Below are 71762 nucleotides of genomic sequence, written 5' to 3' on the forward strand. Positions count from 1 at the left end.
GGCTATTAACGGCTTAGCAGCTTTAAGAAAAAGGAAACAAACTCGCAAGAACTCGCAAGACGTTTCGTCTTGCGAAGCAAGCCCGTAGGGAAATTCGTCTTGCGGAACGACTCAAAAAACGGAAAACTCTTTCGTCTTGCGCGTTTTTCGTCTTGCGAGGCATTCGTCTTGCGAGGTACCACTATACCACTCTGGTGGGAAGGTAAACGGCATTTCCATGCGCAGCTCTGGTTTGCAACATCTGGAGAAGTACAACATGCTAAAGGACAACTGTGCTTTTGGTTTTGTTTGTGAGTTGCGTTGGAAAGTGCAAATCAGGTTCAGTTTGCCTTTCGACATGAACTGAATCACGTCCCTAAGTGCAAACAATACCGAGCTGTTTGGACTAGTGGTCTAACTTAGAATCAGGCCTTCATTCTTATGCTCAAGAGGCAAATTCCTTCTGTTTAACTGCAGGGGAAGCTGCCTAGGCTGAGTCCAGTTGTTGTTCCATCCAGCTCAGGAATGCCTACACGGACTGGCAGCAATGGCAATCCAGGGTTTCAGGAAATGGATATTATCAACTCTACCTGGAGATGCCTGTTGGGATGTGAATAGAGGAGAGGATATCTATCTTTATTAGATACTAGCCTTCCTTCCCTACGTTTTTGAGTTCAGCAGAGTGCTATCCCTTTGCAGCTTAAAAGGGAAGCTTAGACAGGCTGGTTTTAGCCTTTTATTTTCTGTAATCCAGGATGCTTTAAGGCAGACTGAATTCGCCTGTTATTTCCACCTTTTAAACCATAATCACACAAACAGTCTTGTAAAAGGTAAAAAAGATAGCATTTACACACTCAGAATACTTGTGGAAGAGTAACAGATACAGCAGCTTTGTTCAGGCAGGCTTAAAAGAAGGAGAAGGAGAAGGAGAAGGAGAAGGAGAAGGAGAAGGAGAAGGAGAAGGAGAAGGAGAAGGAGAAGGAGAAGGAGAAGGAGAAGGAGAAGGAGAAGGAGAAGAATTTATTTCTACCCTGCCCATCGGGCTGGGTTTTTAAATGGTAATTCATTTACAAATACATACTTAAATCTAGTTTAAGATGGAATGGCTGTCCTACCTCGCAGGGTCGGCGCTACCCCAGGAACCTCCTGACTCTGTGCAGAGTTGGAAAGCCATAATGGTGGAATGCTTATATTGGTTCTGGGTGGGCATCTGACCTGTGCTTCTGGAACCGCATCAGCTTCCTCAATGCCAGGGCCTGAACCTGCAACCTTCTGCATGCAAAGCCGATGCGCTCCCACCGAGCTGTGGCCCATTCCCAAGAAAATGTACAGTACCTTTTCCCAGGCAGAACAGCACAGGTTCTTGTTCTTCTGTCCCTAGTCTAATAGTGCTGGGGTGACCTTTCCTGATGTTCTTTTGGTGCTTAGAATCCTTCCTGGGACTGCCTGTCAGTGCGCTGCATACAGCGATGTGGAAACCCTGAGGCAGCTTTAATAGGTGCAAACCATTAAAAAAAAAATCCCCTGGAAATCCCCTTCTTGCCCCTGAGTAACAAAAGTGCCCTCTTTAACTCCATCCCTCTACCCCACCCCAATTCCAGCCTTCTTTCCTAAAATTCACAGGTAGTTTTCCAGCAAAAGGAAAGGGCTTTTTCCCTTCCTGGCTAGGAATAGCCTCCCTTGGGGAGGATGAGGCTGGGGGATTTTCACACTTGATGTGCTCTGGCACTGACTTTCCAGGGAGTTTCCGCACAAGATTGTATAACACATTCAGCTGAATTGCTGTTGCTAGCTCCCACCCCCGGCCACCCAAAAATAAAATAAAATAAAATAATCACCTTAACAAGCTCCTAGGAGAGGCAGTGGCGGTCTGTGCAGCAGCTTGGAGCAGGAGTGATAAGTCTGGAAGTCCCCAGTCTCAAATCTCACCCCAGCTGCATCACTAAAGGGCCTTAAGGAAGTTTGCGGCAGGTGCAACTTCTCATGCGCAGCCAAGCGAGATTCGCTCTTGCTGGATCTGCAACTTGCAAAGAAGCCGACATTTGGGCAGGAAGCTGTGTCCTCATGTCTCAAGGCACAATAAGTCAAAGGCTGTGGCTGCTCACGGGAGAAGGCGCTCTGTACATGCTCAAGGGTGCTTTTTAAATCAACGCTTCCTCGTTTATAAGGACTGAACTCTGCAACTCAAAATGAGCTGGGACACGACCAGATAAGATGGTGGGAAGGCCTGGGTTTTCTAAGGGGATAAAGGCAAGGGTTGTCCTCTGCTTTAGGTCAGTGCTGCTGTGTTCAAGGACAAAGGGAAGTGAAACAGCCAGAGAACCACCAAATCCAGCATTGGCCAAAGAAACCAGGTGCTTGGAAGGTCCCCCCGCTGCCCTGATCTGGCCATACCACCATTCACTGCCAGGCCTCCCTCCAGATACTTTTCATGTCTGGCTCATTTAAGACTCTATAGAATCTTTATTCCCAATACAGTACTGATGATGGGACTCATTGATTGGAGAATACTTTTATTTATTTTTTAAGTCTTTATTATTTGTAAAGGGAACCTTTGTATGAATTAATACTATATTATCCCTCTGGATCTGTGCTGTATCTTTGTACTTTTGTCCTTCCAGGCTGCTACGCTTTTTTACATTTTTTATTAGTTGTTTCCTTTCTTTTGTTACATTTGCACTTTATTGTTGATGTTAGCAAATCAATAAAATACTTCCAGGCTGTGGTGCTATATGGTTTAATTTTTTAATTCTTTGTTTTTGTTATGTTTGCACGTTTTGTTCCTTTGTTAACAAATCAGTAAAAGGTGGTGCTTTTCTTGTAATGATCTCTGTGTTTTAATAGATCCCACCCACCGATCCTCTCGCATTGCTTTGATTACTGTTACAGTGGTACCTCGGGTTAAGAACTTAATTCATTATGGATGTCTGTTCTTAACCTGAAACTGTTCGTAACCTGAAGCACCACTTTAGCTAATGGGGCCTCATGCTGCCGCTGCACCACTGGAGCACGATTTCTGTTCTCATCCTGAAGCAAAGTTCTTAACCCGAGGTACTATTTCTGGGTTAGCGGAGTCTGTAACCTGAAGTGTATGTAACCTGAAGCGTATGTAACCCGAGGTACCACTGTAATGTATTTTAAAGATTCCACACACACACACCTCAATGTTTTTAGAAGTTTCTATCTTGTATGTGAGCCGCATTGAGTCTTGCAAGGGAAAAGGTGTGATATATGCATGGGTGAGGCCAGGATTTCTGGGGGGGGGGCAGGCATTATGTTGAGGGGGAGGAAGAACCGAGTTATCTGCAACACAATTGGTCAGTTAGTTAAGTATTATTTTTTTTATTTACTTGATGGGGGAGGGAGCACCTGCCTACACACATATCCCAGCTGGGATAGCTCACTCTGTAGAGCATGAGATTCTTAATCTCAGGGTCTTGGGTTAGAGCCCCACCTGGGGGTGAAAGATTCATGCACTGCAGGGGGTGAATTAGATGACCCTCTACAATTCATGCTGGCCACATGACCCGGGAAGCTGTCCGTGGACAAATGCCACTTCCCTCGGCCTGAAAAGCAAGATGAGTGCCACAACCCCATAGTCGCCTTTGACTGGACTTAACCGTCCAGGAGTCCTTTACCTTTTACCTTACCTTACAAGCCAAGCTTCTTTGCCTCTTCTCAGCCCCAGCTAAGAGGATCCCTGGTTTATTGCTCTTTTATACTCATATTTACATGCACCTCCAGTCAAGGGAGGGCAGAAAACCTGCCCCCTTTTGCCTAACTTAGCTGGCTCCAGCTAGTACTCTCTGGGGCAACCCGTCACCTCCTGCACTCTTTAGTCTTGCAAAAAGATGCTTAACACACCTTTGGTTGGAAACACTAACTTAACAAGGAGATGAGTCTGACTACTTTTGCATGCTCTTTCTCAACAGAATCTCATCTTACCGATATGAAATTAAATGCATATAATATTATATATGCAATTTTACAACACACACACACACACACACACACACACACACACACACACACACACGTACAGTATTTGAATGAAAAATGTGGCTGGTTTGGAGCGGACCTTCCCAGCGTCGGGCGTCGGTCGCCAGATGGCACTGCTGCCGCCTCCGCCGTGGCTCTGCCGCTCCGCCTCGCTGTCCGGACGCCTCTTTAGCAGCGAGACCCAGGAAGCGCCCGGAAGCCCGGCCGGGACTCGGAGCCTTCCTGCGCCGCCCTGCCTGCACCGCCTTGACCCGGGCGGGCCGGCGCGGCGAGAAGCTGGGCGCGCGCTTTGGGGAGCCCCCGGGACTGACCTGCCGCGCGCCAGGGACAGGCTCTGCGCGCTGCAAAGCGAAGCGGGGAGGGAGAGGCGGCGTTGAACGTCTAGCTGCGCAGGAAAGCAGCCTCGTCGGTCTTCGCGAAAACCAGCAGCCCTCCCATCGCCACCTTCCCCGGGGTTGCTTCAAGGGGGGAAAGAAGTTCGGGGATTTCTTTCTACCAGAGCCGTTTACTACCTCGCAAATACCGAGCGCGGGAGAGGACGCTTTGCATTTGCAGCTTGCGTGCTGCTTCCTGGACCTTTTTCTTTGCCTTGCCACTTTCCCCCGTGCTCCGCTTGGCTTGTCAGCCTTTCCAGGCAGCTTAAATAAGGCTTTGCCCTGAAGCCGGATGGCACTTGCAGGCTCCCTGCTGCTTTAAATCTATTAGCGAATATAACAACAATAATAATCGAAAGAAATGCTTCTTTAAATCCAGCTTGGGTGAGCTTTCTTTGATAGCAATGCTTTATTCACTGGAAAGAAGTGGCTGAACTAATAAGCCTTTGCTCTGGCAATCGCAGCATCCATGCTGCTGTAAATATGTGAGCACTAATGTTGAAACTAATAAGCATGCCTATTTCAATCCAAGCCTTCACTAGCCAAGAGAGAGCCATGCTATTTTATTAAATAGGAAGAAGTTGGGGGTGAGACAGAAAATGCTAAGGATCCGCGATCCGGGTGCTGGCTTAGGCGACATGACGGGCAGCCAGAAGCTGCTAGCCGTGGGGGCCGTTCTGGGATGGCTGCTGGTCGTCCACTTGCTGGTCAATGTCTGGTTGCTTTGTATCCTCTCGGGGCTGCTGGCGGTGCTGGGTGGCTGGCTGGGCTCCCAGGCGGTGATTGGGACCACCAGCAGAGTCCACCTGGAGAGGTTCCTCCTCCTCGAGAGCAGCCCTCCGAACCCCGACGCAGAGCAGCAGCTGGACAAGGAGATTGAGGGCATGATTGGGAAGATCGTTCGGGATTTCGTGTCCTCCTGGTATCGGTCGGTGAGCAGCGAGCGGGGCTTCGAGGACGAGGTGAAAAAGGCCATGATGGGCCTGGCTGTGGAGCTCAAGAGGCGGATGGCCTTGATAGACAAACAGGCTCTGACCCAGAAGCTGCTCCTGCTTGGAGGTTGCCACCTTCAGACTTACAAGAAAGCCCGGGAGAAAGTGGAGATGGGGCAGAGCTCTGGAGACCCTGCCCAGAGGGCCGATCACCTATGGCGAGCGTATTCAGAACTGTCAGACCCCCACATGGCTGTCCAGAGCCCCGCCAGCGAGGTGGATTATGCTCGGCGCATCGTGGACTTGCTCCTGCGTGTTCTGGTGCCTGAGCCGCACCTGGAGACCAGGACTGGGCGCTTTGTGGTGGTGGAGTTGGTGACTTGCAACGTGCTGCTGCCCATGATCAACAAGATGGCGGACCCTGACTGGCTCAACCTGCTGCTGATTGGGATTTTCTCCAAGATCAAAGCCGCGGGAGGGAATGAGAAGCCGGAGACAGCGCCAGCCCTTTCTTCATGCCAGCCTGCGGTACCCAGTTCATTGCCACTGGCCTTTTTGTCGGAAGCCGCCCCAGAGAACAGGGCAGTTTCCCCGAGGAATTCCGAGCCGTCGATCGGAGACGCGCTTGACGGCTTGGAGTGGAGGGAGCCTTTCAGCAGAGAGCTGAGTGCTGACTTGGATAGTAGGAGAGTTAGCACCTCTTCCGTGCCCTGCCTCCAGCCTGATACCCTGGAGTCCTTCTTCCCCTGCGAAGACCTGGAAGTTGAGTCTCCAGTGTCGGAAGTAGGAAAGGACTCTGCAGGGCTCATGCCCCGGGAGGAATTCCTTGTGGAGTCCCTTGCTGCCCTGGAGGGACCTGAGAGCTTGTTTCAAGAGGATGGCCTGGGCGCCAAGGGCAGGTACTCAGAGTATGCTGCCGGGTCCAGCTCCGAAATGAGGCCCCGAATCCCCTCCTTGAGCCCCTGCCCCGATATCCAGATCGAGGCTGCCGAGGAGAAGGAGGAGACCTTGGCTTCACTGACGGCTCTTTTGGAGGACTCGGAGAAGACCTTCCTCAGGCGGCCGACCTACCTGGACAAGGAGCTGGTGGCTTCCGAAAGCCTGGCCCACAGCCCTCAAGACCTTGCCCAGCTGCCGGGGTTGCTGTCTTCGTCCCCCACCGCCCCCTTGGGCACCTTCAGCTTTGAGCCGCTCAGCAGCCCCGATGGGCCTGTCGTCATCCAAAACCTGCGCATAACTGGCACCATCACTACCCGAGAGCACAGTGGGACAGGATTCCACCCCTACACCTTGTATACTGTGAAGGTAACTCAGTTGCTCCTCTCTTCGTGGTATCATACAATCCTAAGAGTTGGAAGGGAACCACGAGGGTCATCTAGTCCAACCCCCTGCAATGCAGGAATCTTTGGGCCAAGATGGGGCGTGGAACCCACAACCTTGAGATTAAGAGTCTCATGGTGTACTGACTGAGCTGTCCCACAGAGCCAGTAAACCGAATCTGATGCACCTGCATGTTGGTCGCAAGCATTTTTCTAATGCTTTTGTAAGTCTTGAAAGGTCTATTCTCTAGAGCAGGCCTTGGGTTCCCTGATGTTGTTGGGCTCATAGCTCCCATTGTCCATCCCGCCTGGGAACAGTAGAGGCCGTAGTCCAAGAACATATGGGGAACCAAGATTGGAGAGAGCTGAAAGAGGAAAAGTTGCTTTATCCAGGGACATTGGTAAGCCTATTCCTACCTCTTTTTTCTCAACGGTGACACAGACTATTCATAACTCTGAGCAGGGCAGTGGGGTGGGGTAAGTGAAAACAAGCTGCAATAATTATAGTGTTCTTCGCTGCTCCTCTAAGGAGCCATTTGGGGTCTAGCTTACATATCTGAGTTTCTAACACTGATTGGGAGATGTTGGGGAATACAGATCTGGTTGTCTGGATCCAGCTCACCACCCCTGCTTTCCTTCTGGACCCTCATGTCTCCTGTGTTTTCATGTAGAAAGTATCCAGTGGCATGAAAATTCTTACGTCTAGTCTTTGGCTACGTGTGGTTTCCTTTGGTGACGTGTGGTCTTCTCTTTTCCCCGCAGTATGAGACGACTTTGGACAGTGAAAATGCCAGCGGCCTCCAGCAGGTAGCTTACCACACCGTGAACCGGAGATATCGAGAGTTCTTGAACCTGCAAACGAGACTGGAGGAGAAGCCAGACCTGCGGAAGTTCATTAAAAGTTAGTGCTGAGTCTGAGTCTTGCTTTCTGCAGGAGCTCTTTCATAGGGTGGCCCTAGGCAAGTCTCCTGTTTAATTTCAGTTGAGTGCATATAACGTTGCGGCCTTGACCTGCGCCTCCATGGACAGCTGTGAGTCCAAAATGACTCCCAAGCTCCTAATGAAGACCCACCAACCTTTTCTGGTCACTGAAACATTCTTATTTCTGCTTTGGGACCAGCAGGGATTGGTCACCACTCCTGTACCAATCTGGTACTCAAAGGCATGCACAAAGTGTTATTGCTGACCATCCTTTTACTTAGGAAACTGTCCTATGCTGAGTCCATCTAGCTCAATAATCTTTTGCAATTCTCTTCTCCTGGAGACTCTCCAGAGCCTGATTCTGTGTATCTTCCAGAAGGCGGTATAGCACCTAAAAATAATAAGCTGTCTCGTGTTAACAAGGGATAAAGTAGTACAATTAGCATCATGTTATCCACCCAAGGTGTTGAAATGTGGCAGGATGTAAGTTCAAATGGAGAAAATAAATTCTGCACTTCTGCAAAATCTCATGTCACGGACTGAGAGTGATGGATAATGTTAATTAACCACCAAAGATGGAATTTGAACTCTCGCCCGCAAAACTCACACATACCAGTTGCCTGCCACACCTCTATTCCTCTCCTCACTGTTTCCCCCCTCCCCAAAAGAAAATAACCAGCTTCTTTATTTATCTTTACTATTAGTAATCAGAACTGTAAGGCCTTTGCTTGATAAAACTTCTTTTGGTATCGTGTGTTTTTTTTCCTGGCTGTTCCTCTGTTGTGTTTGAGTTACGTTCTTTAAAATCTTCAGTTGCGTTTTTGTTGTTGTAAATTGCTTTTCCTTGGAAAAGCAGCACACCAATATTTAAATAAATAAATGCAACAAATAAGCTAATAGGATTAATGTTGCATTGCAATAAGGTGTTTTTTCCCCTTCTTCATTTTTTTTTCTACCTTCCAGATATTAAAGGTCCAAAGAAGATCTTTCCCGACCTTCCTTTTGGTAACATGGACACAGATAAAGTAGAAGCCAGGAAAAGCCTCTTGGAGTCATTCTTGAAGGTGAAGGCTCTTCTCTCCTCTCCTGCCATGTAATTTCTCTTAGCAGGTTTATTTTACTTTTTAAATAAACCTTGCCAAGGAGACTGGGTAGGGTCACAGTTCAGTCATTTTAAACCAGGGGTCAGCAACCTTTTTCATGTCCCTCAGACCATGTGGTGGGCCGGACTATATTTTTTTTTGGGGGGGGGGGAATGAATGAATTCCTATGCCCCACAAATAACCCATTTTAAATAAAAGCACACATTCTACTCATGTAAAACACGCTGATTCCCAGACCGTCCGCAGGCCGGATTGAGAAGGCGATTAGGCCACATCCGGCCCACGGGCCTTAGGTTGCCTACCCCTGTTTTAAACAGTGGGGTTTCCAGACCGTTGCTTGGTTCCCACAACATAGTAAGGCAAACCATGGTTTACTGGGGGCCACGCAGAGGGGAACCAAGGTTTGCTCTTCCCCCGTCTCATAGTTAGTGAGGAGAGTACTCAGCCACAAGCCTGTATCTGATCTAAACCTTGGCTCAGCTCAGTTTGGCACAGCAGCAAAACTACTAAGGAGGAGCAAAGTGGCCATGATCTCCATGGGAGCTTGTTCTAAACTATGGTTTGGCTTACTGTGTTGTGCAAACCAGATCATTCAAGCAAGGGTGGTGAGTGGAGTGAGCCCTGCCACCGTAGTAAGGCTAGGAGAGACCTATGACTGCGGCTGCTTTCACACGGCAGTTTATTCAATTTGCCCAACATTTCCCAAACTTTCCGCATTATATTATATCCACACGGCGTAAAACCCACTTACAAAAACCTAATGGAACATAGCTCATGCTAATGGCTCATTTCCGTGTTGTCGGATTCCAGAAAAAATCTGTTCACAGCCCCTTTAGCCTGGAAAACCACGGCAAAGTGTCAGAGTTTGGGGTTGTACACCAGCATGCAGCTTTCCCCTGTTGTTTTCATGGGGTCATCATGGTGGAAAAACAAGCAGGCATTTGTGGAAAGGGTGAGGGGGCCAGGGACGTGGCCTGTGTAAATGAAATTTAGCACAGTGTGCCAGTGTATCGGCGAAAAAGCCACAATTCCAAGATGCAACAGGTCCTGCAGTGGCATGTTTTCAAACAGAGGTTGGATGGCCATCTGCCAGGGATTCTTCAGCCGTGATTTCTGCATTCGCAGGGGGTTGCACTAGATGACCTTTGGGGGTCCCTTCCGTCTCTACAATTCTATGGAAAGAGCATTAGGAAACGGGGTAAAAGTGCACTAGCATTACAGTCAAGAAAGCTAGTGCAATATTCCCACATGTAAACCAGGTAGTGCAGGGCTGAGGCACCATTGGCTATTTTACATTACATTTACAATAGACCAGTGTTTAGGGACCTTCTACTTGTTTCCAGCGCTGGTTGTGGCTATGGCTAACCCTGGTTAAAGCCCAAGCGTGCTTCTAAACTGACCACGAGAGCGTTCTTCTTCTTCCAGCAACTGTGCGCTATTCCTGAGATTGCCAACAGCGAGGAAATGCAAGAATTCCTGGCCCTGAACACAGACGCCAGGATCGCCTTCGTCAAAAAGCCATTTGTGGTCTCCAGGATTGACAAGGTAAGGGTGCTCAGAGCACAAATGCAAAACATTAAAAAGAGCAAGAAATCCTGTTCAAATAACCCAAGATCAGCTCCATACATTTAAACCAGGGATCAGCAAACTTTTTCAGCAGGGGGCCGGTCCACTGCCCCTCAGACCTTGTGGGGGGCCAGACTATATTTTGAAAAAAATATGAACGAATTCCTGTGCCCCACAAATAACCCAGAGATGCATTTTAAATAAAAACACACGTTCTACTCATGTAAAAACACCAGGCAGGCCCCACAAATAACCCAGAGACGCATTTTAAATAAAAGGACACATTCCACTGATGTAAAAACATGCTGATTCCTGGACCGTCCGCAGGCCAGATTTAGAAGGCGATTGGGCTGGATCCGGCTCCTGGGCCTTAGTTTGCCTACCCATGATTTAAACCATTTGGTGCGAAAATGGAGAGAGCAGAACTTTGGCCCTGGCAATGTCGAAAGGTCTCCTGCAATCCCTTTTTTAGCTGAATGTCCCTCTCCTCTTTTCCCCACCCTTCTTGCAGATTGTGATGAACGCCATTGTGGACACTTTGAAAACGGCCTTCCCCCGGTCTGAGCCGCAGAGCCCGACGGAAGAGCTCAGTGAAGCAGAGGTGGACGGGAAGCCCCAGAACGAAGGGAAGAAGGCTAGCAAGTAAGGGTGCCGCTGGAGGCCAATCCTCCCTTTAGCTTTGAACATTGACCTTCTTTCTGAGTGGATACTCCTTTAGTCGCTCCTTTAGATGTCACTAGATAAGCACGACCAAGAGAGTTCGTGTGAGAAAACTGCTAAGCATTTTCAAGTTCATCGCTAGTTTTAACACTTCAGACCACAGAGGTATGGGGTGGAATTGCCTGCATGGGACTCGAGGAGAAAGCAGGCCCCAGAGATGAGATGATGCACCCAGAATTTTTAGTTCACACATCATACTGAGCCAAACCATGGAGTGGACCATATAACACCGGTCCTGAGAGATCTGCATTGGCTCCCAGGGCGTTTCCAAGCACAATTCAAAGTGTTGATGCTGACCTTTAAAGCCCTAAATGGCCTTGGTCCTGTATACCTGAAGGAGCGTCTCCACCCCCATTGTTCAGCCCGGACACAGAGATCCAGTGCCGATGGCCTTCTGGCAGTTCCCTCATTGTGAGAAGTGAGGTTACAGGGAACCAGACAGAGGGCCTTCTCGGTAGTGGCGCCCACCCTGTGGAATGCCCTCCCTTCAGATGTGAAATAAATAAGTAGCTATCTCATCTTTAAAAGACATCTGAAGACAGTCCTGTTTAGGGAAGTTTTTAATATTTAATGTTTTTAACACTTGATTGGGAGCTGCCCAGAGTGGCTGGGGAAACTCAGCCAGATGGGCGGGGTATAAATAAATCATCATCATCATCATCATCATCATTTAGGGTGGACTCCCTTGGGAGGGGATTGCAGCCAATTTGCTCCTCTGCAGCCATTGTGCTGCTTTGCCATCCCGAGGGAAACCGTAGCTTGGCTTAGCATGCTGTCTGAACCTGGACTTGCGGCTTAGTTCCACAAGGTGCTGAAAAGAGTATGTCCACCCCCACAGCCCTCCCTCCGTCCCAAAGCTGGGAAAGTGCTCACTAGGCTTTGGGAAGAAGGCTGGGGGACTCTGGGACACTGTTAGAGGCCTCATGCTTCCTCCCCAAAGCCAAGCACCACTTTAAACCAGCTTTAGGAAGACAGTGGGAGGGCTTGGGGGGCATCAAATGTTGCCCAAGGCCACCAGAAAGACACTGAGGGCCCTTGGGCCACGCATTGGACCACCCTGCATTCAGGAATGTCTTTAGCACTTGACTTGGCTGAATGATTAAACTGGCACTCATTGAGTGCAGAAACCAAGCTGTACAAGGTTATATTTTTGGCCGCACAAAAGGATCCTATCCTGAGTTTTCCACTGAGCGCCACATGTTGTTTGGAGGCGACAAGTCGTGAAAGCCAGCGGACACTCGGCTCCTTTATCTGGAGGAGTAGCTGGTTAGTTGGCAGTCAGTGTTTGTCATTACTGAACACGTGCAGGTCGATTGAGGCCGTCGCTGAGCCTTTGCTGGAATTAGGAGTGTTGTCATCCCTGTGCTGGTATCTGTAGCATTTTTTTATTCCTGGAAAGAGATTTCGCATCAGGAAAGCAATCCAATGGGGAGAATTGCATTCTTCCAAAACTAGAGAAATCTTGGCAGGAAAGAACATTCCTTAGCAATCATCAGACTTCTTGCTTTGTCTAGGAAGCCAGTAGACCCCTTCCAAATAAATCAAGTTTCCCCACAGCCGTAGACTTGACAGCAGATTTTGCAGTTATCAGATGTGTGTCTGGGTGTTTGGGAATCCTGTTTTTAAATTGCCCTTACAAAAGCTGTGCGGTGTGTATAATTCAGTGTCCTTGGGAAGGAGCTCCCACCTGTATATCTGCTGTATTTTGAATGAAGCTCTGGACACCCCCATACCAGAAAGCATATTTCGCAGATGGAAACAGGTGCAGAAAATGCAAAATTAATAAATCAGGGGGCTGAAACTGCTTCCTTGCAGATTGCAGTATTAGCTAGGCTGCTTCTGGGTCCACACAAAAGCCTTATGTTTGAAGGCAGCACCTGTTTCAAAATCTTTCCAGATTAAAGATAACCCTGAAAACAGAGAGTTTTCAAGAATGGTTATGATAGTGTGCTGAGTTCCGTTTTCTATCTTTTAAACTATTGTAAGTCACCTTGGGGCTATTTTGGGGTCTGCTAAATTAAATCTATCATAGTTGGGAATTTGCTCATCGAGTGCTAGTACCTGAACAGCAGATTGAGCAAGCAGGTCATGGGTCATGCAAAACACTATTTTGAATAATACTTTTTATAAGGTAGGGTAGGGGGCACTGGGAATGAGTTTATGGAACCAAAGGGCCCTGGAAAAACCACTGATTTAAATTATAGTAAAGATTTCAGCTACGTTTTCCTCTGTACATATCAATCAGTGTCCTATTGCTTGTTTGTTTTGGTGGTGCTTGTATGTATGTTTGTTTGTTTGTTTGTTTTGGTGACCACCCTACATGATGCCACAATTGGGAATAGACCCTATTTTTCTGGCCTTTGGTCAATACCCCCGGCTTGTTCCTGTTGCTGCCTTTTGCAGGTGCCTCGCTAACATTTCATTAGCAGGGTTTTTCTATGATTCTTGAAGGTTCAGCTCAATAGTAATGAGGTGTATGTACCTTTTCTCTAGAGCACATCAATGTAAGTGCACACATATGACTGCTCAATTTGCCAATCTTGTGGTTGTGTCCTTATAAAACGCATAAAAATCCTTAGGCGCTGTACACAGATTTTTTTAAGAAAACCAAATCAGTCTTTGTTTTTGGACCTATAAACTAGGAGACATAATCAAATCACAGAACTGTCAAGTTGGAAGGGACCCTAAGGATCATTTAGTCCAACCCCCTGCAATGCTGGAATACACAGCTGTCCCATAAGGGGATCGAACCCGCAACCTTGGCATTATCAGCACCACACTCTAACCAGCTAAACTATCCATGCCGTACTAGAACTTGGGATTGCCCAATGAAATTAATTGCTAGGAGATTCAGGACAGGTAAAGCATTCCTTCACTCAGGGCATGTGGAAATATTTGTGTGAAAGTGAATGTTGTTGGTCACTGGGTTAAATGACTTAAAAAGGGGACTAGGTGCATTGGAATATATTTTATGCTAGTCATTCTTTTTTAAAGCTTTATTATTATTATCTTGTATTTTTGCGCCTCTTGCCTTTATGACGTTATGTAAAATAACTTTGGGCACAGTGGAGTTCACTCATTCAGCTACCAATAGTTAAGCCAAGGAACCTGCCTGTGTGAGCGAGCCTTGAGCTCTTTGGGGGGAAAACAGGTTATAACAGGTAAATAACAATTCTGGGGTTTTCTCTTTCGCAGGCCTAGGCTGAGATTTGCATCCAGCAAAATTGCTCCGGTCCTGAACGTGCCTGGAGCGCAGGAGAAGATTGCATATTCTTTCAAGGAAGGCACCGCCGTAAGTGTGCACACATGCCCGAGAAAATCTGAATCATAGAAGGGTAGAGTTTAGAAGGGACCCTGGCGATCGTCCAATCCAACCCCTTGCAATGCAGGAATACGCAGTTGTCCCTTACGCAGATCGAACCTGCAACCTTGGCGTTATCAGCACCATGCTGTAACCAACTGAGCTATCCATGAATCCGGGCTCCCTGCAGGAGCCACCCCACTAAGTTGCTTCAGCAGGCAGTCCAGGACTGAGTTGTGCCCATTGTTCTTCATTTAATTTACAGTGGTACCTCGGGTTAAGTACTTAATTCATTCCGGAGGTCGGTACTTAACCTGAAACTGTTCTTAACCTGAAGCACCACTTTAGCTAATGGGGCCTCCTGCTGCTGCCATGCTGCCGGAGCACGATTTCTGTTCTCATCCCGAAGCAAAGTTCTTAACCTGAAGCACTATTTCTGGATTAGCAGAGACTGTAACATGAAGCATATGTAACCTGAAGCGTATGTAACCCGAGGTACCACTGTATTTTTATTTATTTAATTTCAATGTTTGGTAATAATATTTATTGAGTTTTCCATTTTAATAGTCCAATAAGAACCACATTAAAACATTCCAAATTACAATAAAAAAACCAAATATGTTGCCAAATTATATATCTTTGGGTGACTTCCCATGCTCTGAATTTTGCGGAGTGCTAACCATCTAATATCACATTGCATTTCTTAATTAGTCAATAAACCATTCCGATGTTAATCCTTCACCTAATTTTCATTTATGTTTACAACCACTGGTCTGTTCAAACTTTCGTCTTCATAGTTCTGTGTGAAATATTTCCCCCTGTTGCTATCCACATTCCAGCAATTTCATTTTCGATTTCTATCCTGCCCTGATTCTCAGAGGAGCCCCATTGTTATGATTTGCTACATTTCTCTCCTGCCTTCCCCCTAAGGAGCTCCAAGTGGGGCATGTGGTTCACTCCTTCCTGTGTTTATCCTCACAACAACCCTGAGAGGTAGGCAGAGAGGCAGCGACGGTGGCAGTGACCTTCTCCTTCTTCTCTCAGGTCTCAGAGTTCCTGTCTCTGGCAAGGATGGAGTCCTTCATCCAGAAGCAGGAGAAGCTGATGGAGGCCGTGTTTGACGAGAGCCCAGAGGGTGAGGGAGACCGAGATCCTAATGCCTTTAGACGTGCATCCAGTTTGGACATTGGGAAGCCCATGAAGGCGCCACAGCAGCCAGCAGAGGGCAGCAGCAATCCTGGTAAAAATTCTAACCTGTGCGCTGTTCCTGTTTCGCCTCTTACTATTGTTAACCAGCCACCCCAATCCCCGCTAAGCCATGCATGGCATTCTAGGTATCTTGACCCTCCGCCAAGGTCTGTGCTGCTTTGCGGTGAAGACTTGTAGCTTTAAGAAATATGATTTATTCACCTATTTACACCTTCAGTCTGCATGGAGGGTGTTCAAATCTTGCAGCACGGTCGTCTAAAGCAGGGCTTATTCCCCACGGCAGTGCAGCTGGACTGGGAGTCCAAGGCATCACAAACACCCTGCCTTCAGCCAGCCTGCCCAAGATGGATCTCAGTCTTTTTGCCGCTCCCCTCTTCTTCCCAGCACAACTTGCTAAAGAATCTCTTTTCCTGTTACTTCACATCCAGTTACCTTGGTAACCTTCTGTCTGCCCAGGCCCAAGAATTCCTCTCAGATGGGTCATCAACACCTTTCGTCATTTTAATGCCTCTATTCCAGGTGAGGCCCAGGCTTGGAAAGGAAACTTAGCCTGTCTTTTTCCACTGGCCTGTAATCTTCCCTTCAATACTCCAAGTAATCAAAATCCTACCATTTATTAATTTCTAGGGTTTAGGGGATTGTCCCCTCCCCTCAACTTAGAACACTATTATTACTGAATTGCTTTCCAGGCATGGTACAAATTACAAAATAACCAGCTTTAACTCTGTTAAAAACAACACAGAAAATGACAACAGATACATTTAAAAACCATGTGAAGCGGACACCCATGGCAGAGGCCCATTCATCTGGCTGGGAAATCCTGTCGGAACAAAAATGTCCTCAGTTGTTTGCAGAAGCAACGGAGAGCAGGGACCTGTTGTATATCTCAACAGGGATGCTGTTCCGCAGAACAGGGGCAGCCACATTAAAGGCCCTGCTCTCCTGAGTTAACTGGGGAGCATGTAAGAATCGTAAAATTGTAGAGTTTGAAGGGACCCTGAGAGTTATCTAGTCCAGGCCCCCTACAATGCAAGAATCTCAACTAAAGCACCTGAGACACATGGCCATCCAAGCTCTGCTTAGAAACCTACAAGGAAGGAGAGTCCACAATATTCCAAGGGAGTTCGTTCCCCTGTCAAACAGGTCATCAGGGTTAGACTATTCTGGAGGGGAAGGCTCTTCTGGAGAAATGCCTGGGATGTGGTTTTCCAGAGATGTCCGGAATGTGAACCTGTTCTCTTCTGCTGACCTTTTGGAGTGGCCTAGTGGGCGGGGGAGAGGAGAGTCAAAGCGGGGTAATTGAAGCCAAAACGTAGAGATGGATCCCAGTTGGACGCTGCTTCTCGGGAGGCCTGGCCTTCTGTTCCTCCAACATTCAACCATTTCCCCAAATCCCTTCCCATCCTGAAATCGACTTACGCTGTGATGAGCAACAGAGTCATTAAAACAGAGCTGTTTGCTCTGTGGATGATGGTCTCCACTGCTGACTCAGGATGCTACCACAAGGTGGCAGCGGACCACCATGAATTAAAGGAACAGAGGCAATGGGGAATAGGCAGCCATAGCAAATTAATGGCATAGTTTGAACGGTGACTTAAGGCTGCTCGATAGCCGGTCCCTCTGTCCCTCCAAGAAATGCTGGGAGCTGTAGTCATGCCCCTCATTGGCCCTGCTCCATATCCTCCTCCTGGCTGGAATGTGCCCTTGAGCTGTGATGGGGCTGCTTGCTGGAGTGGATGGATGGAGAGGGGAAATTTCTTTCATTTGCATGGTTGCAATGGGTAGATAAGCATTGGATCTGTTGCGCCGCTCACCTTTGCTTCTGGGTCCACCCGTTGCTGACAGGTGACTCACAATAGCCTGAGAGCTGGTACAGAGCTGTCCTGATGGTGGCTTACTTAGAGTCTGGCCATTGGTCCATCTAGCTCAATATTTTCTACACTGGCTGGCCGCCCCCAGAAGGTTGCCCCCGAGAGGTGTACACACACACACACCCCTCGCCTGTGAGAAGGGGAACACAAAGATGCATATCCTTGGTTGGGCTCGATAAAAAAATGCTTCTCCACTCCTGCACTGAAGCATAATTTAGCTTGATGAGAGCAAGTTGGTGTGAGCTGCAGTCTCCCTATGGCCATAGCTGAAAGTGGTTCAGAAGCTTTCACTTGCAGTTTCAGCTTTACTGCGTTGTCCCAATCCTGAAAGGTACTGAACGTTAACTCTGATTTGTCAAAACAAGCTAGGTTCATATCAACTAGGTCAACTTGTTTCGGGCATAGTTAAGTCAGGTTTGGACAACACAAAAGCTGGCCTTAACTCAAACTGGAAGTTTATGAAGTTCCCCCAGCTGAACAGAAGTGAGGGGAAGGGAGTGTTAAAGCTGGACACTTGCTGCAGCTGATACTTGTCACAGTAAACTGTGGTTTAGCACAGGGATGGGGAACCTATGGCCCTCTAGATGTTGTTGGACTCCCAGCTCCCAACAAGTCCCACCAGCTTAACCATTGGTTGGGGATGATGGGAGTTGTAGCACTGCAGTACCTGGAGGGCCACAGGTTTCCCCATCCCTAGTCTGGATGGGTGGACAAACGGCCTCACCTGGTGCAAGGCAGTTTCCTTACCTTACCTTTGTGTCACCTTGACTTTGGTAGAGTCGGAGACAATACTGGCGGATGTTGCCTTGGACCTCCTCCACCTGGTTATGGTGGATCACTGGAGCTGGCTGTGCACGGAGAACATGCAGAAGGTCCTGCAACTGCTCTTTGGGAGCCTGGTCCAGAGGTAAGTCATGCGACTGGAGGAGGAGGATTTGAACTCGGTGCTGAGAGTGGTCAGGCCATTCAGCTCTCTGTAGGCTTTGCCTGTAGAACAGGAGTGGGGCTGCCATCATCCCTGATGGCTGGAACACATGGGGACTTGGAGTCCAACAACATCTGGGGGTGCAGAAGGTTCTCTACCCCTTGCCTACGTGTTTCTGCATTATATAGTAGAGTCCTCTCCACAAAGTCAGCTATTTCGACCAGGCATATGGAACCCAGGCTCTTCCAGGTGTTACTGGAGTACAGCTCTGATTGTTGGCCATGATTGTCTGGCAAGAGCCCAGCATCAACCGAAAAGCCACAGGTTGCCCATCCCTGCTGATAAGAGTCAGATGCGCACTGTTAGCCGGCCATGAATCTCCATCCAGGAGTAGTCATAGCTTTATGAAAGAGCCTGGTCTACTTCACAGGGTTGTTGTGAGAATATAGACAGGGAAGAGAAGCACATATGCCACCTTGAGCTCTGTAGAGGAAAGGAGAAATAAAAATGTAAGGAATAATAAAAGAGACTGATGTTTAAGAAAACCTTTCTCGGTTGTTAAAGTTCTTAGATTACAGTGGTACCTCGGGTTACGTACACTTCAGGTTACATATGATTCAGGTTACAGACTCCGCTAACCCAGAAATAGTGCTTCAGGTTAAGAACTTTGCTTCAGGATGAGAACAGAAATCGCGCTCTGGCAGCGTGGCAGCAGCAGGAGGCCCCATTAGGTAAAGTGGTGCTTCAGATTAAGAGCAGTTTCAGGTTAAGTACGGACCTCCGGAACAAGTTAAGTTCTTAACCTGAGGTACCACTTTACACAGATTCTTAAGTGTGATGCAGGCCATCTTGTTCCAGTCTGTACAGATTAAGTAAATTCAAGCACGCTTGTGATGGAATGACAGTCTGAATTGAATGTAAGCAGTACTTAACCCGAGGTACCACTGTATAAGCAACAACACATTGTCCCGATGCTGAAAAGATCTGAGTTTAGAGGCCCTTGGGAGAGAATTCCATCAAAGTGAGAGACCCTACAGAGAAGGCCTTTTCCCCAGATGAAACATCCCTGCCCTAAGGTATCTGACCTAGCTAGGGATGATGGGAGTTGTGGTCCAAAAGCAGCTGGAGAAGCACTGGGAAGCACTGGTGCCGGCAGTACTGAGCTGGACGGACCGATAGTCTGGCGCAGGAACATAAGCTGCATTTTCCTGTGTGCATTCACTGGATCAATCAACACAAGCTTTAGTTGATTCGCCTACTGTTTGGGCCTTGGGCGCTGGACCTTCTCTGATGCTCAGCGACCCACCAGCCCTCCTCCTGCAGCAGACAGCCCCAGAGGACAACTGTCTGGGGTAGACGAAGGACAGCGTGTTAGCGGTCTAGCTTATTTGAGCTCCTTTGAGGCGTAGGTTGCCAAGAACCGCAGAGGTCAAGGGGATGCTGACAGGTGCTGGAATGCCCGTTTTCTTTTTAAAGAAAATCGGGTCAGGAAGAGTGAGTCGCATCTCCTAAATGGGCTTCTTAAAAGTAGATGGACCAGGCTGGAAACTGATACCCAGAGAGAGACGAGGCACAAGGGCTTTGAGAGGAATGTCATTGCCTGCTAATACGCTGGGTAGCCTGGGGCTCAGGTCATGTGGACTTGGTATTTATTTATTTTTTAAGAGAGAAGGAGTCACACGCTAAGTTCCTGCCTCGGCTTGGAATCCCAAGGGGGGCTCAGCAGAGAAAATGTCCCTTGCGAGGCCGTATTAGGCGAGGAACTGCAAAGCCAGCAGCCTTTGGTTTCTGCAGCTGCGAAACGGGTCGGGAGCAGGGTGGGACTTTTTTCAGCATGGTTTGGGTGCTCAACTTGGGTGCTTTTTGCAGCATGGTTTGGGTGCCCACCAGCACCTCTGCTTTTCACCTGCAACATGGAACTTGAATGATAGGAGGGTTGCAGAGGGAAGGGTGTGCGTGAAAAGGCAGGGGTGGAATTTTGCCGCAGTTCCCACTTATTGCTTATAGAGCGCCTCAGAATCTTCCAGGCTCTCTCCGCAAGAAAGTTTTGAACAGGTGAGACACTCTGTTCACAGTCTGAAGAGAAGAAGGTGGCAGGGCGCTGGGAGGGGGCTTTGATGCAGAGAGATGTTCAGAACAGGCTCGGGTGAGAAGGGTAGCTTGGCGGGTATTGTGCGTGAGTCAAGGCAGGAGGATTGCTGCGGCTTCTCTCAGGAACTCGCCGCAACTTGGAGACCTTTCGAACTGAGCTGCAATTTTTTTTAAGCCTTCGATGATAACCTCTCTACCCGAAAGCTGCAGCTGCTGCCTCATACAACAGTACAGTCATACCTCGGGTTGAATGTGCTTCAGGTTGAGCGCTTTTGGGTTGCGCTCTGTGGCAACCCAGAAGTAACGGAGTGCGTTACTTCCGGTTTTCGCCACTTGTGCATGCGCAGACACTCAAAATGACGTCACCCGCATGCATGAAAGCGGCAAAACGCGACCCGTGCATGCACAGACGTGCCGTCGCATCTTATGTTCTATTCAGGATGTGAACGGGGCTCTGGAACGGATCCCATTCGCATCCCGAGGTACCACTGTATATAAATGAAGAAATAGCAAAACAAAAACCCATGATAGGCCCTGGCATTGAATGACGACACCCTCTTGCTCTGCAGGGAACATTTTCTATCCTACATTCCCCCCCCCCCCCAAGGATCTCAAGGTAGCATATGTAGTTCCCCATCTTATCATTTAATCCCCACGACAACCCTGTGAGGTAGACCAAGCCGGGAAGCAGTGACTGGACCCCCCCCCCAAGGTCATTCCCAGTGAGCTTTGTGGCCGAGTGGGGGATTTGAACTCCGGTCTCTCAGGTCCTAGTCCTCATTTAACCCCCACAACAACCCTGTGAGGTAGGCTAGGCTGGGAGGCAGCAACTGCCCCCCCCCCAGGTCATAACAGTGAGGGGGATTCGAACCCAGGTCCTAGTCTGGCACCCCAACCCACGGCACCACCACCACCGTCTCTCTCGCCTCTCACTTTCGTCTTCCTTCCCAATGTTGGGAAGGGAATCTTGCCTTCTAAATTTCTCCCGGTGATTAGTTTTGTGTCGGTGGCCAAGGGAGAAGAAAGCCAGATGCCCGAAAAAGGTATTGCTCAGGAAGGCAAGCAGCCCCCACCCCCACCCCTGCCCAAAGCGTGTGTTAGGCCGATCCAATTATGCAACGGTGGAACGAGCCTTTTTTTGGTGGCTGGACGGGGAGATGGGGGGGGGGGTCGGCCAAGAGATGAGATCATCCGGAGCTGAGAAAAGATTCCCCGCTTGGGTGGTCTCTTAAACTCAGCCCGTAAACAAATCCCTTTGGGACCAATGCAGGCATTTCAGTACTACGGCTAGCAAAGCATGTTTGTGTAAGAATCTGCTGTAAAAAGAGCAGCCGAGGGGGGTGGGAGCAAAGCAAGCTTGGAATCATGAGAATTGTCGAGCGGGAAGGGACCCCAGAGGGTCATCTAGAGCAGCCCCCTGCAATGCAGGAATTGCACCTTCCTGTGGAGTCCCCTCCCCACACAACAGTTTGCCCCTTTTTCTTTCTTCCTGGAAGTCAGTGGCAGCTATGGATGTGCTAGCAAGACATCATTGGGGTGCGTGAGTGGGCTAAGCCTCCTGAATAGCTCAATTGGTTAGAGCATGGTGCTGATATCTCCAGGCCTGCAGGTTTGAACCCTGTATGGGGCAGCTGGATATTCCTGCATTGCAACAGGTTGCACTTGATCAGTGTTTCCCCAACTTGGGTCTCCAGCTGTTTTTGAACTACAATTCCCATCATCCCTTACTGCTGGTCCTGCGAGCTAGGGAGGATGGGAGTTGTAGTCCCAAAACAGCTGGGGACCCAAGTTTGGGGAACACTGGTGCTGGCAGTTTGGAAAACACCAGAGTAGATGATCCTCAGGGTTCTATCCAACTCTACTATCCTATGATCCTGACAGTTAAGGTGCAAGCCCTCTTTTCATGGTGCAGCCCCTTCATCTGCATAAACCCACCCCTCAATCTGCATATCTTTTACCCTGGATTCCACGTCTGGGATGCAGTGCTGGGAATGCATGTGATGCACACGCTCCCAGTGGCAGCCGGCGTTGCATTCCCCCCAAATGTGCTTGGACTCCCAATATGCGTCAGTTCCAGCCAGCATGACTATAGGAACATAAGGAGCCTGGCTGCTGGATCAGACCAGTGGCCCATTGGCCCAGCATCCTGCTCTCACAGCGGGCGATCAGATGCCCACTGGGGAGGCAGAGTATAGCCATTGCGGCTAGTAGCCATCAATAGCCTTAACCTCCAGGCCCAGGGTTTGAATGTGCCCCCAAACCTCCCTCTCTGGTCCTCTCTTGCTTGGCCCTGCTTCATGTCCTCCTTGAGTGTTTCTGCCTGCCTGGAATGTGTCCTTGGACTCCAGTAAGGTTTCTTGCTTCTATGGATTAGAGCAATGTTTCCCAAACTTGTGTCTCCAGCTGTTGTTGGACTACAACTCCCATTGTCCCTAGCTAGCAGGACCAGTGGTCAGGGATGATGGGAACTGTAGTCCCAAAACAGCTGGATACCCAAGATTGGGAACACTGGATTATAGAAGGTAGAAAGGCGTGTAGCAGTGTCTGTAAAAACGTGACTATTGTACAGAGGTAGAATTGGCACCGTTGCCCCAGCCACCTTTGCTAGCGTTTTGTAGGATATTCTTCTCTTTGCATTGGCGAAAGGACTGATAGTTTTGGGAAGGGCGGGGGGCTGAAATTCAAGGACTCTGAGAGAGAGCTGTCTGCGAAGGAAGAACGAGCAACAGCGTGTCCTGGCTATTAATGGCTTTTGGTGTCATTAGGTGAGAGGACAGTGAGCATCCCAGCTATCTTGATCCCTTTCTTTGATCCTGTGAGTCAGCGGTGGGATAAAAATACGGCGCGAGACATCTGCACCCTGCCCTCAGGCTGTCCTCTTTGGCACTGGATGCTAGTGTGTCAGAGGGACAGGTAATGCCAGCCCGTCAGTTGGTGTCGAGCACCAAGACAAAATGATGTTTTTGGCCCACCTGGCTTCTGCCGAAGCAGACCTGTTGGGATGCACAGAATCACAGAGTTGCAGAGGATCGTCTAGTCCAAACTCCCTGCAATGCAGGAATCTTTTTCCCAATGTGGGGCTCGAACCCTTGGCCCTGAGATTAAGAATCTCAGGCTCTACCTACTGAGCTGCCCCACCTTTCGTTGAGGTGGTATGTCGATTCCCACGCGGATGAATCCAGACCCATAGAACGCAGCCCTGTGGAACTCGAGGGGCAGCCCACAGAAGCCCAACTGATAAAGCAGACAGAGACGTGATTTGGAGAGGGAGGGGGAATCATGGGTGGGGATATGTGTAAGTCTGCGAGGAACACGACACCAATTGGCAGGTCTCTTTGAAGGCCAGAGATAGGGCTTTGGAGCTGAGGGCACGGCTCGGCCGCATCCCTTGGCACAATGCCTCCGCAGTCCTGCGAGGCGACTGCTCTTGAGAACTAGCCACTTTAAATAGGCTTCCCGGAAGAATAAACATTCCTGACAGGCTGTGGGGGAAAGGCACTAATCCCATTTTTGGAGAAACTTGCTTGTGACTATCAGTTACATTTGCGCAGTCTGGAGGAGAGGGAGCGTAGCTCAGTGAGAGAGCATGTACCTGGACTGCAAAAGGGAGCCAGGTCCAGCCGCTGCCTTTTCCAGTTTAAAAAAAAAAAACACCACGTAGCTGGAGATGAGGAAGAGCATCTTCCAAAGATGATGGGGAGCCCTTGCCAATCAGAGCAGGCAACACTAGACCAGGTGGACAAAAAGCATCAGCTGGTAGAAGTCACTTTCTTAGATTCCATAGAATTGTAGACTTGGAAGGGACCCAAAGGGTCATCTTGGGTAGAAGGGGGGAAACCCCTGAGTGTATTGCTTGATTGCCAGTTTCCAAGCTTTTCTGGATGCCCATAAAACCCTGGACCAAAGATAGCAAGGCAGATGTAGAATTGTAGAGTTGGAAGTGATCTAGCTGCATTGGAGGATGTTGGACCAGGTGAGCCTTGGCGATCCTTAGATTCCATGGTTCTAATACAGTGATATGCAGCTGTCCCATACAGGGATCGAACCTGCAACCTTGGCATGACCAGCACCACACTGTAACAGTGTAACTGCACTCCAGCTGCCATCAGCCCCAGCCATCATGGTCAGGGGCGATGACAGTTGTACTTCAGCCACATCAGGAAGGCACCATATTGGCTACCCCGACTTAGGAGGTAAGAATAACTCTATAAGTAGGCAGCCAAAGGGAAGCCCCCAAGGAGGAGCTGAGTGCCAGACCACTCCTCATCAGCAGCTGGTTCTCAGAGACTATCATATACTATCATGGCTAGTATATGCAGATACGCATTTGTCTGATCCCCTTTGAAGACCATCAAAGTTCGTGGCCATTACCACATAGCCTAGAAGCAAATTCCACAGTTTTATTTGCTCCGTGAAAGAACTAGGAGCCCCTCTAAACTCTGTTCCCATAGTAGGGAACAGCCACAAAGACTTCTAGAGCCCTGGCGTTGCCTTCTGTTGCAGTAGAAAGTTATGCTTTCATTGGAAGTATAATGAAAGTCCCCTGGGAACTTCTGTGTTGTTGTTGTTGTTGTTTTTCTGTTTCTCACAAATGAATTTGCTTTCTTTCCATTTTTGCTGGAAATTCTTTTTTGAAACCAAGAGCATTTAAAGATGTTCCTGAGCAGGGTGGCAGCTGCATAGGTGGAGTGGAGTGTCTGGTAAAGGTAAAGGGACCCCTGACCATTAGGTCCAGTCATGGCCGACTCTGGGTTGCGGCGCTCATCTCGCTTTATTGGCTGAGGGAGCCAGCGTACAGCTTCCGGGTATGTGGCCACCATGACTAAGCCGCTTCTGGCAAACCAGAGCAGCGCACGGAAACGCCATTTACCTTCCCGCCAAAGTGGTACCTGTTTATCTACTTGCACTTTGACGTGCTTTAGAACTGCTAGATTGGCAGGAGCAGGGACCGAGCAACAGGGATTCGAACTGCCGATCTTCTGATCGACAAGTCCTAGGCTCTGTGGTTTAACCCACAGCACCACCCGCATCCCGGGGTGTCTGGAATTTAGCCCAAATAAATATAGGTTGTGGTGGGGAGAGAAATACCACCTTTTCTCCTCTGCAGGCTGCTCTTATGAGATCCCACCTGGGCTCTGCTTCTGCTGTTTGCAAGAGTTCCTTTGAGACAGGCTGCACCCTTTTTGCAAATCCACCTCCCCGGTATCATTTGAGACCCACGCTCTGTGCAAACTGTTAATCCAAAGATAAAGAGAGCGCCTCTCATCGCATCCTGGCTGTCTGTACTTTGGAAACCCGAGCCGGGCTCGAGTGGGGTGGCTTCTGGGACTGGGTGGGGGAGGGCTCGGAGGAGCACCGTGCTCTCTAAAGGGACGTTTAGGCACATGCACCGAGCGAGGTTGGTGTTGGGTTCCAGAGCGGGAGCTAAAATAAATGAGAAGCATCTTCAACTTGGTCACTGGCAAGTTGAGCATCACCTGGCCCTGTCTTGACTCCCTTCCCAAATTCCCACCCTGTGATCCTTTGGTGTGGCACAGGGCAGTATGCAGCCTTGGCACAGAATGCTGCAAAGGACTTGCCTCTGCAGCTGCGGCACACAGACCTAAAACAGGCCTGGATGCCACAGAGCCATCCTTTCCCCCCTTCCAGCAAGGTTTTGTCTTCCTCAGTGGCCATGGTAGAAATCAGCACTTCACACCCACAGAACAGGGCTCAGTGTCCATCTCTACGATTCTACTTTGGCTAGGGCTCCTTCTCACAAAGTAGCAGGTGGGGAAGAAAATAAAGTTTCCCCACTGCAGTCAGTGCTGGAGAAGTCCCCCATCAGGCAGACTCTTTTTTTCCTGATCCGATTGATAGGGTTTTCTGCTCTCTCACACAGCAAACTTAACAGCTTTTATGGAGGTGGCAGAGTTAATCACAAACTGGTTAATAAGAGACCGCAAGAAACTAGCTTTGCAGGAGAAACAGGGGAACAGAATTGCTGGTCAAAAACCTCAAATGTTGCATATTTCCTTTACCTTTTCGCCTTTTCTCCTACCTTCATGCTGACTCTCTTTTCCCCACTCTAAGGGAGATGGGGCCTTAAGATACAAACAGGCTCAGGCCTTGAATAATCCAAGGTCCTTACAGACCCCAAACTCATGTATTCTCTTTCCAAACAGATGAAATAGTAAGGTTTCATTTCCCCACTCTACTACTTTGGGATGTGTCAAGGAAGTGTTGCTGTTGTACAGGCTGAAACTTACCTTTGCACCTTGGGAATCAAGAGGGTGTGATTTCCAAATCAGTGGATTCAGTATCCAGACAACTTCTCATTTTGTCATTGATATTCTTATTATTTTTTACCTTCATATCCTGCCCTTTCCTCCAGGGAGCTCAAGGTGGGATTCATGGTTCTCCCCCTGCCTATTTTATCCTTGACCCTGCGAGGTAGGCTAGGCTGAGCGATGGGGGCTTGATCCAAGGTCACCCAAATGTCCTTCACAGCTGAACAGGGATCTGAGCCAGGGTATCCCAGGTCCTAATCTGACGTTTTAACCCCTGCACTGTGCTGGCTCACATTTTGGCCAATTTGAATTCTGCATTTCACAGAAGAAAAGGATTCTGGCAGGCAGGCATGTGCTTTTTATGTATTTATTGCATTTTTTATTCCACCTTTCCCTGCAGGGTTCTCTCCCCTCATTTACACACCCAACAGCAACCATGTAAGATACATTAGGCCAAGAGGCAGTGACCAGCCCAAGGTTACGCCTGGGGTCAAGTGGGGGATTTGAACCCTGGTCTCTCTCCCAGGCCCTACACTTGACACTTTAACCCAGTGCTTCTGAAACTTTGGAGTCCCCAGCTGTTGCTGGACTACAGCTCCCATCTTCCCTGACCACTGGTCCTGCTAGCTAGAGATGATGAGGGTGGTAGTCCAGCAACAGCTGGGGACCCAAGTTTCAGAAGCGCTGCTCTAACCACTACACTGCCACTGGCTGTCTTAAAGGGGAGATATGTGCCCCTTTTTCAGCTTCTACTGACATGGAAATTCCCACTTCTAGGCACAAGAGGGCACTGCTGGCTACCTTTTCCCCTTCCTTCTCCTCTTCCTCCAGCCGCTAGTTCTAGTTCAGAAGAAGGAGATGTACCAGCGATGCAGCTCAGAGCATCAGAACTGAGGTGCAACCGGAGACTTTAAAAAGAGGCTGCCGGCATGTTTCGCCAGCCGACTCTGGGAAGGAGCGAGCGGACGCTGCTCCCCTTCCAGTTCACCCAGTGGTTGGGCTTGGCTTAGTCTTGCTCACTTTGTCTTGGAAGTGGGTCATGCCAGCCCTGAGAGCTGCTATTACTGCTTAAGAGATGTTGCTTTGGATCCTACAGGTTTTGTCCTACAGGAACGCCCCACCCCCCTTTTCTTCTCCTTTTGCATCAATACTGGCTTGAGAAATAAGGATCAAGGCCATTTCCACCCCAAGCAGCTGCTCTGCATAAGAATGGCATGCTGGATCAGGCCAATGGCCCTTTTAGTCCAGCATCTTGTCCAGCTCAGGGGCTACTGAGATGCCTGTAGAATGCCTGCAACATGAAATTGCCTAATCCTCTTTTGAAGCCTTCCACGTTGGTGGCCATCACTGCCTCCTGAGGAAGCGAGTTCCGTAGTTTAACTCTGCATGGAGAAGAAGTAGACTCATAGAATTTAACAGCCGGAAGAGTCATCTAGTCCAACCCCTTGCAATGCAGGAATCTGAGCTGAAGCATCCAAGATGGATGGGCCACTCAACCTCTGCTTAAAAACCTCCAATGAAGGAGAGTCCATCACCTCCCAAGGGAGACCATTCCACTGCCTAACACAATTGTCAGAAAGTTCTTCCTGATGTTTAGTTGGAATCTCCTTTCTTGTAACTTGAATCATCTGCCTTGAAATCTTCCGGCGTTGGAAGATGAATCCAAACCGAGCTGCTTTTACTCGGCTTCTTTTCAAATCCTGTGAAAGGTTAATTGTGACTCAGTCGCACCCTTGAGTTTGGCAGGAACTGAGTCCAGCTCGTTGAATTCTGGGTCCAGCCCTATCTGCCATGCCACTCAAAGGTTCGGGGAAGTTTGTTCCAATTCCGAGACTTTTCCGAAGGCAAATGCGAAAGGGAAAACAATACCAAACACGGCTCACTAACAGAAATAGGGTGTTTCCTCCACCCAAATACACCCGCTATCTTCAAGTTGCAACCTAAAATCCCAAGACTTGGAGAGGAAGCAAGCACCTTCCCTGCAGGGGGAAAAGGTTATGCAGATTCATGATCCTAACCATGCGAACGGTTTTGATTTATGGAACCCAATTTACTGGCTTTTAATCATTAAGTGCATTGTTAGGGGCAGCATGCATTGTTACTTTGTCATTTTATAGGGCAATTTTATTAGACTGTGGACACAGGCTCTGCAGGAACTTGGCAGTGGAATGAGAACCATTTGTTCAAGTCCACCACCAATGCTGGGACAGATGCTCCATCCAAAATACAGACTAGCACAGCATTGGAACTGCCAGAAGGGGGAACAAAAAGAATGAGATTAAGGGGGAATAGGGATTGTAGCCACCCCCACCACCCATTTTTGAACCCTTCCCACATGTACGCTTTATGCATGCCCTCTGTGTGGTGTAGTAGTTAAGAGTGGTGGACTTGTAATCTGGTGAACCAGGTTCACGTCCCTGCTCCTCCACATGCAGCTGCTGGGTGACCTTGGGCTAGTCACACTTCTCTGAAGTCTCAACCTCACTCACCTCACAGAGTGTTTGTTGTGGGGGAGGAAGGGAAAGGAGATTGTGAGCCGCTTTGAGACTCCTTAAGGGGAGTGAAAGGCGGGGTATCAAATCCAAAATCCAAATCCAAACTCTGCTGGTCTGCCCATAGTTGGGCCCAAGTGTGGCTGGGAGGGGAGAGATGCACTTGAATTGCAGGGGGTTTGACTAGATGCCACCTTGGCTGTGCCTTCCAACTTGGTGATTTGAAGACTCTCACCCTGAAGCACAGGGACATTGTAGCTGTCAGGACTGGAGCCTGTAGTACAACCTTTCCCAACTGGGTGCCCTCCAGGTATTACTGGACTCCCAGCTCCCATCAGCCCCAGCCAGCATGGCCAATAGTCAGGGACAATGGGAGCTGTAGTCCAAAAAGGCCATCAGGTTGGAGAAGGCTGCTGTACCTGGTCTTGAACTCGTGGGGATGGGCTACAGCACAGTGGTAGAACATCTGCTTTGCATGCAGAAGGTCCCAGATTCAGTCCCCAGTAGCATCTCCAGGTAGGGCTGGAAGAGACTCCCTACCTGAAACCCTGGGGAGCTGTTGTCAGTCCGTGTGGACAATACTGAGCTAAATGGATCAATACTTTGATCCATTTACTATGTTCCTACATGGATTTCGCCTGTGTTCCACCATATATTTAAACCCTTGTGATACCACTTTAAACAGTTATGTCTTCCCCCAGAGAATTCTGGGAACCTTTAAGGGTGCTCAGAGTTGTTAGGAGAACTCTTTCTTCTCACCCCAGAGCTACAGTTCCCACCGTGCTTTAACCTTCAATCCCTCCTCCCAGGGAACTCTGGGAACGGTAACTCTTGAGAGGGGAACAGGGGCCTCCTAACAACTCTCAGCATCCTTAACAAACTCAGTCTCCCAGGATTCTTTTGGGAAAGCCCTGACGTCAAACACACACTTGTGAATGTGGCCTTACTGGTGATTCCAGCCTACTCGTTTCTCCAACCGAGGTGCCTTTGCAGAACTAGGATTGGCACGTATCATTCTGCAGTCAAAGCTGCATCTAGAAGGCTCCTGGATTCTCAGTGGCCCCGGGATCAGTGGGAGAGGGGAGTAAGTCATCCTGCTCCACTCCTCCACCCCAGTTTCTCCCCCTCGACCAGTTTCCACTGCCTCCCTTCATTCCCAGCCCCTCTGTAATCCGCCCTTTGGCTGGGCCTTGATGGAGGTCGCTCCCCACAGAGGTGAAGTCACGGCGGACAATGAGGCTCTCAGTCGCCACGACAACCATCAAATTGCCGTAGCTGCTTCTTCACCCTGTCAGATTTCACACCCTGCGCTCCTTGCCGTGCGGCCGATTGCTCCAGGGGGAGGGGACAGGTGCGAGGGGGGGTCACTATTATTTTTTAAAGCCACCCTGTGTGGCCGGTTTAATTAGCTCCCAACACAGGGACTCTGCAGTGGGGTAGGCTGTTCTGCTGACCCGCTGGTAGATGTCGGATGAGAACAGGAGCAGGAAGCCATTCGCACCAGAATGAGACATTGGGGAGAGAAGGGGGGGCAGTTCCTCCACACTAATTAGTGCAATGACATCACCGCCTTCACTCATATCATTATTATCACATAATCTTATCACTGATTTAGTTTATAGCCCCCCCCTGCCTCCCCAATGGAGGGAGCGGACAAGTATAAGCAAGTGGTGCATATTGGGGGGGGGGGCAAAAGAATATTAATTTTCCTCCCAAGCTCATGAGATCAGAGCTGGAGGTGTTGGGCCAGAGTCATAGTAGATAGCGCAATGGTGACGTCGTCTCAAAGGGACAATGGAGTGCACTTCTGGGGGTGAAGCCAAACCACTGCATGAGCAGCACCCAAGAGACCTCCCTGAGGTGCAAGCCAGGGCAATGTGTATGGGGGTTCTGGGCTGCCCAGATGACAAGGCCACCCCCCTTCCCGACCTCACCAATGTGGTCCAAAGGAAAGCAGAGCAATGTGTTTGGCGCCAGCTTGGCTGCAGGAGTTGCCAGAAGGAGGCGTACAGTCTTACCGACTCCACTCCAGATTTGTGTAGGGTTTGCTCTTCAGCCTTTTCTTCTTTTGAAGATACCCTGCAAGGCAGTGGAGACTTAGGACCAGAGTTTTCCTTCTCCTAGACAGGCTATCCTTGCCAGGTGGACGAGCCCCATCTGCCCCTCACTTCCCTCTACAGCACTTGGAGGAACCGCCTTCTTGACCTTTAGGCCCACTATTGATCTCATCCGCTCCCATCAGCCGGAACCCCGTCTTCGCATGCAGGGAAAGTCCCTAACTACCAAGGGCTTGAGACCCATCGGTTACCCTGACCTGGTTTAGCTGGCCGGTCAAAGCCGTTCCCAGGGTGTGCATGCTGACAGCTTTTAGGAGCCACAGGTGAGAGCTGAATACGGGATGGGATCCAAAGTTGAACAAACTGCCCCAGAAGGAGCACAGCCTGTCCCCCACCAGAGATACTCCTCATCCCCTAACACCCCATACAAATCCATGGTGCGGGTGCATTTGGAATACAGTGGTACCTCGGGTTACAGGCGCTTCAGGTTACATACGCTTCAGGTTACAGACTCTGCTAACCCAGAAATAGTACCTCGGGTTAAGAACTTTGCTTCAGGATAAGAACAGAAAGCGTGCTCTGGCAGCAGTGGGAGGCCCCATTAGCTAAAGTGGTGCTTCAGGTTAAGAACAGTTTCAGGTTAAGAATGGACCTCCGGAACAAATTAAGTACTTAACCAAAGGTACCACTGTACTTTGAATTCACTGCTTGCAAAATTGCTTGATTTATTATTTTAGGATTATTATTATTATTGCAGCATTTAGAAAAGGATATTGTAGAGTTGGAAAAGGTTCAGAAAAAGACAGCCAAAACGCTCATTGGGATGGAACAACTCCCTATGAAGAAAGGATGCAGCATTTGGGGCTTTTATTTTTTTGGTTTAGAGAAAAGGCAAGAAAAAGGCAGCATGGAAGAAGTTTATAGAACTATGAATGTCATGCAGAAAGCAGATGGGGACGGGAATCTCCCTTTCTCATTACACTAATATATCCAGTGAAGCTGAATGTTGGAAGATTAATGACAGATAGAATAAAGTCCTTCTTCATGGGGATTCTACAGAAATCCCTCCCACAGGAAGGCAGCGATGGCCACCAACTTGGGTGGCTTTAAAAGAGGATTCAGTACTTGGAAGAGAAGAGGGCTATCAGTGGCTCCTAACCACGGTGGCTGTGCTCTGTCCTCCACAGCCGGAGGCAGCAATGCTTCCTAATAACCTGTGGTAGATGCCGCAGGAGGGGAAAGTGTTTTTGTGCTCGGATCCTGCTTTCAGGTTTCCCTTCGGGACATCTGGTTGACCACTGAGAACAGGATTCTGAACCAGGTGGACCATTCTCCTGATCCAGTGCAGCTGTTCTTATGTTCTTAGAAGCCCGAGGTAATAGACATAGAATTTTAAATTAAAAAGTCAACAGCAGCTAAAAACAGTTTCAAATATAGTCAAAACATTCTTAATCAGTGATCTTGGGGTTGCTTGGAAGACTCTTTCAGCTATCAAATGTCTGTGTAAACAGGAGTGTTTTAAAAGTCAGCAATGAGTCAGGAAAGTCAGTGAATTCAACCTGTCCTTCAGGAGAGAAGATCTGATAAGGGCTTGTCTTATTTACTTCATTTATATCCCCCCTGAAGGAGCCCAGGGCAGCCCTACGAGGTGATTCAGGAGCGGCTGTGCCTTGGAGAGCAGCCTTAGCCTTGTGGCTGGATTGTCTCTCTTTCCTTGGGTGGGGTGGAGGAAAGCACAAATTGAAAAGGCTGCCATGGACGCAGCCAAGCCACTAGGCCCCTCTGCAATTCCAAGCAGCGCTTGCAGAGTTTGTGTGCCAGAGAAGCTGGCGAAAATAAAAGACTTTGGCAAGGCCCGAGTTCCTCGCATGCTTTTTTATTATTATGTACTACAAAGTGCCACAAGTCTGAAACGCTGCCTGGGGTGCCTCTGAGCCACCCGCCTGGGAGCGTGTCCATGCAGCTGGGCCAGAGCTAGGCTCTTTCCCAAGGCACCTGCTCCCACCACCCCTGTGACTGCCGAGAACAGATGCCTGGGGCAGGTGAGTCAGCCGTCCTTCTGCCAGGGCCATCTGGGGAGCTCAGCATCCTGCTGGGGAGATTGGACTTGGGCTCCATTTACCTGTCTGCCCATCCTCCTTTCAGGTGACTCCTTCTGGTCAGTAGCTGCAGTCATGGAATCATAGAATTGTTGAAAGAAGGGACCCAAAGGACCATCTAGTCCAATCCCTGGCAATGCAGTCTAAGGTCATGTTTCCAACCCACCAAACTACGGTTTGGAGGATCAAGAAACAATCTATATGTTCGTGCCCTCCCTTGCCCTATTCCCTCTCAGTGCTTGAGGTCTGGGAGGAGGGGCTGACCTTACCTTTTGCGATGCCCACCCAGCTACTGTTTTTAAAATGAGAGTAACACGTAGTTCGACAAAAATTGGGATGGAGTCAGGGTGGGGCTTAAGGATTTCATTAACCCCTCCCCCAATGCACCCTTCACACACACACACACACACACACACACACACACACACCTTTACATTGTGCTCATCTTTACATTTTTTGACTAAACCACAGTTTGCTGTTTAGTCCAAACTGGCAAACCATGGTTTGAGCAATCCTTTAAAAACCAGTTCGGTCCTGGTTTCCAATCCTAGTTTGGATGGATTCCTCAAACCTGCTCGTGAATAGAATGGGGCACACTTCCAAGTAGCTTGGGGTCACTTCCTATCCTACAAATCTTTGATTCTCAGATTCTGTGAAACATTCAGGGGACTTACTTTCCGCCTCCAGACATCAGCTCTCCTCGGGATCAGAGGAAGGCAGAAGGAGGCGAAGCATATTGAAATCTGACCTTCGGACACCCCACGTTTCGGTTGCTATAGTGCCTCCGAAATGCCTGGCAGGATCTTCCAGCAGCCACAAGCCAAGGACGTCAATGGTCCTTTAAACGAGCCTGGCTCCTGTGCAATGGCAGATGTAACCCATCAGCTATCACGGCCAGGTTCTTTTTTATTACAGAAGCTATAATGTTCTGGGCAAAGAGGGCTTCTCGCCACTAAGTACGAGAGCAGCTGCCTGGCTGCCCTCCTTCCAATTCAGTGCTGTTCCAGTTGTGCTGTGTTATTCACATTGGCAGCTTGGTGGCTTGCGGTGGCCAGAGGTGTGCCTGCTTGCCAGGGGGTGGGGACCATGGTGCCCATTTATGAAACACGAGGGAGAGCTTTACTTAAGACAGACCAGTAGCAGGACACATGAATGGTTCCTTGGGCTTAAGCGTTTGCTGTAAGTAATTTCTACAGCTAATTTACAGCTCATGACCCCAAATCCAGGTCCTCCCCTTCCCTTGAGGGAGCATCAATTGACCCACTTCCATGGGCCAGCTCAGAAGCAAGAGAAATAAGAGAGATAATAAATGGGGAGGGTGTGGTGGAATTAGTCCATGGATGCAGGACAAAAAAGAGCCCACTGGATTAAAAGTCCAGCACAAGCACATTTTTCATTGTGCCCTTTCACCGCAGATAAAACAGGCAGCTAAGTTTAAAGAAAATGTGGTTAAACTACCCTTTGACTAATGCATTCCTATTGTTCAGGAAAGGGGTTTTATTTTTATAAAAAATGCAAGCAGAAAAGGAAAGCCCTGCACCATCACCCTCCATTGACCTTGGAATAGAGTTGTTAACCTCCAGCCCTTTAGATGCTGCTGGAATACAGCTCCCATCATTTCCGATTATAGGCCATGTTTGCCAGGACTGATGGGAGTTGGAGTCTGACAACATCTGGAGGATCACAGTGTAGCCACCTTCCCCAGGATAAAGTGATTTGAGTGTTTGCATTTGTAGTGTGCAGGGTGCTATGTGATTGGCCTTTATTCCACCCTGCCTTCTATAAATGAAACGCCAGAGCCATCCAGCGACTCAATGGCTGGCTAGGTTTTGAACAACAGCCTTCCCAGGCAGGCCCAGTAACTCCTTAGTAAAGTTGCACAAAGTGTTCTGCAAGACTTTTGAACTGAATTCAGTGCATTGGCCTTTGGTTTGTTCAAAGCTCATCCTAAGAATCTTTCCCAGAGGGGGGGTGGGGGGGGCAGGAATGAGTTTGTAATTGTTTATCTATTTGAAGAAGCCTCAGTAATCATAAAGCAGCAAAAAAAACCAAAAACACAACAACAACAACAGCCCCTCAATTAAAATGCAACATCAAGTTTCAACTTTGGCTGAAATAAGAGAATAAAGAGAGGCCCTGCTAAAAATACATGTTTCTTATCAGGAAGTCACTCGAAGCCATTTTAGTGGCTTTCAAGCACTTTTCCAAAATATGTAAGCGTGCTTTGGCAGGCCTCTTCTGGCAGCATTTTTGGTTAGGCAGGGGGGTCACAAACAAGAAGGCTTTGCTGCATTCCCCAGTCCTCACATGCGTCCTTATCTTGTTTGCTCAATGTGGAGAGAAGGAATGTTAAGCAGAGCATGTTGTGCTGATCTTAACAGGGGCTGGACTCTTGAGCAAGTTTCTTATTTGTTTGTCTATTTTCTACTATTTTGAATTAGGAACATACACTGAGTCAGTCTAGCTCAGCGTTGCCTACACTGGCTTGCAGCAGCTCTCTCCAGGGTTTCAGGCAGGGAGCCTGCCCCCTGCCCCACCTGGAGACGCTGCTGTGGATTGAGGCTGGGACCTTCTGCATTCAAAGCAGGTGCTCTGCCACTGAACTAGGGCTGTTCCTCCCACATTCTGAGATATTCTGCCTTGGACCACTGAGGCTCCCTCTGTCTCCAGATGTTCACCGCCTTAAGGGGAAGCTGGGCCTGGGCTTGAGACGTTTGTTCCTTCTACCAGACACATCTGGGAGCCTGCTGCACTCCTCTCCCATCCCTCCGGGGTCAGGAAGGATCACAGCTCTGCTAAACAAACACTTCATCAAACTGTCCTCCGGCCAGGGGTACAGAACACATTGTTCACGGTTTATACCGTTGTAAAGTTTTACAGGGTAGGCGCGGAGAACATTTCCAGTAAAATACCGAGCCACTCTCTTCTATTCTTGGCCGGCCCTTAAGAAGGGCTCTTGAGTGCTTTGTAGCCGCTGATTTACTGGCGATTTCGGGGGTTTTGTTCTCTTCCTCGCACACTATTTAGCAACTTGCTCGACGTAGATCAGTCTGGTCTCCAGCAAGCAGGGACTATTGCAGTACTGGCAGATGACTGAGAGGAGATATTGCAGAGGTGAAACGGCTACCTTTGCAGAAACCGGGGTAATCTCCATAAAGGATTAGGGTGGCCCTTCTGAGCTTTATTTATCTCTCTTTTTGTGGATTCCTTGAGAATTGCTGGCGAGCGCTGGTGAATGCTTAATAAACTTCCTTTTCCAGAACCCTCAGTGTGGTGTAGTGGTTAGAGTGATGGACTAGGACCTGGGAGAGATCAGGGTTCAAATCCCCACTTGGGCCATGAAGCTCACTGGGTGTGGTGTTGGGCGCTGGTCACACTGCCTCTCAGCCTCTCCTATCTCAATGGGGTGGTTGTGGGAATTAATTTCTGGTCTATGACTGTAATAAATCCATTCGTTCGTTCATTCGTTGCAGTGATTAAATGAGGGGGAAGGGGAGCCATGTACATCACTGTTTGGCCAAAGGTTTTGCCAGTCCATCTGCTGGTGATAATAATGGGATGTGGAAGGTGGGGAGATATAGGAGCCTCCTTTTTCTGTTGCTGTCCTCTCGGTGTTGGCTCCAATAGGGACTACCTCCTTGCCTTGTGGACTTTGGCTCTGCGCCCACTGTCCAAAAGAAGAGGTGAAAGCAGGTGGAGGCTTCTGCAACTCCATGCTCAGCGCTTGGACATGTCATCATAAGAAGAGTCCAGTTGGATCAGGCCAACGGCCCATCTTGTCCAGCATCCTGTTCTCACAGTGGCCAACCAGATTCCCTGTGGGAAACCCACAAGCAGAACCCAAACGCAAGAGCTCTCCCCTCCTGTAGCTTCTGGCAGCTGCTGATTCAGAAGCCCTGCTGCCTCCAGCTGTGGAAGCAGAGCATAGCCAACATAGCTAGTAGCCATGAAGGCAGCAACAGCAAATATGGGCCACAGACACATGGGGTCTGCGGTTGGCACCCTGCCAGGGTGTGGCCCCCCCAGCAGTTGCCTAACAACACCAAATGCTTGGCACTGGCCCTGCCTCCCATCACCGTGAGCTCTGGTCTTAGAGCAGCTCTCCCTTTAGCAACGGGCTCATCCTCCGTCCGTGTCTGTTTCAAATGCAGAAGCCATGACGGCATGCACAAGTTATGTGTCTCCAAATGGGAAGCCGACACCCCTTGCCTTTGCTATCTCCATCTCTTTTTTTATACTGTCTGGCTCAAAGCTGCTCTGCTCCGGCACGGTCCGTTTCTCTTTTGAAGTACAGGTCATGCCTCAGTCATGGGTTGGCTATCTTTTTATATTCACAATTGAGATATCTTTGCACAAAATCCTGGCGCAGAAATCCTTTCTCGAGCACCCCGGATGAAAAAACTCCTGTGTTTGGGTCGGTCGGCGTCTTTATTTTTAGCCCGTTTGCTGTCTGTGTGGTGTTCCTATTGTGAAGCATCAGGTTTTTAAAATAGCAGCAAAAGCACCAGCATAGTAAACTTGCTCCCCAATCTCTTCTTTTCTTCCTTTTTTTCTTGGTTACAGGTGGCTGGAAGTTCAGGTGGACAATCTGACCTGCACTCAGCGCTGGGTACAGTATCTTAGGTTGCTCCAGGAATCAATATGGCCTGGTGGGGTCTTGCCTGCAGCCCCCAAACCACTCAGAACAGAGGAACAGAAGGCTGCAGCAGAAAGGCAGGCCTTACAGATTCTCATGGGGATTCTGCCTGGTGAGTGAGTTGATTTCCCCCCAACCCTCCTTGCGAGTCTGGGTCAAGATGATCAAGGGTCTGGGTCAAGATGATCAAGGGTCTGGAAACCAAGCCTTATAGGAACAGTTGAGGGGAGCTGGGTATGTTTGGCCTGGAGAAGAGGAGACTGAGAGGTGATGTAATAGCCATATTCAGATATCTGAAGGGCTTCCACATGGAAGTTGGAGCAAGCTTGTTTCCTGCTGCTCCCATGAACCAATGGATTCGAGTTACAAGAAAGGAGTTGATAAGAGCCATTCAATAATGGAACAGACTCCATAGGAAGTTGCTGGACTCTCCTTCATTGGAGGATTTTCAACAGAGCTTGGGTGGCCACCTGTTGGGGATTCTTAAGCTGTGATTCCAGCCTTGCAGTGGGCTGGACCACATGAACCTTGCAGTCCCTTCCAGTTCTGTGATTCTATAATGAACTGGTGCTGCAAGCATGGTGGTGTAGAACTCCCAAGCCCATCTTAAGCTAGGTTTTCCTTTGCTTTATGTATTGAGCACGATGGAATAGGTCTGTTGGATCAGAGGTACTGGGTGGGTACCAGTTTTCACTTGGCCATCATGGGTGGGTCCAGTTTTTACCTAGTTGCATCAGAGGGAGAGTTGAGACAGCAAGGCTGTCTTCACCAACCTGGCTAAGTCTCATGCCCTAGGGGTTCCGTCTTTGTCAGAATTGCCTCTTTCAGCAGCCATTACATCTGGCTGCATCCGAGGGAGGGGCAAGACAACGAAAAGGTAAAAAAGGTAAAGGAACCCTGGATGGTTCAGTCAAAGGTGACTATGGGGTGCAGCACTCATCTCGCTTTTCAGGCCAAGGGAGCTGGCATTTGTCCACAGACAGCTTTCCAAGGCCAGCATGACTAAACCACTTTTGGTGCAACGGGACATGTGACGAGTGCCATTGCGCACGGAAACACTGTTTACCTTCCCGCCACTGTGGTACCTATTATCTACTCGCACTGGCGTGCTTTTGAATTGCTAGGTTGGCAGGAGCTGGGACAGAGCAACGAGAGCTCACCCCGTCACGCAGATTCGAACCACCAACCTTCCGATCAGCAAGCCCAAGAGACTCAGTGGTTTAGACCACAGCGCCACCCGCTCCCTAGTGCAAGACAACAAAGCCCCTCATGTCAGACGAGACCAATTGCCATTTGGCTTCTGACTTCTCAGAACTTCCTCTTCCAACGGCCATTTCACATGGTCATCGCTTAACTTCACTATGCAACAGCGTGAAAGAGTTGAATTTATCTGAATTTGCTTTCCCCCAACCCTGTTCGTTTCTTCCACCTCAATATCATATATTTTTGATGGCAAGTCACCTTTAGTAGAACCATGACCTCTACAACCCTGATCTGATCTTTGATCTAGGGACATTAGACAGTGCTTCATCCAACCCCAACTGGGTCCCTCCAGGTATTTTGAACTAAACTTGCATCATCCCTGACCATGGGCCATATTGTCTGGGGCTGATGGGAAATGTAATCCAAAGCAGAAAGCCAATGGTGGTGTAACAGGACCTGGAAGCCAGTGTAGGATCTGGAAAAGACCAGGGTTCAAATCTCCCCACTCAACCACGTAGCTCAGGGGGTGACCTTCCACCTGTCACTGCCTCCCAGCCTAACGTCACAGGGTTGTTGATGTGGGGATTAAATGAGGAGGAAGAGAACCGTGTATGCCACCTTGGGCTCCTTGGAGGAAAAGCTGGGATATAAATGCAATAAACCAGCAGTAGAACATCTGGAAGGTATCTGGATGGAGAAAGCTGGTATAGTCACTCAAGAGGCATTTGTCTCCTGGTGATATTTATTCAGTTCTAAACATATTTTTGGTATCCAAAGAATTAATTCCCGCTGCATACTCCTCCATGTATTGCACCTTGTATTGTACTGCAAGATCCACATTGTACTTGGGAATTCATGCCAACCTCTGATGTCAACAGAATTAATCCTGGAAATCCTTGGGACCAGTAAATGTCGACAGAGTTGGAGCCTAGTCCTGGAGTCCATGCAACATCCTATCATAAACAGGTAACCTTGGCAACATGGCATCATTGCAGATGAATAAAGACATGTGTACAGTGGGTAGCTTAAGAAAAACCAAAAACCTTGCATCAAATTGCCCAGGGATCATATGGAATGCTTTGCTTTAGCAATACTCTGAGATGCGCCAAGCTGACCCCTGGTGCGTCTTAGGTGCTGGTGGGGGGGACAATCAGATTAATCTAACAAAAGAACAAAAGAAGAGCCTGCTGGATCAAGCCAGTGGCCCATCTAATCCAGCATCCTCTTATCACAGGGGCCAATCCGGTGGCCCTTTGGGAAACCCTCAAACAGGACATAAGTGCAACAGAATATTTGAGAGAGAAAAGGAACATGTGTGAGTGCCTTTTTGCTATGTATTGTGGGCACTAAACTTAACTATCCTCCACGCTCTGGATCATCCATAGCTGCCATGGGTATACTTTGTGGTGTAGTGGTTAAGAGCGGTAGGCTCGTAATCTGGTGAACTGGGTTCGCGTCTCCGCTCCTCCACATGCAGCTGCTGGGTGACCTTGGGCCAGTCACACTTCTCTGAAGTCTCTCAGCCCCACTCACCTCACAGAGTGTTTGTTGTGGGGGAGGAAGGGAAAGGAGAATGTTAGCTGCTTTGAGACTCCTTCGGGTAGTGATAAAGCGGGATATCAAATCCAAACTCTTCTTCTTCTGTATTGTTGCAATAGCTGAGCATCTCATGTTTTCCCCAAAACAAAAATAAAAGCTGCAATTTATAGTGTTCTGCCAAGTTGATTTGCAGATCAGACCAAGGGAGCTGGCAATATCATCTCTCTCCTAGGAAGGAGCTAGTTCTGTTTGAGGTGGGAACTGGTTTCTTCTTTTTAAGACCTGGGGGAGATGGGGAGGGGGTTCCTTTCTCCACAAGACCTCACCTTATGGACAGCACTTCTCCATGGCTCCTCTGTATGCACTGCTGTGCTTGGCAGCTCATTGATAGGACGTACAGATAGGAAGAAGGGGGAAATAGCCCTTCTAGGTCTTACTTATGGCAAAGAAGGACTTGACCATTGGCCCATTGGCCCACCTAGCTCAGTACTGTCTACACTGATTGACAGCAGCCTTCCAGGGTTCCAAGCAAGTGTTTTTCTTAGCAGTCCTACCTGGAGATGCCAAAGATTGAACCGAGGACATTTTGCAGGCGACGTGTGTGCTCTCGAGCTCAGTGGTGGCCATTCCCCAAACCAGCCGATTCAACAGTATCCCTCACTAGGGCACAAGTCATCCAGTATTTCTCCCTCTTCATTGTAGTCTGTATTGAGCTCAGGCTGTCGCCTTTTCACCAGCACAGGCCTTCATGTGTGGAATATCCCTTAGGCTTTCCAAGCCCCCTTAAAGTCCTGTGTTTTTCTTTCAGGCACATGGTTTACTGCCTCGCAGACATCCTCCTGGAATTTTTGATCCCTGATTCCCAAGTGGATGAATCCAAAGCAACATCTGCCATAGGCACTCCTGCCTGTGGAGTGACTGAGAGAGCAGGTCCTTCAACACACTAACTCGGAATGGCTTTGCTAGCAGTGGAGGAGAAGTGTGTGTGTGTGTGTGTGTGTGTGTGTGTGTGTGTGTGTGTAGAGGTGAATCCCTAGGCATCAATTCTTGGCATTTCATTTCTGTTGGACTGAGCCATGGGCCTCTGCTGATGAAGGTGCACAAGACTGGCTGCTGAAACTAAGATGAGCGGTCCAAAGGTGTTTACTTGTACTGTAAAAATAGTGTCCATTCCATAACTCAGGAGAGCTCAGGAGCAGCTCTTGATTGGAAGGTATCCTCTTCTTATAGAGGTGAATAAGCTTGAGAATAGGACAAGACCTCACTGGCATTCCTGGATAGATGTGATTTCACTTCTTGCATGTTGTTTTTTTAAGCTACGTTCAAGCTAGTAAGCTTCGACACTCCCAAGACTACATGCAGTTATATGGGCATTCCATTTCATGATCTCTCCCCATTTTCCTTTACACAACATTATGCTCAAGAGTCGGAAATCAAATGTTTAGTAAATAAAGTAAAATAAAACTATCCTTTATTTGGTGTCTATTGTCCTTGAGATTCATGTTGTCTCTTAAAGCACAAAACTACCCAAGGAAAAGTTATTTTTCTGTCCAGAATGGTTGGAATCAACTTGAATCAGTGGTTTCTGCCAGGCGGTTTGCAAAACTCAGGGAGAAGCTGGAACATGGGTAGGCAAACTAAGGCCCGGGGGCCGGATGTGGCCCAGTCGCCTTCTCAATCCGGCCCACGGACGGTCCGGGAATCAGCGCATTTTTACATGAGTAGAATGTGTCCTTTTATTTTAAATGCATCTCTGGGTTATTTGTGGGGCCTGCCTGGTGTTTTTACATGAGTAGAATGTGTGCTTTTATTTAAAATGCATCTCTGGGGTATTTGTGGGGCATAGGAATTTGTTCATTTTCTCTTTTTTTCAAAATATAGTTCAGCCCCCCACAAGGTCTGAGGGACAGTGGACCGGCCCCCTGCTGAAAAAGTTTGCTGACCCCTGAGCTAGAACCTTAGCAAAATCCTTGAATCCGTCACTGGCTTGCTTGAAATAAGATGATGCCATTCCTTTCGTAGCTAATTGGGGTGGTTCTTCCTACTTTCCTATGAAGGTCTGCTGCAAGGCTGGGATCAAAGCTGTTGTTGTTTTATTTATACCCTGCCCATCTGTCTGGGTTTCCCCAGCCACTCTGGGGTGCTAGTGGGTCTGGATCCATCGTACACAGGTGTACCCAAGCGAGCCTGGGAACGAGTGATGCAGGCCATCTTGTTCCTGTCTGTACCGATCAAGTAAATTCAATCACACTTGTGATGGAATGACAGTCTGAACTGAATGTAAGCAGTATCCTGGGGGAAATGGGAGTTGGTGTGTACCGAAGGATGTGATGTGCAAATGGATCATTAATAGACAATACAGTAGTTGGATTGTTAAAACAGCTGGTCAACACCAAGGAGGCCCTGTCACAAGTCACCACCTACTGGACAACCCCCACTGGCAGCACCACCAACAGAGACTCCTGCCAATCATAGAGCTCAAGATGTTTGATACTGGGGAAGGTGCTGTTTTAGGTACAAATTGCAGCTGCAGGGGCCCAATCAGGACCAGGCCAAGCAGTTAAAGCTCCCAACCCCTGATGGGGCCATGACTCCTGCACCTGCAGTTTACATTTTAGAAACCATGTAGGTGATGACTAATGTGTTGCCTAGTGATTGACAGGAGTCAGGCTTGTGTTCTAGGCCAGCTAGAGCTTCTGACTAATCTTCAAGGCAGAACCACATAAAGCACATTGCAATAACCCAGCCTGCGGCCAGGGTTTGATCACTGGGGAAGGACTGGCTAGGTAGCGCAACACAAGAGGGGCTGCATTTTATTTCAGAAAGTTTGAGCCAAGAATTAAAACAATATTAATTTTATTTTAAATTGAGGGGGAACCCGATACGGCAAAGTGCTTGGGTCATATATTATTCCAGATTAGACATGCCACAGAAAGATCCCAGATGCTGTCGGAAATCCATTACCTGCAACTAAAGTGAACATTTGCGCAACACATGATGTGGTATTAGCTGTGAAGGCCAAGTTCCCTTCACTAATATCTACCCCAGGCTAGACTGGGCCGTTTCCAGTGTCAACAGCTCTAAGATTAAGCACTTATCCATGCACAGAATGCTGTGTAATTAGTACCAGAGCAAACTGGGAATTTTGCACCAAAGAGGGAAATTGGCACCACTGCTGTGTCTCTGAGATATATATATATATATATTATAGATCATGTGTAGGCCTAATAAGATTTCCCAACATCTCCATACCGGGAGGCTTAGCTTTGCTAAGATAAATGAACACTGCAATCAATGATACAGTAAAATAGCACCTACGTTTTAATTGTACCTCTGTGCTGCCCCTCTTGTTCCTGAGGTTGCTAGTTTGCACTCCAAAGACTGTTTGTGGGTTGGTTCACAGTGTGCAGCTTGCGTGCAACAGATGAACAAGAACGCATTCTCCTGTCCACTGGGAATGACAGCAACCAGACCTACATGACCATCATGCAATAATAGTTACCTATGCCCTATACATGGGAAGTCTATATTTTATTATATTTTTATCTTACGCTTCCTCCAAGGAGGTTAGATGAGTACATACCCTCCAAGTGTCGCTATTTTCCAGGGACAGTCCTGGATTTGCAGAAGGTGTCCCAGTTTCTGATTGGATCCTGGAATGTCCCACTTTTACTTAGGACGTCCTTACAGTGGTGCCCCGCAAGACGAATGCCTCGCAAGACGAAAAACTCGCTAGACGAAAGGGTTTTCCATTTTTGCGTTGCTTCGCTAGACGAATTTCCCTATGGGCTTGCTTCGCAAGACGAAAACATCTTGCGTTTTTTTTTAAAGCCGCTTGAAGAGGCGCAGTTGCGACGGACCGTGCTTCGCAAGATGAAAAACATCGCAAGACGAAAAGACTCGCGGAACGAATTCTTTTCGTCTTGCGAAGCACCACTGTATTTCCATTGGACAAACGTTGGAGGGAATGGAGTTATGCGACCCCTGAGCCAAGGAGACACAACGTTTAGAAGACATCCGAAGGCAGCTCTGTATAGGGAAGTTTTTATATGTTTAATGTTTTTATCTATGTTGGAAGCTGCCCAGAGTAGCTCAGGCAACCCAGTCAGATGGGTGGGGTATAAATGTTGTTATTGAATAGAACATCCTTATTTTCATTGGAGAAATGTTGAAGGGTATATGTGAGTGTACAGAACATCTGCCCCCTGCACACATCCCATCAACAATCTCTGAGATGGATTAGAGCATGCAACATGCAAGGACACCCAGTGAGTTTTTGGGCTAAGCAGAGATCTCACTCCAAGCCCAGTTACATGCACAGCGCACAACGATGGTATTGGCTCCAAGTGCCCCATTCTTTTTGCTGAGGGTGCAGTCCCACATCAGATGCATTTTCCATGTGTAAGCCTTAAGCAAAAATTGTGTCTATCACGTGGCCATTGGGTAGGCCTGGAGAAGGTCTCCTGTGGTTTTGGTATTCAGAAGTATTCCTGCCCCCAACCATGGAGGCAGAGTATAGCCAACACGGCTAGTAGCCATTGATAACCTTCTCCTCCATGAAATCGTCCAATCCTATCTTAAAGTCATGCAAGGTAGTGCCCATCACTGCCTCCTGTGGGAGTAGCTGGGACTACTTACTTTTATCTGTCCTGAATATTCCAACATTCCGCTTAATTGGATGTCCACAAATTCTAGTGTTCTAAGAAGAGGCAGAAAAAGCTTTCTCCCTCCACTTTCTCCATGCCCAATATAATTTTATAAACTTCTAGCATGTTGCCACTTTCTGTCAGGTTCCTTCTATCCTCATCTCATTTCACGGCAAAAGAGCCGTCAAGTATCACTTGGCCAAATCCATCTTCCTTCCTGTTCCCAAGGCTCTCTTGGGTCGAACGGAAAAGAGGGGCACTCGACACCTGTTTTTGAAGAGGGCGAAAGTGGTGAGGATCAAAGACCATAAACTTCTTTATTTAAAACCCCTTTTTAGCAAAGCGTGCATATTTTCTCTCAAGTGCCGTGGCTCTTATAGAACCTCCTTGGCCATCCTTCAGCTTTCAAAATCAACAGAACTTAGCAAAGGAGACTACCTTGACCAAAGATGGCAGAAGGAAGTGGATGGGTGTTTAGCAGAAAGGATAAAAGTCAAAGCTGTTTGCTCTCCAAGGCTACTTTTCAATGCAAACCACTTCAGATTTCATACAAGACAAGCTGCGGCTCTCAAAACCTCAGCACTCTATTTGGGGGCTTTTAACTCTCCACGCCCACACACAGTCCCTATTCTTTCCACCTCTAGATTGCACACATGCCCCCTTCTCCTAATAATAATATTAATGTGCACCTGTGAGAAAGTTGTTTTAATCCCCTTGTATTGCAGACTGTCTATTATAGCTGCCCACCCCACCCCAAAACGGACATTTTCTCAAGGGAAGTTCACAGCCAGAAACTTTCAAGTAGTTTCCAAGGTCTCTGTTCCTGCTTTTATTTGCTGAATGCTAAAGGTCCACATGGGATCACTTCCCTACCCAAGGGTGTGTGGAACCTGACCATGTAGAATCAGTGGTGGACCTACATTTGGGGGCCCCTGAAGCTTGCACTGTCACGGGTGGCCCTTAGCAACCAGCAACTGAGGTCTAAGTAACCACTGTTAACTTCTTCACTGGGGTTGTTCCATGACAGATCACCATACCTTTACAACACATGTGCTACTAAAACTAGGGAATTGTTGAAATACAACAAGAAATTAATCAATTTAAGACATGTGACTCAAATTGGGTGTACTAGACCAAACATTTTAAAGCAATGTGGACTAAAGTCCTCTGGTATTAGAGGCCCTGAGGCTTAAGCTTCATTAGTTTCATAGCCAATGGCCCATCTAGTCTAACATCCTGTTATTGCAGTTGCCAACCAGATACCTGTCAGAAACCAACAAGCAGGACCCGAGTGCAAGAGCACTCTCCCCTAATGTGGTTCCCAGCAACTGAAAGCTTGTGAAATGTAACTCTTAAGCCATAGGCTATTAAAAGCCAGGTGAAAATGAACACGGCAAAGGGGGGGGGGAGAGAGAAATGGGCTAAATCCTACAATTAGTGCCTAGGGTCTGAATCCCAAAATTCTAGGATCCACATTTGATGAGAGTTTGCATTTGTAAGAGCCGTGGAAGGTGTTTCAATCCAACAGATAGTTCAGCTACTGCCAAAATGCAAAGTCTTGCTGTATTTGATCTTTTTGGTAGTCCAGTACCAAGGATTCCTAGCAATGCCCTTGATTTTCTTCGTATAACTGTCTCTAGAATCTGGAGGGCCATTTTCATTCCTCATTTGAGAACATCAAGAATGAAAGCAATGACCTTTCCCAGTTCTCCTCCGCACTGCTTCCCACATGGACAACACACTGGGGGTGAGGGAAGGGAGTTCTCCCAGCCCCATATTTTCCATTTGAAGCTTGTGATGGCAGTAAGGAGATGTCTAAGGTTCTCAGTGAATCAAGGTCTCACTAGGAGGGCAAGTTCCCACTGAGCTCTTGATTGAAACACTGGATGAGGATTGGGACAGTACTAAATCAATGCAAATTCATCACAGTTAATCCAAAATGGAGCCAATATGGTTTCAGAAAGACCTTGTTGAAGCTATCTGAAGTCCAATATTCTTGATCGTTTATTCCAAAATGGGTTGAAGGTATTTAAACTTATTAATTGGATGGATAGAAGTTTTCTGTTACTGGCTACCCAGAGTAGCAGTTTGGTGTGTCTTTTATTTGCTCGCTGTAATCTAAAGACACACATTGGAGTATTCAAAACATATCACAGTGATTCTGTCCACTTTTGATCGGAGGAAATCATTGAGAGAAAGTTTTGCTACAATACTTTAAACACTTACTTAGGAGTTAAGTCCTGTGAATTTGGTGAGGAGCTTACTCCCAAGTAGGCTTATTCCCAAGTAACTATACACACATAGGATCGGGCTAATAGCATTTTGATGATGGTTCTGTGGGAAGGACCACATCTTGGCAACAGAGCATAGTCATGTCCAATATATATATGAATAATTTTTAAAAAATCAGCTCCTTTTCTCTTTCTTTTAAAAAAATAATCTCATTAGCTTTATTTTTTGAAAATACATACAGTGTAACAAACAATTTCCATATAACCTCACTCCCAGGAAACTTTCCATGCATATACTACGTAAATAATATACAGTCAAACTTCAAGTTTGTAAATAGTTGAGAGTTGGTTGCATTAGGTGTCTTCTACTCGCCATCTTAACAGACTGTCCTAGAGTGAGCCATGGATAGTTGACAGAATATGCTCTGCTTGCAGACTTAACATATAGAATAAGAGAACAAGAAGAGCAAACGTTTAGAGGAGATTGGAAAAGGTTTATTGAATATATGGAAAGTAACTGTGTACAGCTGAAAACGCTGGCAGCATTAATATAAATTCAACAGCATAAACAAGTTTTGCTGGATGTAATAATGGAATGCTGAATGGTATAGTTTTTGTAAAATATGCAGGGATTTATGATATGTAAAATGAACTGTGGGAAGAAAAGAAGGGAAGTCATTGATATCTGAAGGATGTAAAATGAGTATTTTAAAATGTAAAACAGAAAACGTAATAAAAATTATATACAAAAAGAGAGAGAGAGTTGGTTGCATAAGGTATCTTCTACTCTCCATCTTAACAGACTGTCCTAGAGTGAGCAATATTGTCCAACATATGTCATAACACAGTTTTGAAATCGCCTTTGGGCTCCTCCATTACTTTCTCCATAATGGCTATATTCCATGTTTACTCTATCCCACCATGCCTCTGGAGCTAAGGAAACCGGGTTTCTCGCGACCATTGGTTCCCCAGCTCGTGAGGCCTTTCGTTCTCATTGTGTGGGCCAAAGCCACCCCTCCTTCCCGCTGCCCTCTGCTCCTCTCCCCACGTTCGCATTATGAGGGAGGATGTTTATAATGAAAAATAAGTAGAACACAAAAGCAGGCTAAGGGGCAGGCCCCTCCGGTGGGGGATATTAGAAGCGTTAGGCTCCGACCTCCATTTAGGTCTAGTGTCTGAAGAAAGGCAGCCATTGAAGCCACACGGAGGGCTGGTTTCATAGATACAGCAGGGCCTCCGTCAAACTTGTGACTGTATGAAGGGCCAGTCTCCCCAGCAACCATGTCTCTAATGAGTTTTGAGGCTCGCTGTCTAATCTGAAGTAAAAATGTCACCACAAGTCGGCCCCGGGCTGGCAGCTTCCAGCTATGGCCTATCTAGAAACCACATATCCAACTCACGCCTTCTGGTTGCTGGGGTGAAAAGGCCTCTTTATTCTCCACAGGGAGAGGTAGATGAGGGTTTGAGCTCAAACAAGGGGCCTGCCTTTTTTTGTATGTGTGTCTTCCCCCCTGCCCGAAGCTACGTTTCCCTCCTCTTGTTAAAGGACCCCTTTATTATGACTTTAATCTTGGAAGTTGGAGGGAGCAATAAGCCCGGAGAAATTGGAAAAAAAGACCCCTCTCAGTGGGGAAAGGCCCCAGTCAATGGTGTGTGAAAAGAGAAGGCAGCAAAGGGGATTAGAAATGTCAGCTTCATGGGAAATACTTGATATTTAATAGCGTTAATTGATTAGCGCAGTCACTGACATCCACATCCTCCATGGGGCGAGCGGAGCCCCATCCAGCACGCTTGTTGCATGGAATTATTGGGCCTCGTTAGAGCACAGGTCTATTCAGAGCTACATGAAAAAATCTTGCATATGGCGGTGGTTGAAGTTCTCCAAAATGTACTCGTTGGCAAAAGTGGCATCACTAGAGATACAGGGTTGACATCTCTCCAGGGAGAAGAGGGCAAGCAACCAACAGGGACCAGCATACCTTAACATATCAAATATAGTGTATATACAGAAACTCTTAAATTTGCTCAGAAGTTGCTGGCATTGAGGTTTATGGATGCCCTAGTCCAGTGTTTCTTCCCAAGGTGTCTGGCTGTTTTTGGACTACAGTTCCCATCATCCTTGACCACTGGTCCTGCTAGCTAGGGATGATGGGAGTTGTAGTCCAACAACAGCTGGAGACCCAAGTTTGGGAAACATTGCTCTAATCCATAAAAGCAAGAAACCTGCCCTAACTGAAGGAAGCATCTGTATTTCATATGATGTCCTGGATGCATCCTAGTGCCCATAAACCAAGAGCAGAGAACCTTTTCCAGCCCTAGGGCCACATTTCATTCTGGACAACCTTTCAAGGGCCACATGCCAGTGGTGGGTAGGTCCAGAGGCAAATGTAGGCATGGCAATTAATAGAAATGTGATCTTCGTGTGGTAGGCTTGCTTCTAAGCATACACACAGATCCCTCTTTATCCTGCATATAGACAAGCAAAAGGCATTCTTAGCTCAAGGGCAAATTCAAGCCAGGCAATAAAACCCCAGGATGCAAAGGAAGGCCAGGGAAGGGTGTGGCCTGGGGAGAGTTCTAGGGGCCAGCTAGAGAGGCCCAAAGGGCCACATTTGACCCCCAGGCCTGAGGTTCCCCACCCCTATCACAACCAATAGTCTGATGAGGTTGTAAAACTTTATGCAGTAAACCATCATAAACAGAGAGACAGCATGGCTTCAGCTTGATATATTCCTCCATGTAGAAAATAAGATGTCCAGAGGAAGAGGCTAGCTTAGTCTTTTCCCTGCAACTTGGGCAAATCAAACCCGTAATGCTTTTTATTATTATTATTCTGCTGTACCTGCTCCATTCTAAAGGAATTTGAAATAAATTGTTTCCCCAGTTATAGCCCTCTAAAACGGCCATTTTCTAAAATGGTTTCAGAATATAGCTTCCAAAGATGGTTCCATTTGATTAAAAATCCTGAGAGAACAATATGTGCTGAATGAAGTTGCTGGGAAATAGTTTTAGCTTATCTTTATCAAATGTCAACAGGTTAACTGTGTTGATCTGTTGCAGTAAACAGTTCAGCGGTACCTTAAAGATTTATTGGGGCAAAAGCTTTCATAACAAGAGCGCACATTGTCAGATGCATGAAGCAGATATACATGAGTATAAAGTAGTAGTAGCAGCAGCAGTAGTAATAATAATAATAATAATAATAATAATAATAATAATAATAGCAAGCAATGCAGCCATGCACCCATGAAATAAAATGTAAGAGGAAGCAGAAGTAGATGCAAAAAGGCTGTAAAATTATTCCACCATCGCTTCACAACTTTGACTAAATTTGATTCTTAGAACCACTTCATGAGATGGTTTTGCAATCAGCTGAACATTTTAGGAGCTTCACTGTAACAGAATGTGCAAAAAGGGGGGAAACTGGCAAAAACACATAGAAGAACAGAGGCTAAGAAATGGAAATATGGGGTGTAGACCTCACTCACGGAATAATAATGGGATATCTGTGCTTTTGAGGTGCAAAGTTCTCACTAAGTTATCCCGGGGGTAGAGAACTCTGTTCTAAAATAATCAAATAATATAATATTATGTTAGACTAGATGGAACTCTGGCCTGATCCAGCTGGGCTCTTCTTATGCGGGGGCATTTTAGCCTTTTTAGTGAGCATTCAGTTCATTATTATATTTTTATCCTGCCCTTCCGCAACAGAGCCCAAGGCAGCGTACATGGTCTCCTGCCACCCATTTTATCCTCAGTACAAGAACCCTGTGAGGTAAGCTAGTCTGAAAGTTGGTGTCCAACCCAGAGATTCATGGCTGAGTAGGGTTTCGAACCACATGCTAGAAGCAGAATCCTACACTTGCAGGAAAAAAAGGTTAAGAATTGACTACAAAGAAACGTCATATTTCCACCGAATAAATTGTCTGCTTTTGTTCACTGTTTATGTAACTGCAGGCTGCAGAGATGCATTTTCTCCTCTTGGTAGGCTTGGGCCCTCATGCTAAAGATGCTTGCAGGAAGGTAGAATGTAATAAATGCCTGACCGAGAACCATTTTCATTGTGCCTGCATCACTTCTGCACTCCGAGTCACTCTCAGTGTGAACCGCTAGAGGGATCTGTCTGCCTCCTCATCGAAAATGCAGTGGGCAGTGTGAAGGACACTTGGTGGTGCTGTTGCCTCAGTCATCGCAACAGCCACCCAATTTTGTCATATCCAAAAGTTATCAGGGCTATAAACAGCAAATACGCCTCATGTTAGTGGGGCAAAAGACTGATAGTTATGCTTTACCTTAGCTTTGAATATATCTTCTAGAACCTTCCAAAGAAATCAGGCAAAGAATGGTGAAGGTACTTGTGAATTAAGAAGTACCTTAAGAATTAAGGTACTTTTGACACTTAATGCTGTTATTGATAGTTATTTTTGTATTTTTTATATTTTAAACAGCCCTGTGTTCTACAGATGAAGGATAGTATAAAAATTCTAATGATAATAAATATAAACAAATATATCACCATCAATAATAATAAATGAATGGCCATCAATGCCAATCCATATATCTCTGCCCTGAGCCCAAGAAGCTTGCAATCAAAATCAGGAATTTTCATACTTCCCACCCCAAGGGCCCACTTGAGATGGCTAAAAATTAAGAGAGATCTACTAATCACAAAATAGCAGTGCAAAGGAGGGGGCAGTAATAAAATGAAGGGTGATGGAAGTGGTAGAGTGACGCAGCCTCCCTTTTTAGGCAGAATTTGGAGATCCAGAAACTAAGAAATCTTTTAAAAAGTTTTGATTTCACATATTTCATACCTGTCCCATAACATATTTTTTTAGCCATCTCTTGTCATTTCCTCTCCCCTTTGCCTTTCACCTGCATCCTCACAACAACAAAAGCAACACCAAACCAATGGGAGCACAAAAATCTATTTCTAATTTTTTCACCTATGTCTGTTTTAAAAACCTTAATGATTTCATTATTTTTAATGGTGCTGGTTCTGTGTATATTTGCTTTAATTGGAGTGTGGTTTTAGCTGCGTTCTATCTCCAAATTTATTCGTAAAAGCTCTTGGAGAGCTATTTTGATAATACGGTCATTAATCTAAATAAACAAATAATACTTTTAAAGACTGTGAAGTAGACCTAATAATGCGGGATGCATTTTGGCATTGCTTTCTCAGATATATCAACCCTCCCTTTCATCTACCCTTTGGCAGGAGGACCTTCACTTGCCACATCTCCTGTTGAAGAAGACAACTCTGGCATGGGTTTTAACAATGTTAAAACCTCATCTTCATGCACCCATTTTCGTGTTCTATTTCTTGATGCTAGATGTGGCCCTCCTCACACTCCCTCTCATACACATAAGAACACACACAGCCTCCCCCCATAACTCTCACACAAACACAGTGCTGTAAGAAAAATGTCAAGTTTAAGGTGAGCCCACATTCTGTTTTCATTGCCATTTTCACTGATGTTAAGGACAGCTTGAGTATTATTGGTATGCCGCCACTTTGATTACTGTGGCTGCAGGCTTTCAATGACTTAAACTGGTAAATCAGTTGGCAGGACCAGTTTTGACTCCTGGGTCTGAAAGTTAAAGAACACCCCCATTGTTTATTGGAGGTTCACGTTTGTTGCAGCAAGGAGTGTGTGGATTAACAAGGTGACCTATCTCTTACTGTTACCTTTGCAAATTCTCCGTTTCCTTGCAATATTTTTTAAAAAAGGAGTCTATATTAAGGCTTTAGTGATATATGAATATATATGCAATTCACGAACCAAGAGGTAGATAAAAGGCAGAGAATTAGTCAACTGAAAATCCATTAATTGGTTGAAAGCCCTCTTGATTAGTCAGCATGGAGTCTCTTCAAATTATGCAGTATGCCGGAAGCTGCCATTGCGATCTGTACAGCCAGAGGGCACAAGTGGTCAGCAAAGGAATGAAGGTGAGGACTGAAGATGAAGTCAGTGCATTTGATGCGCTTTCCAGAAGGAAGGCTGAACAGAAAATGCAGGAGTTTAATTGAATTGTGGGATGGGAAGTTATAAAGGCAACCCTTCAGTCCACCTGCATTTTGTTGTGGAGGACTGCACCAGGTGTTTTTCTTTTTCTGAATGCCGCAACCCCAGAGTCGGCCACGACTGGACCTAATGGTCAGGGGTCCCTTTGCCTTTATATATATAGCCAAAAATGATGACTAGTCCACACATGGATGTGCATTGCATTATATTCATGGAGTTGCCAGTTACATGACAATATGCTGTTGAATGTGGGCAGGTATCACAGATCAGACGCATAACACAGACTTTGCAGGCAAGAGGCTCAAGGTTAAATCCTGGCATCTCCAGTTCAAGGATCAGATAGAAGGTGCCTGAAAAGATCTCTGCCTGGAGAGCTGCTCTCTGTCAAATTAAACAATCTTGGGCTAGATGGAGAAACAGTTTGACCTGGCTTGAAGCAGCTTCCTGTGAGTGAATTGTCTTTGCTGAGTGAGACAAGGTGAGATAATAATAGGAAAACTCCTCAGATTGTATAATGGCAAGCAAAGCCACCCCACTGGATATGCCGAGAGCATCTCCATCAGGTTTCTCCTTCCCTTAACTGCCCCCTGGCAGCAACCATTCCATCAGGCTACAGAAGAGGGAGAGAACAGGGAAGCAGGGCCACACCATCAGTCTTTTGAAGGACCAGCTCCATCAAACGCCTCTTTCTCTCAACTGTCCCCTGGCAGAAGCCATTCCGTCAGTCCGCAGAAGAGACCCAGCAGGGTCCACTTCCAGATTGTCACCCTGAAGGCAGGCGTTGTCTTCTTTCTCCTGTTCTTACATGAGCAGCTCTGGGAGCCCTTTTGGCAAAAGATGCTTTAAATAACTAAACAAATATGGATGTAGCACTGCAAATGCAGCCACCGAGTTATGACTCTGCACAAGGGACACTGTCAACTTCCTTCCTGTCGACTAAAGAGCTTATATTCCTACATGCTGAGAATGTTCGATTTACTCTCTCACCATAGCTGTCAACGTTTCCCTTTTTTAAAGGGAAATTCCCTTATTCCGAATAGGATTCCTTGCAAGAAAAGGGAAAAGTTGACAGATACCCCATTTCATTTCATGCTTCGTGTTCTTTGGGATTGACACATAGCAGCCATTATCCACCTCAGATGCAGCCTTGTAAGTGTGGAAGCTACACCTGCCACCAGCTGTTGACAGTTTCCTCTGATTGCTGCTTGTTCCCTCTTTCTTGTCTAATCAAGCCTCAAGGGATGGGCTGCACATCACTGATGTCAGTGCTAGACCTCACACATTGCCTCTTTCTTAGTGCATTAGCATCAGTTGGGTTCACATCTTTGTAGATTGTGAGCACACATTTGAAGTGCCATCATAAAACACCCTTATTTAAAAGCATGCCGTTTTAACTCTCAAGGGTGAACCTTTGGGTGTGATCCGGTGAGGCTCCGCTTACGACTTCAGTGGCACTTTCTCCTCTGGTGGTGCAGCCAAGGCAAGAGATAGGATCATGTGTTATACATAAAGGTAAAGGGACCCCTGACCATTAGGTCCCGTTGTGACCGACTCTGGGGTTGCGGCACTCATCTCGCTTTATTGGCCAAGGTAGCTGGCATACAGCTTCCAGGTCATGTGGCCAGCATGACTAAGCCGCTTCTGGTGAACCAGAGCAGTGCACAGAAACGCCGTTTACCTTCCCGCCAGAGCGGTACCTATTTATCTACTTGCACTTTGACATGCTTTCGAGCTGCTAGGTTGGCAGGAGCAGGGGCCGAGCAATGGGAGCTCACCCCGTCACGGGGATTCGAACCACTGACCTTCTGATCAGCAAGTTCTAGGCTCTGTGGTTTAACCCACAGCGCCACCCGCGTCCCTGACTCAGGTTATACATGCTGCTCTGTAAATATGGGTTACAGTGTTTGGGACTCTAGTTTAGAGAAAAGGCGAGTAAGAGGCAGCATGACAGAAGTTTATAAAACTATGCATGGCCCTGGAGAAAGTGGACAGAGGAACATTTTTATCTCCCTCTCTCACAAGAACTCGTAGTCATCCAATGAATCTGAATGTGGGAAGATTCAGGACAGATATAAGAAAGTCCTTCACACAGAGCAGAGCTCTGGAACTCACTTCCACCAGAGGCAGTGATGACCACCAACTCTTATGGCTATAAAAGAGGATTAGACAAATTCACAGAGGAGAGGGCTATTGATGGTTGCTTCTGAATACCAGTTGCTGCAGACCACAGGAGGGGGGAGGGCTCTCGTGCTCAAATCCTGCTTGCAAGTTTCCCACAGGCATCTGGTTGGCCACTGTGAGAACAGGATGCTGGACTGGCACTGCCTTACACTGAGTCAGACCCATGGTCTACGTAGCTCAGTATTGCCTACACTGGCTGGCAGTAGCTTTACAGGTTTCAGGCTGGGGGCATTCCCAGCCCTATTTGGAGAAGCCATCAGGGATTGAAACTGGAACCTTCCACTTGCAGGGCAGAGGCTCTACTGCTGCGCTAGGGCCCTTCCTAATGGCCACATAAACTCAGTTTGATGGCAGCCATTTTCCTCGACTCTAATGCTATTTAACAGAGCTCGTGCTAAACCACATCACCCCTTAATTAGCCACTCCTTGTTGGTTTGACGGCTTCCTTGCCTTTATCCTGGATATTTGTCGGGCTGCCTGTCTCGCCAGCGGAGCACAGCCGCTCCCTCGGAGGGTCTTGCAATCTGGGCTGTTATGTCTGGAAGGCTGCTCTGGGTTTTGGCTCCGGGGTCCCAGCCCTTTGGATCTGCATAGGCTTGTATGGGAATCTGAGTCCCCTTTTGACTCTTGTTTCCTTAAAGCTTAAATTACCCGCTGAGTTGTGGGCTCGAAAAATCCTCTGGCTGAACATCTTTCAGTGCCAAAGAAGATTAGCTGAGCGATTAGTTCCACACACCTCTCGGACCGGTTCCTGTTTCTTTTCTCTGCTTTCAAATGTAGTTTTGCATAATATACATAAAGGCTTGCAGTAGATGGCTGGAGGCGGGTTGGGGGTGGGGAGGAAAAAGAACATCCTGATAGGGCTTTGTTTTGCTTTGGATTATCTTACACGGGGTGAAACCAGAGAGGCCTTGCTATTAATTTTCATGCTTTAGGGCATCACTTAATCTCTGCAGTGGTTAGGAAGGAATCTTATCCCTTCCAAAAGAGCACTTTCAGGTGTCATTTTACTGAGGCCAGCCCACCTACTGGACAGGTGGGACTTGATCCAGAATGCTGAGCCCTGCAAGGGAAGATTTGCGAGACAGTTTGCAAACTCTGCCCCTGGGCAGCACCTTCAGTCTTCCCGTCTTGGACAGCAGAGCAGTTCACTAGTCTAACGGGGCAAGCCAGGCCCTCTGGAAATGATGGGGATATTGTAATGGGTGGAGAAGGGGTTTAGATAACACCCTAAAAGTGGATTCTGTCATTTACTCAGTGAAGGCTGGTCCATATGGGCAAATGGGATGCTCTTTCACTCAGTTCAGTCTTCCCTCAATCAGCCCCCACCTAAGAACAAACGAAGAGCCTGCTGGATCTGATCAATGGTCCATCTAGCCCAGCATCCTGTTCTCACAGTGTCCAACCTGTGGGAAACTTGAAAGAAGGACTAGCACACAAAAGCCCTCTCTTCTCCTCTGGTTTCCAGCAACTGGTATTCAGAAGCATTTTTTTATTTTTAGGGAAGTGCACACTGTTTGGGTCTAGATTGAACACGCTGGCCCATGGCCCCACCTACCCCCCCCCAGTCAAATTCTACATAGTTAGTGCAACAAGCAGATTTTGGATACAGTGGTACCTCGGGTTAAGTACTTAATTCATTCCAGAGGTCCGTTCTTAACCTGAAACTGTTCTTAACCTGAAGCACCACTTTAGCTAATGGGGCCTCCTGCTGCTGCCGCGCAGCCGGAGCACGATTTCTGTTCTCATCCTGAAGCAAAGTTCTTAACCTGAAGCACTGTTTCTGGGTTACCGGAGTCTGTAACCTGAAGTGTATGTAACCTGAAGTGTATGTAACCCGAGGTACCACTGTATTATGAAGAGGCAGAATTGCTTAACTGTACACCCGCAAGTCAGACTGAGGAAAACACTGGTTGTAGTAGAGTGAAAGAGGGTGATACAAACGCTCTCAAAGATGGACACTAAATGAGAAAGTGCAGAAAAGAAGAAAAATGTAACTCACTTGTACGGATTACTGTCTAGGAATGAAAAAATTGGATATATATATATATATATATATATATATATATATATAGTATGTCCTCTTGAAGCTTATCCAGCAATCAAAACAAATTTCCCCAAATCAGTAGCATGAACATGCTCTACCCATGAAGACACGCACTATTTAAATGTTCTCATACTTGTTGCAAGTGTTTACATATTTCATAGCACTCAGGCACATGCAGGAAGATACAAAAGTCCTGTCATTGCCCATGTTCTAAGCATACATGTGGTCTGAATCATCTCTCTTCGGGATATACATCCATTTCCTTTTTCGTACATATCCGTATCCTGACTTGAGTATCGCTTCTTGCCTTATCTGATAATTTTCAGAGAATTTCTAACATGAGTTCCGGAAGTGGGGTCTGGTTGGCCTGATGCAGTTTCTAGTTTCTTTTATTCATTTACACCCCTCTCCTCCTCCATATCACTTAATAAACTCCCCAACCCCCAACCCCCAAAGCATGTGATTGCATGTAAATTCTGTGTGAGAGCAGTGTTTTATTGAAGTTCTAATGAAATGAGCGTGCACTCCTGGCACAACATTTCCCCTTCAGGTATTTCAGAACTTAGAGATTCAGCAGAGAACTTGGATGGTGGAGGTGGGATTTTGGAAACATCTTTCTGGTGCACTGTATCCACTTATGGGCAACACAGTTTAAGATATATATTGACAAGATGGAACATGTGTAGGAGGGCTGCCAAAATGATAAAGGGACTGGAAACTAATCCTGATGAGGAACAGTTGAGGGAGCTGGGTATGTTTAGACTGAGACGTGATAGAATAGCCATCTTTAAATATTTGAAGGGCTGTCACCTGGAAGATGGCGAAAGCTTGCTTTCTGTTGCTCCAGAGGGTAGGACTCAAAATGATAGATGCAAATTGCAAGAAAGGAGATTCTGTTTAAATATTAGGAAGAACTTTCTGACAGTAAAAGCCATTTGATGGTAGAATGGGCTTCCTGAGAAGGTGGTGGGTAGACTCTCCTTCACTAGAAGTTTTTATGCACAGCTGTAAGTCAGAGCACTAGCCCATTAAGATCCTTGCAATCCCTTGCAGGTCAGAGTTCTTGACATCATTAGGTCCTGCCTGGGGATGTAAGAGCTCAATGGAATCTTGTTGGAACAACATCTACTTCCCCACAAGAGCTGCCCAAGGTCCTGTAGAACTCTCTCCTGTTATCTTGAACTTATTGCCCAAAACAATGCTTCTCATGAGGGATGATTCCCTGCTCAAGTCCCAGGATTTGTTTCGTCTCCATTGAACAGCAAAGCCTTGTCAACCAAATCTTAATCACCAGAAACTTCTGTGAAACTCCTAGGAGAGTGTCCAACATTTAAAAAATTAATTACAGGTAGCTGGATTGATCTGTTAGAGAAAAGTGACCCTAATCCAGATTAGGAGCCCCGCAGCTCCTTTTTGCACACAAAAAGACATGACAAATCTAAGTACATTTCTAAGCCATGTGCTTAAATTTTTCAAGTAGTTTAACCCTTGTACTCCAGAAGTAATACTTCCTAGTTAAGTATGCTTGGGGCTGCAGCTTTAGAGCAGTTTCACATGTGAGGCTTTCATATATGCAAACCTCTCTCACTTTAAAAGTTACATGAACTTTAAGTGTTGCTAATGTTTGAGATGTTTGTCAAGCTGACACCCCTCACCTAAGAATAAAGCCAGCTGGGGATAACCTGCAATTCTTCTTACTTTGGTATGATGGGTGCTTTTGTGTTTCAAAGGAGTCCTCATGTAGAGTCCAGCTCTTAGCCTCTCGTCTTGCTCCACAATGGGGCCTCTGTTATTTCCCTGCGCTCTTAGGAGACAGTGTGGGACTGCTTGAAATGGTAGCTATCCATTCAGCTTATGAGGTGGAGCTTGGCTTCAATCACTTCATTATCAGATTGCAAGCCTCTGTGGGCTGAAATTAGCTTTGAAAGTGTGACCCAAGCAGAGAAGTTGGCATGAGGGGGATGCACTCCAGTCTTCCTCCAAGGCTTTCTAGGCAGTGCCAAGGAGTGTCCACCACATTATCCCCCGCCATTTCAACTTTAACACTGTTGGGAAAGATGAGTGGGATCCTAGGAGACAGAGAAACACTTAGCAAGGTCCAGGCAGTATACTAATAACTAACCCGTTCCTTGCTCTAAAATAAAATAAAATAAAATAAAATAAAATAAAATAAAATATGGAAATAAGATTGCTAAATTCTGGAGAATGAGCAATACGTGAACATTTGTTTGTTTTTTAAAGACACATATTGCACAGAGTTGGTTCCAATTCACAGCCTCTGTTTACATTGCAAAGACTCCCACACTTTGCCCTAGTTATGAAACTATGGAAAAGATTTTCCTTTCCTCTGTGGCCCCTTTAAAGCCTCATGCAGGGCCCAGTGGAAAACAGACGTGCAGCTGGTGGAATTTAACAACAACCCACGTTTATTTGTCAGAGGGCCTTTCTGGGCTGGTGTGTTAAGGTCTGAAAAAATATCTTTAAATAAAACCCCAAGGTTATTAGCTAATCTTTAGCTTTCAATTTTACTATACCATTGTGAGTGATTTCCTATTTGATTGTTGGTTTTAAAACAGTTTGGTCAAACAGTATTTTCAATTCAAAGCTATAAGGAGGGAACGGGTTTCTGAGAACGGCTGGCAAAAAATCTAAAAGTGTGAGCAGGAAGAGACAGGAGGAACACATTTTTCTGCCATTATTTCTGCCATTATTTTCAATTCAAAGCTATAAGGAGGGAACGGGTTTCTGAGAACGGCTGGCAAAAAATCTAAAAGTGTGAGCAGGAAGAGACAGGAGGAACACATTTTTCTGCCATTATTATTATTATTATTTCTTACCTGCCCGTCACCATAAGATCACAGGTATTGAATACACACACACACACACACACACAGAGAGAGAGAGAGAGAGAGAGAGAGAGAGAGAGAGAGAGAGAGAGCACTTTTTTCTGGGGGGATGCAGGGGTATGCATACACCTAAACATTTTGTAAATCGAAGTTTGGCCTCATTGAGGGGCAGTATTTCAATATGAGTAGGAAAATGAAAGTGCCCCTAAACATTTTTTAAGGAAAAAAGCACTGCATGTATCTTACCAGGTAAACAGTCATGGCTCCCCTCCCCAAAGAACCCTGCGAACTTTACTTTTTGCTTGAGTTTCAGTACAAGCAGAATTTAGTACAAACATAGGGCTTGACTCTTTTATATTTATTATATGTATTTTTTGTGTATAATTTTGCATACGAATAATCAGGCAATTTATTAGTAGCTCAGACATAAGCAAGCACACGGTACAAAAGGTGGTCTAATGCCAGCACATTCTGATTGGATCAAAACCACCATATTCTGCGTATGAATTGGTTCAAAGCAGATTCCTCCTCCCTCCATAGTCAGTTTCCATTCAGCCCTCTGACTTTCTGCCGGAAACTAACTAACTTTGGATCAAGACCATCCCATTGGATCAGGACCATCCCATTGGAATGAAGCCCCATCAATTTCGTGGGAACATGCTTTCAGTGACGTCCACTTCTGAGCAGATCCTTTCCAAATCGAAGAGCCATTATCCCACATATATTTTCCTAACAGGATCCCAACAAATGTAATTCAGGGTTTTTCTTTTCTTTTCATTAGGGACTTCTTCTTAAAAAAAAAAAAGTCTCATTTTCAAATGTCTGTTCGGTTTTGCCCAAAAAACAAATGTCCCCCCTGTTGCAACGAGACCTGGGGCTGAATGGGATGTCATCATACCCCACATTTGTCAGCCTCAAACAGATGTTCATTGCAAAAGAAAAGGAAGGGGAAAGAAAGTGTTGGCCCTCAACAGCTGTCTTGCACTTATCACAGCCCAGATATCTGTTGGCTAAGCAGACTGCAAAGATCCCGTGCAGCCAAAACAAATATAATACAAGGGGAAGGAGGCGGATTGGAGCACAAATATGCATGACTGCCTGGGGTTTTGTTTCCTAATTTATTAGGATGTTTGTGTCTGTCTGTGAACTTCTTAGGACAGGTTCACTTACCAAGGTGGATAGGTGCATTGACAAAACACAACAACAAAAAATCATAGTATTGATAATGACTAACAAGACAGCATCTTAAAAAGCAGAGACATCACCTTGCCAACAAAGGTCCATATTGTAAAAGCTATGGTTTTCCCAGTAGTGATTTATGGAAGTGAAAGCTGGACCATAAAGAAGGCTGATTGCCGAAGAATTGATGCTTTTGAATTATGGTCTGGAGGAGACTCTTGAGAGTCCCATGGACTGCAAGAAGATCAAACCTCTCCATTCTTAAGGAAATCAGCCCTGAGTACTCACTGGAAGGACAGATCATGAAGCTGAGGCTCCAATACTTTGGCCACCTCATGAGAAGAGAAGACTCCCTGGAAAAGACCCTGATGTTGGGAAAGATGGAGGGCACAAGGAGAAGGGGATGACAGAGGATGAGATGGTTGGATAGTGTTCTCGAAGCTACAAACATGAGTCTGACCAAACTGCGGGAGGCAATGGAAGACAAAAGTGCCTGGTGTGCTCTGGTCCATGGGGTCACGAAGAGTCGGACACGACTAAATGACTAAACAACAACAACAAGAAGAAGAAGAAGACAGAAATTTTAAATTTATATAGCAAAACATTTTGGCCCTCACCTTCATCTGTTAGGAATCTAACGTTAGCAGTCATGGACATCCAGTGAAGCTGAATCTTGGAAGGTTCTGGACAGATAAAACAAAGTCCTTCATGCAGTGCATAGTTAAACTATGGAACTCGCTGCCACAAGAGGCAGTGGTGGCCACCAATTTGGATGGCGTCAAAAGAGGATTAGACAAATTCATTGAGGACAAACATGCCATCAGCTACTAGCCATGATGCCTATGCTACACCTCCACCAACAGAGGCTTTATAGCTCTGAATTAGGGTTGCCACACGTCTGGAATTTCCTGGACAAAGCCAGTATTTGGCTCTCTTAAAACAGCGTCCGGATGGAAATCGCTGAAATGTCTGGACATATGGCAGCCCATGCTGGAAGTGTAGATTTTGGCGGATTTCATTAAAAATAGCTCAACAACTTTGCCAAAAAAAGCTTTTTTGTTTGGATTTTCATTTGTGATATGGCAACCCTATCGGAATATCAGTTGCTGGGAATCACAGGTGGGCAGAGTGTTGTTGGGCTCATGTCCAGGTTCCCATCGGCTTCTGGCTGGCCGCTGTGAGAAGAGGATGTTGGACTAGATGGGCCATGGCCTGATCCAACAGGTCTCTTCTTATGTCCCCATGTTTCTAGTGTACAGTGTAAAAGCTTAAGAAAGCTAGATACAAGAGGGCATGACACACATCAAGGAGTGACCACCAGATATTGCCTGAAACAAAATTTCAAAGAAAATTTGGAGGTCATTCTTAAGTGCAACATCATGAGAATTGGGAAAGAATATCGGAAATTTCAGATAAGACTAGGAATTTGGGTAAATGGGTCGAAGGCAGTAAATCCTCATGCATGGGGAGGGGCAAATTCATCAGTTTTGTTTTTTCTCAGTTTCCCCATTTTAAATTCATTTCTCCGTATTTCCGTATAAGTTTGATAATCACTATAGATATGGTCTTCATGGAAATTGATCAGCATTTTAGTGCAAACTTATTATAACATGCACATTTTTTAATGCAACTTTGCCTAGCATACACATTTTTGCAAAGCACTTTTCCTTAATACGGTGCATTTTTATATGACATTTTCATTAACCTTTGCATTAATATTGTTGTGACTGAATGGGGGCAGGGGATGTTAGCCTTCATGAGGCCTGAGTCCCCTGCAATTCTTGGTGTCCTGGATCGAGCAAAGGTTAAAATCTAATGGATGAGTCCATTGTTGAAGTAGCCAAGCCAGCTTCTTGGTGGGTTAATGGGACCATTATTATTATTATTATTATTATTATTATTATTATTATTATTATTATTATCATTATCATCATCATCATCATCATCATCATCATCATCGGCATCATCATATCACCCTATATCAGCTAAGTTTGATTTCTGCTTGACTATGGGAGAAGCAATACCTTCTGGGGCATTAATGCTGTGAGCCCCTCCATCTTAGGCTCAGGTTGTATACCGGTGTAAATAAACCATATATTTATAATATATACACCACAACATTCTCTGTCCCTCATTCCAAGGAAATTGGAGCCTGAGCAAGTACCTCTCACTGCTCAGAGATAGGGGTGGTGTGCAGCAACATAGTATATGCATTTTTGTATACATTACTTGGCTAGGGAATTGCATTGCAAAATTCAAATTTCAAATAAGACGGCTGCATTTTGGGTTTGTATATTGTTCTGCAAAATGCAAAATAGGCACGTAGGCTTATCTTTAAATGCAAACCACATCAAATTTCTCCCACATCCCTTCCATGCGGCAGTTTAGAATTCATAATTCACCCCAAATTCACCATTGAGTATGAACTAAAAGCACAAGGCCATTTATTCTGCCTTTTTTACTGTCTTTCTCCAGGCAAAAAGGTTTTTGTTTTGTTTTTTTAAGAGGTAGCTCTTGCAGAATCCCATTAGATAAATATAATTGCCTGCAACAGCATGCTATCAGCACTGAAAATATCTCTTCGGAGCAGTGTTGAGATGTATGGCAGGCTGTGCCATGCATGCTAAATGAGGATGCATTTATACATGTGCAGTGGAAATCGGAGCCAAAAATCACACACAAACACACACATATAGCTAGGCATCTCCCAAAGGCAGAAACAGAGGCAGTGATTTATCAGGACAGGTAGCAAAAGGGAAAAAGAAGGATATTTCTCTGGCAAAGAGGTCCAACTGGAGCATTTCTCTGCCTTCGTTTTTGGCACTTGGAAAATGATCAGGTTCCTGGTGCTCTTTCTGATTATCATCACCTACGAGCATCCTTTCCCTCAATTTGTTTCTAACAAGGGCTTTCATCAGGTGCTAGGAGGAGAGGAAAGAGATGGGAGGCAGTAATGTTGCATTGCTATGGAAACAGAGATTATATTGTCCAGGGCAGCAGCAAAACAAAGGGGAAAGGGGGGGGGAAATAATCTTAAAAGACCTAGTGCACAAGTGGAACAATAATATTATCCCCAAATGATGTGTCCAAATTGAAATCAGCTGCAGGCCTTTGACTCAGCAGTCCCAAACAGGCGGAGGAGCTACAAGAATGAGAAGACTGGATGTTGTGGAAGAGCTGAAAGTGATACCCTGAGAAGAAATTAACTTCTTAGCCAGGTGGCCCCCTCAAATCCCCAAACCATTGTCATCAGTTTTGTTACTGCACCTCTGGGACTTCCAGCTCACACAATATTAGTCGGGGCTAACAAGAGGCAAGGACAACACACTCTGTACATGCTTAGAGGCAATTATTTCAATAGATCATCACTCCTATGGCACAGTACAAAATAAAACTCAATAGCTTCCAGAGCCTCCTCTAGGTAATGGCAAAGTACTAGGCTGTGAATACAAGGTATTAAAAAATTAAAAATCAGGGTTTAGTAAAGGAATGGGGAACCTGTAGCATTACACATGTTGTTGGGACTCCTATCAGTCACAGCTAGCATGGCCAATGGTTGGGGATGATGGGAGCTGGGATTCAGCAACATCTGGAGGGCACCAGCTTAAGGAAGGCTGCCCTGTATGTTTGTATAACCTTCAAAATAGAATCGGATGGCTTTAAAAAAAAATTGGGCAAATTCATGGAGGAGAAGGCTATGAATGGCTGCTAGGCACAACGGCTATGCTCTGCCTACATGGTTGGAGGCAGCAATGCTCCTGAATACCAGTTGCTGGGAACCACAGGAGAGGAGGGGGGTCCTGTTTGCAGGCTTCCCACAAGCATCTGGGTAGCCACTGTGAGAAGAATAGGATGCTGTTCTAGATGGGCCATGGGCCTGATCCAGATCAGGCGCTTCTTTCGCTCTTACATTCTTCATCGCAGCTACCTTGCTAGACAGAGATTTTGTGTGTGCTATGCAAATGGACATCAACTGGGGAAGCTGTTCTCATCTTCTGTCTCTAGGCTAAGCACGTATATCCCTTTTGGATGTAACTGTGAGGTCACTGGTCGTGGGCAATGGAACTGCTTCATTATTTATTTTGATTCTTGCCCCACCCTGCTGCCAAGCACAAAGGTGCCTAGACACTCTCCTAAAACAATCCTACTAAAAACATTCTTATTTGGACAAGCCTACCCAGGTGCTTAGAAAGTTGGCATGAATTTTAGCCTGTTTGGGTATTTCAACTTGTATGTTTATAACTGTGCCTTGATATTGTGGAGTTTTCTTTGTAAATCACTTTGAAGTTTTTGCCTGCAGTCAAGAGGTGTATACATTTAAATAACTAAATAGGGAGTGGAGAACCTGGGCTTCTCCAGATGTTTTTGGACTCCAACTCCCATCAGTCCCAGCCAGCATGGCCAACAGGTAGGAATGATGGAAGCTGGAGTTCAACAGCATTTGGAGTAGAGCGGTCCAATGTGCAGCCCAAGAGCTGCATGCAGCCCTTGAGACCTTTTTTGGTGGCCCTCAGCAACATTTCATGACTCCCTGCCCAGCCCTCACAATGCTTTCGCAAAGCTGCATAAGAGAGGTGCCAGGCTTTGGGAAGGAGGCATGAGGGCTCTGACATGGTCCTAGAGTCTGCCCACCTCCTTCCCAAAGCCTAGTTAGCACTTTCCTAGCTTTGGGAAGGAGATGGGAGGGCTCTAGGACCTGCCAGAGCCTTGTGCCTCCTTCTCAATCCTGACCGCTTGCTTAGCTGGCATTGGGAAGGCAGCGCGAGGACTGGAGGGGGTTGTCAAATTTTGGCCTCACAACAAGCCAGTGTATGGCCGGTGTTGAAAGTACTCTTGCCGCCCACTTGGTATGAAAAGTTGGACTGCCCTGATCTAGAGAGGTGCCCTGCCTTTGCATTATCAGCAATATAAATGCTCTGCCTCGTTATTACAAAATGACAGCGGAAAGGAGGTAATGTCTGGCATCCCTCATGTCCAGAAGGGAGTCTGCCAAAGGTGGAGTGGAGCGAGACAGGAAGGGAGAGCCAGGGAACCTGGGAGAGACTCACTTCAGTTGTGAACAGATAGCAGTCAGAAGCTCTGGAGGACACTGGATTGTTGCAACATTTCCTATTCCCGTTGAAAAGTCTTTGATCTGTCTCTCTCACACATGCACACACACAGCTGCCAGATTGCAGCTGTCTAGCAAAATCCAGGAAAGGTCACTGGACAGCAAACAGGGATGGGCAACCACGTCAATTTCGGTTTCTCACACTTTTCCATTTTTCTAGTATTTTCAGTTCAGCCCCATCAGTTTCAATTCTTCTTTTAAAGTCCCCTTGAAAATCCACCAGCATCTTAATGTGCATTTTTCCTACCATGCACATATTTTTCTATGCAGTTTTGCCTAATGTGACATGTTTTGGGAATACAGTTTCCCCACATAGAACTCATTTTTTTGGTATACTGTTTGCAAATATCCATGGATTTATATGCACACTTTACCCCAGGACATGCATTTTTGTACACATTATTTGGCTGGAGAACTGCACGGAAAAGTCTGGAGAAGGGCAAATCTTGGAGAACAGCTGTTGCATTGTTATGAAAAAAACACATTTGATAAATAAGCCTTTAAATGTGAACTGAATCAAATTTATCCCCCATCCCTACTGGTCAGTGGTAGAATATATTCTTCTCATGCATGAGTCCCCATGTTCAGCCTCCAGGACCACAGAGAGCTGCCTTACAACATGTCAGTTTATTTGTCCATCTTTCTTGCATACTTTGACTGGCAGCCACTCCCCATGGTTGCAGGTAGCGATCTTTCCTATTGCTTGCAACCCGATTCTTTTAGCTGGAGATATAAAGGTCTGAACCTGGGACCTTCTGCCTACAAAGTGGAGGCCGGACAACAACAACAAATCTGTTCCTTTCACAATTCCTGAGTTCAGTTCACCCCATTTGCATGTTAGTTGGCCAAGCAGAAGAGAATGTCTACAGATTTAATCACAGAAGCGTACTGTTGGAGGAGATCCCATGGGCCATCTGGTCCAACTCACTGCAATGCAGGAACCTCAACTAAAGCATCCATGACAGATGTCCATCCAACCTCTGCTTAGAAGCCTCCAATGAAGGAGAGTCTACTACCCCCTGAGGGCAACTGTTCCACCATTGAACAGCTCTTACCATCCTGGTGTTTAGTCGGGGTCTCCTAATGTGTGAGAGGAAGGGCGAAAGCTGTGTGGTAGAACATCTGGGGAACATCTGTGTTAGAACATCTGTAGATTCAACCCCTGGCATCTCCAGGTATGGGCTGGAAGAAAACCCTGCCTGAAATCTTGGAAAGCAGTTGCTGGTTTGTGTGGACAATATTGAGTTATTTCTGCAAATGGAACTTGCTTCCGCAGGGGCTGTAATGCCTTAAAAGAGGTTTGGACAAATTCATGGAGGAAAGGGCTGTCGATGGCTGCTAACCTTGATGGCTATGCTCTGCCTTCCCAGTTGAAGGCAGTAAGGCTTCTGAATAATGGTTGCTGGAAACCACAGGCGGGGAGAAGGCTGTTGTGCTTGACAGTGGCGTAGCGTGGGGGGTGCAGGGGGGGCCGGCCGCACCGGGTGCAACATCTGGGGGGCACGCTCGCACTCGCAGCTCTCTGCCCCCTGCTAAAATCCACGGGTTAGGGGGCGCAAATTACTTGCCTTGCCCCGGGTGCTGACAACCCACGCTACGCCACTGGTGCTTGAATCCTACTTGCAGGTTTTCCACAATGAACATCTGGTTGGCCACTGTAAGAACAGGATGCTGGACTAGTTGGGCCACTGGCCTGATCCAGCAGGCTCTTCTGCTCTTAGGCATGCTGTAATCAGTGTGAGCTCCCTGCACCAACAAATTCCTCTGCTTCCCCCAAACACCAACCAAGTCACTTTGAAACCTATTATGTTCTCATCATCTACAATTGTTGCAAATGTTCTGCTCAGTTGGTTGAAAGAGCGTCACTGGGAACCGTGACGAAGAGGCCGAAGGAGTGGAGCAAAGGCCTTTCCATCACTCCACCTCTTCCTTCATCTTAGCTTTAATTGTTTTCGGCCCTGAGATGATGTCGAACAGCTGGCCCAACCAGCGCCCCGATCATGTTGCTCCGAGCTGCTTTGGCTCTCAGCAAGTCGACAGGGAGGGGCTGGAAGGGAGGACTTGGCAAGCCGGCAGCCGCTCTGGACTCCGACCCATGAATGAGCTCAGAGAAGCGGGAGAGAGAGGAGGGGAGGCGTGGAGGGCCTTGGAAAGGATTGATTCTGTTTATTTATTTTTCCGAACTGAGAAAGGCTTTAAGCTGTTGACTAGAACCAGGCCTAGGAGGAGCAGGTGCTGAGCAGGTCGGAGACAAATCTCTCAATAAACTTCTTGCACACACCTTGCAGGGCATCCTGAGAGATGCTGTTTACGTCCCTTAGCAGTAGGGGAGAGGGGACTTTTTTGTTCTCGGTTGAGGGCTGCCAGGTGGGGAAACATTTCTAGCCTGAGGGCCACATTCCCTTCTGGACAAGCTTCTGAAGGGGGTACATTCCAGTGGGGGGGGGACCAAATGTAAAATGGGCAGAGCAAAGAACAGACCTTGGTGTAGTGGGCCTGTTGCTACACAGGTTCACACACCACTTTTTAATCCTCCATCCAGACAAGCAAATGATTTTTCCAGTAATGTCAGTAGATTCTTCAAGCTTGAATGGCAAATGTGGAATTCTTCATTCTTTCGGAAACATGCTTCTCAATATTAGCTGACATATTAACTATTCATCTGCGAATTGGGCATGCTGCTGGTATGGAATTAAACAAGTCTTCTCTAGCACTCAGTTCAAGTGGTGATTCTGGATCACAACTAGGATTGTCCTCAGTATCACTTGATGCTCTTGCTCTCCTTTTGAAAGGATAACTATCTATAATCTGCAAATTAATATATATATATATTGATACGATATGATACTACACTACACTATGCTATGCTATGCTATACTACACTGAAATGTTCAATTGTTTCTTTGATTGTCCTTGAATCTTCCTGCCACACTTGCCATTCTCTCCCTCCACACCACTGTGGCATGCCACACCCTTTAAAAACCACTGGGCATAGGTGCCAACTCCCTGGGGGCCTTGGTGCTGGAGCACCCACAAAATTCCCCATGAAGGGGCTGGGCACCCAGAAATTTCAGTGCCAGGGCCATGCACACTGCATGCCACCCATGTCCCCAGGCACCCATGGATGTGGGGCCAAGCCATGGCTATGGACTTTCTTTGGGGGTCATGGCTGTGGACTCTCCTTGGTCGGCAAGGCTTTGAGGCTGACATGATGAGCTTCTGCACTTCAAAAACGTAGCATCCCACCACTGTTCTACACACAGTTAAATGTTGTTGCTTTTAAGTTGTGCATGCCAGAAACCCGAAAAAATCCCTTGGCATAAAATGTGTTTTTGACTTGATTTCTCTGGATAATGCTGCTAGCTATTAATATGTAGTAAGAATCAACCACAACTCATGTTCTTAAAATACACTGCCTTTTCTTGCAGTTTTTACTTGAACATATCCAGGATGGGGCCTTTAAACTTTGTTGAGAATCCTACCTTCTCCTCCAACCCTAGTCTCTCCCTAAATGGAGGTACACTGAAATCTATAACCCCCAAAATTTACCCTCCCACTCATCTTTTACTGCAGCAACATGTGAAATGTCATGGTGGGGGCGTCTGGGAAATTAAGACTACTCCGCCCTGCTTGCACAGAGAGAAGGTTGCTCTGCAAACTTTTCCTTGGATAGCAGCAAATAAAGCAGGCTCTAGGATTTGACCATATCATGTGGATGAATATGTACCATAATCCTTGGAGGTACTACAAAAGCAAATGACTCCATAATAGACTTTAAGTCTCAGTCCACGTGGCGAGTGACATCTGGCAGTTTCTTATGTGCACTGATGTATCATTCCTGGAAATTATGTTGTCATGCTACGTAGCAAATGGTTCATGCCACCACAATTTGGGGCTTAATGCCAATTTTTATTTATTTTTTAAAAAAATTAGTGCATGGGACCAGGGTTGTGGGGGCGGGGGAGAGGTAAAATGTAAACTGTGGGCTGGGACGAGTTGTCCTTGGCAGAGAAAAAAAAAGTCCTGAGTCATTGTTATGCTAGGCTGCACACACACACACACACACACAAGCATTCCAGTAGGGACAACAGATGGGATCTCTGAAAACCACCTGGATTTGTTCTGCTAATGCAGGGGTCAGCAAACTTTTTCAGCAGGGGGCCGGTCCACTGTCCCTCAGACCTTGTGGGGGGCCGGACTATTGGGGGGGATGATGCAAGAGCACCACAAGCCCAGTGGTTGTTTACCTGTGTCTTGCGAGCAGCAGGGGAAGGCGGCAGTGGCGAAGGGATGATGAGTGGCACGCGAAAGGGCTCTGGAGAGGGGCTGCTTAAAATGTTGGCTGCTTGAGCGCTGCTGCTGCTGCTGCTGCTGCTGGCACTAACAAAGTTCAGCCCCCTTCCTCCTCTAGGCAGGGCAGGAAGAAGCCAGGAGGAGGGAGGGAGGAGGCGCCAGTGCCACCACTGCCATGTGACGGAGAGGGAGGGAGAGGGAAAGAAAGTGCGCACTGGCGATCCACACGGCGATTCCCGGACCTAACTGAGAGCTGCATTCGCTTCTGGGTAGCCTTCCAGAGACCACGTGCCTCTGTTGGGTGGGGCCAGAGGCAAAAATGTGTGGAGCAATTTATGTAAATAGGAGACATTCCAGCCAGGCAAAAATACTTGCACAAGGATGTATTTAGATTTTACATATTCATGTCAATTGTAATTTCAGCACCTTTTAGGAATGTTTCAATTGCGCTGGAATGGTGTTGCTTATTCTGCTGTCATCTATGGACTAATTCAATAAATGCTTTTCCCTGTTTGCTCAAAGCGGAGAGGGGTGTGGCCAGGGGGAGAGTCCTGAGGACCAGACGGAGAGGTCAAGGGGGCCAGAGGTTCCTAGCAGC

The 71762-nt window shown here is 46.9% G+C and overlaps 1 protein-coding gene across 1 annotated transcript; it reads left to right on the top strand.

Annotated features, from left to right (window-relative positions):
- Positions 1-4166: 4166 nt before the first annotated feature.
- Positions 4167-42095, top strand: SNX19 (sorting nexin 19). Its single transcript, XM_081172488.1, has 11 exons — positions 4167-6589; positions 7366-7504; positions 8488-8588; positions 10053-10172; positions 10705-10835; positions 14109-14205; positions 15259-15454; positions 18072-18201; positions 37791-37975; positions 39945-40032; positions 41414-42095. The coding sequence occupies exons 1-11, from the start codon at positions 4952-4954 to the stop codon at positions 41550-41552; spliced, it is 2964 nt and encodes a 987-aa protein (XP_081028614.1). The 5' UTR covers positions 4167-4951; the 3' UTR covers positions 41553-42095.
- The last annotated feature ends 29667 nt before the right edge of the window (positions 42096-71762 follow it).

Source organism: Podarcis bocagei (assembly GCF_964188305.1).
Source record: "Podarcis bocagei genome assembly, chromosome: 15".
Lineage (NCBI taxonomy): Eukaryota > Metazoa > Chordata > Lepidosauria > Squamata > Lacertidae > Podarcis > Podarcis bocagei.

What these genes read in the sequence shown, in the direction of transcription:
- SNX19 (XM_081172488.1), top strand. Translation starts at nt 4,952, where the DNA reads ATGCTAAGGATCCGCGATCCGGGTGCTGGCTTAGGCGACATGACGGGC. An exon ending in ACACCTTGTATACTGTGAAG is followed by an intron (nt 6,590 to 7,365) that starts GTAACTCAGTTG and finishes TTTTCCCCGCAG; the next exon opens with TATGAGACGACTTTGGACAG. An exon ending in TTTGGGAGCCTGGTCCAGAG is followed by an intron (nt 18,202 to 37,790) that starts GTAAGTCATGCG and finishes TCTTGGTTACAG; the next exon opens with GTGGCTGGAAGTTCAGGTGG.